This window comes from Dermacentor variabilis, chromosome 2, assembly GCF_050947875.1.
Source record: "Dermacentor variabilis isolate Ectoservices chromosome 2, ASM5094787v1, whole genome shotgun sequence".
In the NCBI taxonomy this organism is placed as follows: Eukaryota; Metazoa; Arthropoda; class Arachnida; order Ixodida; family Ixodidae; genus Dermacentor; species Dermacentor variabilis.
This window is the reverse complement of record NC_134569.1, coordinates 112,031,426-112,084,302: the sequence shown is the minus strand read 5'-3', so window position 1 is coordinate 112,084,302 and position 52,877 is coordinate 112,031,426. Positions and strand designations below refer to the sequence as shown.

The 52,877-nt window shown below is 48.1% G+C and overlaps 2 protein-coding genes across 2 annotated transcripts; both read left to right on the top strand.

The window, feature by feature from the left end:
• The first annotated feature begins 23,615 nt into the window (after nucleotides 1-23,615).
• On the top strand, nucleotides 23,616-42,095 carry LOC142570406 (sodium channel protein 1 brain-like). Its single transcript, XM_075678791.1, has 8 exons — nucleotides 23,616-24,506; nucleotides 28,560-28,666; nucleotides 30,236-30,414; nucleotides 36,774-36,918; nucleotides 37,639-37,785; nucleotides 38,675-38,797; nucleotides 40,079-40,300; nucleotides 42,024-42,095. The coding sequence occupies exons 1-8, from the start codon at nucleotides 24,389-24,391 to the stop codon at nucleotides 42,093-42,095; spliced, it is 1,113 nt and encodes a 370-aa protein (XP_075534906.1). The 5' UTR covers nucleotides 23,616-24,388.
• On the top strand, nucleotides 41,905-51,361 carry LOC142570405 (sodium channel protein-like). Its single transcript, XM_075678790.1, has 6 exons — nucleotides 41,905-42,081; nucleotides 43,440-43,600; nucleotides 44,680-45,032; nucleotides 45,458-45,677; nucleotides 46,268-46,348; nucleotides 51,314-51,361. The coding sequence occupies exons 2-6, from the start codon at nucleotides 43,475-43,477 to the stop codon at nucleotides 51,359-51,361; spliced, it is 828 nt and encodes a 275-aa protein (XP_075534905.1). The 5' UTR covers nucleotides 41,905-42,081; nucleotides 43,440-43,474.
• Nucleotides 51,362-52,877: the final 1,516 nt, after the last annotated feature.

Sequence of the window (52,877 nt, the reverse complement as noted above, 5' to 3'; positions counted from 1 at the left end):
GAAGCAGACGACCACTGCCCCTGTGGGACAACTTTCCATTACGGAAATGGTGCGCGCCGAGGTCCGACAGGCCGTCCATATTTCTGAACAGTACAAGGCACCACCAGCAGGGACCGCACGAAAAAATGAGTTACGCTGAAGCAGTACGCCGTCCGCCACCCTCAAGTGCGTGCAGCATGGTACACCCCACTCAACAAATGGACGTAAGCTACAGGCCGCCTCGCAGCCCTCCGCACATCGCCGAAGCAAAGACTAGGAAGAGCGACGTCTGGCGCACCACAGACTACAAGCCCCTTTGTTTTCATTGTGGCGAAGCCGGACACATCTACGGAATATGTCCTTATCGTCATGTGGGGCTCCGTGGATTCTCGCCGAATGCACCTCGTCCACGACCTGGTGAGCGGCCGCCAGAAATAGAGTTTCGTCGCGAATCGTCGCAATGTTGATCTGTGATGGTAGGAGCCCCGTTCGTCGTCTCCTGCTCCGTTACAGGCCACCATCACCAAGCCAAGCCTTTACTCGCGGCGCTCTGAGACGCCGCTCGCCTAGCCCGGCGGGTCGAGAATACTGAATTCAGCGACCTCCGGAGGTGAGGCCGTTGACGACTACCGTACGCAAGATGCTCCACTACGACGACAACGACGAAAACAGAACGACCCAGACTTACAGACGGAGTCAAACACCTTACGAGAGGTAGTAACGTCGAACATTCCCGTCACCATAGACGACGAAGAAATAACGGGGTTAATCGACACTGGAGCGGACACCTCAGTTATGAGCATGGACCTTGCCTGCAAGCTGAAGAAAGTTTCTACCGAGTGGACTGGGTCGCAGATTCGCACTGCAGGAGGCCATCTGCTAACGCCGGTAAGAAGATGCACAGCGCGAGTGAGCATTTATGGGTTTACGTACCTCAGAGATTTCATTATCCTCCCAAGCTGTTCGAGGGACCTAATTCTCGGAATGGACTTTCTGCAGGCTAATGGAGCTGTGATTAACTTACAAAAGTCGCGGGTAACGTATTCGACGGCACAGGCCTTAGCAGGGAGCAGCACTGACGACACGTATGTCAACGCCTTGAAGATTGTTGACGAGAACATCACGGTGCCGCCAAGGAGCAGCGTAGTGACCCTCGTCACCTTCGACGCTTTCGACGGCTATGAGGGTATTGCCGAGGAAAATATCCCGCTGCTGCTCGAAAGACACATCTGCATCGCCCGGGGCCTTGTTCGAATACAGCACAAGTGCTCGCAAGTTTTGTTGACAAACTTCAGCCATGAGTATCAGCACGTCCCTCAAGGTACAGCTGTGGCATTCCAGAACGACATTGCTGACTTCTCCGACATCGGCATGTTACAAGTGACTTCACCGGATGCAACAACTCACGCCAGCCAGAATACCCGCTTCCACATTAATGCTGACTTAGCAGATGTACAGAAGGATCAGCTGCTGGGCCTACTGACAGAATCCTCGGGCTGTTTTTCCACGGAATCCAAAGTCCAGCGCACTTTCGTTGCGCAACACCGGATCGTCACAGAGGAGTCGGCGCGGCCTGTTCGTCAGCATTCGTTCGCGTGTCACCTATGGAGCGGGAGGCGATTAAGCGTCAAGTTCAAGAAATGCTAAAAGATGACGTCATCCAGCCGTCGACAAGTGCGTGGGCATCGCCTGTCGTACTAGTAAAAAAGAAAGACCAACATACTCCGGCTTCTGAGTAGACTACAGACGGCTTAACCGAGTCGCCAAACGCGACGTTTATCCCCTGCCAGGGATCGATGACGCTTTGGACCGTCTGCGTCATGCTCAGTTCTTTACTTCGTTAGACCTAAAGTCAGGCTACTGGCAAATCGAAGTGGACGAGTGTGACCATGAAAAATCTGCCTTCGTGACTCCCGATGGGCTGTACGAATTTAAAGTGCTACCTTCCGATCTCTGTTCCTCTCCTGCTACGTTCCAACAAATGATGGACACTGTACTCGTTGTACTAAAGTGGCAGACGTGTCTATAGTGTACCTAGACGACGTTGTTGTGTTTCCCAGCACGTTCGATGAACATCTCGCACGGCTACGAAGTGTCCTTACCGCAATACGCAAGGCCAACCTCACCATCAAGCCTGAAAAATGTTACTTTGGCTTCCAGGAACTCAAGTTTCTAGGCCACTTGGTCAGCTCCCAAAAAGTAGGACCAGACCGAGAAAAACTCGCTGCCGTTGGTGAGTTTCCTCGTCCTAAAGACAAAAAGGCTGTTCAGCGGTTCCTGGGCCTCTGCGCTTACTACCGTCGTTTCGTTGAAGGCTTCTCAAGGATTGCTGAACCGCTCACGAGACTGACGTGACAAGATGTGCCCTTTGCGTGGACGGAAGACCAAGAGCAGGTCTTCACCGAATTGCGTAAACGCCTTCAATCCGCTCCAGTGCTGGCGCATTTTGATGACACCGCGGCAACTGAAATACACGCCGACGCCGTCAACGTAGGACTCGGGCCATTCTGGTTCAATGCCAAGATGGCGCAGAACGTGTAATTGCGTACGCGAGTCGTAGTTTGACAAAAGCAGAAGCTAATTATTCAACGACCGAAAAAGAATGCTTAGCAGTCGTGCGGGCCATCAGCAAGTTTCGACCCTACTTATACGGCCGGCCATTTCGAGCGATCAGCGATCACCACTCGCTCTGCTCGCTTGCCTATCTACGAGACCCGTTAGGTCGCCTCGCTCGTTGGAGCCTCCGCTTCCAGGAAAACGACATAACTGTTGTCTACAGATATGGCCATAAGCTAGTGACGCTGACTGCTTGTCACATTCTCCTATTCCCTTGACATCCTCCGACTTGGAGCTAGATTTGCCGCTTCTTGGTGTCGTCGACGTGGTGCGCATGGCTGACTATCAACGTGCAGATTATGAGCTGCTTCCAGTCATCCGATATCTCGAGGGAGCTGACGTTGTTGTCTCAAGCCCACTTTCACGAGGATTTACTTCGTACTGCCTGCGAAACGATGTCCTGTACAAGAAAAATTTCGAGAGCAGCCCGGAAACGTTCCTTCTCGTCGTTCCGACGGCACTGCGCGAGGAAGTTTTACAGGCGTGTCACGACGATCCCTGTGCCAGCCACTAAGGCTTCGCGAGGACATTAGCGCGCGTACGGCAAAAATACTATTGGCCACACCTATTTTCGTCGGCTCAGCGCCATGAGCGAACGTGCCGTGACGTCAGAGGCGTAAAGTTCCACCTGTCAAGCCTGCCGGCCTCCTTAAGCCATTGGATCCCCCTCCGGCGCCGTTCCAGCAAGTGGGAATGGACCTTCTTGGGCCGTTCCCCACGTCATATTTGCAAAATAAGTGCCTAATCGTGGCAACTCAATATTTAACTCGCTATGCGGAGACGAAAGCTTTGCCGCGAAGAACTGCTGCTGAAGTCGCCAGCTTCTTCGTCCACAACATTGTGCTTCGCCACGGTGCACCCGCGGTACTCATTACTGATCGCAGTGCAGCGTTTCCAGCGGAGTTATTGCAACAAGTCGTCTCTGACGCACACCGACCACCGAAAGACTCAGCGTATCATCCCCAAACTAACGGCTTAACAGAGCGCCTAAACAGAACATTAGCCGACATGCTCTCCATGTACATTGATGTGGAACACAAAACATGGGATGAAATGTTGCCATACGTCACGTTTGCTGACAATACCGCTGTGCAGGAGACCACCGTGTCTACACCATTCGAGCTTGTTTACGGACGTCGCGTTACAACCCCCTCAGACGCCATGCTCCAGGTAGACCACGGAACCACAAGGAATGACACCACTGAAGATTTCGTCGAGAAAGCTGAGGAAGCTCGCCAGGTTGCTCGGAATCGCATCCTCACCCAGCAGAATACCGACGCCTAGCGTTACAACACGCCCCGACGGAATGTCCAGTACTTACCAGGCGACCGCGTGTGGGTATGGACACCTATCCGACACCGTGGGCTCTCAGAGAAATTGTTGCGCCGCTGTTACGGCCCCTACGAAGTTGTACGCCGCCTCAGTGATGTGAACTACGAGGTGGTGCCTCAAAGCTCTGATCGTGGTTCGAACCGACGTCACGTAGTACGGATGAAGCCGTACTACGCACGCGAGGGATAAGCAACCCTCACAAACCGCTTGAGCAGTGTGTACATTCCTGTATGTTTTTTTTTGTTATTTCATGTTGGCACTCTTGCCCATAGTGCGCGCCCGCTGCCCTAGAAGCGACCGGGCCGGTCGCTTTTGAGAGAGGATCAATGACGCGATATAAGTATCCACGTGATGACACGGGACCCTTAAGGCGAGAACGACGAAGTTCGTGGTTGCGTGCGCGCTCTCCGAGGACCAGCCATCGCTAAAGGCAGACGTTTTTTTGCAAATCTGTCGGTGGTAAACTGTTTTAGTTGTAATAGCTGGGTGACAATATGAGCAAAGGCTCAAAATGCTTCGCATGTCTTTCGCCGTGTGTGGCTGTTGGAGGTTGTGGCTGTTGGAGTTGACATTTAGACCGTTCTGACGCTGACAATGGCTTGTTCGTCAAAACTTGCCCGTGTAAGTCCTAGCGGCAACGTTATGCATTCGGTTGAAACGTTCACTTTTCACAGACGAGCACAATTATCAGTGGGGACAATGAGGGAGTGAGGGACTATCACATTTTCTTGACCGTGTTGTTAAAATCGGGCTCGGCTAAACCACAACAAGAACCCGTGCGAGGGCCGGTAGTATTGACAGCTACAAAGATTGCAGTCTGAAGGGGCAAACACACATCTTGCGACACGGAGTGAACGTCGGCGGCGTCACTGGTGTTACCACGGCGAACAAAAATCACGCCACTTCCTCAATCCGAAGTTGCCCCCCATTCACGCAAGAAATCAATTCCTAATATAATGCCATGCGTTGTACGTACAAGCACAGTAAATTCACTAAGTGTGTGGGCGTCATAAGTGTGTGGGCGTCACATTTCCCCGCCAGCTCCGCGAAAGGTAGCGCTCCGATTCCAATAACACAACTTTTATGCAAGACTATTTTTGAAGGACAGGCTCATAACAGAAACTGCCGCCCCAGTATCAACTAAAGCAAAAACACTCGCATTGTCAACTAAAACACACTTAGTTTTTAAGCAGTTTTGCACAAGGGGGTCTTGATGAAGATGAATATATTCCGACCTCATCCCCGTCGGTCGCACCGGCTAGTTTCCCAGCGGCGGCGGTAAGAACTAGCGACGGCGAGGTGATGGAGAGCGCCGTTTTCGTGCCGGTTGTGGTGTAAGGTTGCGCTTGGAAGCAGGTGAGACACTGCGGTTCGCGCGTCCCTGTTGCAGCCGTTGGAAAGAACTGGAATACGGCCAGGGCTTGTCAGCGGGCTCGCGGAATGTATAGAAATTAAACCATGGAGCACGCTCCTGGCGGCAGCGGCAATACGTAGCAATGTGTCGAGGCACACCGCAGCTGTAGCAAATGCGGCATACGCGGCTTGTCACGGGCGAGACACCCGTGACATGGGTGTCAGGGGCAGAAACAAACTCTCAGGCTGGTTGTAGGAAGGAAGAGCCCACCGAACAAAGCCTTGTGGTGCATATTGCCGGCATCCCAGACTTGTCGGTTGCGGTGAAAAGTAGCTGCTCTCCGGACGACCAACATAATTCCGGCGATGCTTTCGGTAACCCTGACGTGCCCAGGTGGCCGGTGGCACACGAGAGCGGGCGTCAAACGAACACTGAAGGCACACATGGGCGTCGCCAACAACGCTAAAGCGTTCAAGCTCTTCTTTGACCACTTGCCGAATGATCGAGGAAATGTCATCGTGGGTTGGGACGGACACGCCTGAAATAGTGGTAACATTGTCCAGGCGTGCAAACTTTGGTCCAATCCTTCTGGTGTTCAGCGCTTCAAACGCCCCGCACTGTTTATTCAGATCAGACCGAGTACTAAGACCTTCCTTCATTAACAGAAAATTATAAACATCATCAGCCGTTCCTTTAAGTAGATGTCCTACTTTGTCTTCGTCTGTCATGCTGGCGCAGGAAGGTAGGAAGGAAAACATTATAATTAATCACTAAGCGGGCCGCTCCCACGTCGGGACCGGAAGGCCAAGCCTCACGGCCACGTCGTGAGCCTGCTGGACAGCCCAGAATTGTTCATCCAGGTCCGGGCTGCGAAGTGCGGCCTCCCACCTGGACGCATCCTTGATCGCCGAGTCTTCAATTCTTTCGCAAGACTAGAGCATGTGTTCGAGCGTGGTTAAAACACAATCTTGGCAATGAGGCTCTGTATACATCATCATCATCATCATCATCATCATCATCATCATCATCAGCCTGGTTGCGCCCACTGCAGGGCAAAGGCCTCTCCCATGCTTCTCCAACAACCCCGGTCATGTACTAATTGTGGCCATGCCGTCCCTGCAAACTTCTTAATCTCATCCGCCCACCTAACTTTCTGCCGCCCCCTGCTACGCTTCCCTTCCCTTGGGATCCAGTCCCTAACCCTTCGTGACCATCGGTTATCTTCCCTCCTCATTACATGTCCTGCCCATGCCCATTTCTTTTTCTTGATTTCAACTAAGATGTCATTAACTCGCGTTTGTTCCCTCACCCAATCTGCTCTTTTCTTATCCCTTAACGTTACACCTATCATTCTTCTTTCCATAGCTCGTTGTGTCGTCTTCAATTTGAGTAGAACCCTTTTCGTAAGCCTCCAGGTTTCTGCCCCGTAGGTGAGTACTGGTAAGACACAGCTATTATATACTTTTCTCTTGAGGGATAATGGCAACCTGCTGTTCATGATTTGGGAATGCCTGCCAAACGCACCCCAGCCCATTCTTATTCTTCTGATTATTTCCGTCTCATGATCCGGATCCGCCGTCGCTACCTGCCCTAAGTAGATGTATTCCCTTACGACTTCCAGTGCCTCGCTGCCTATTGTAAATTGCTGTTCTCTCCCGAGACTGTTAAGCATTACTTTAGTTTTCTGCAGATCAATTTTTAGACCCACTCTTCTGCTTTGCCTCTCCAGGTCAGTGAGCATGCATTGCAATTGGTCCCCCGAGTTACCAAGCAAGGCAATATCATCAGCGAATCGCATGTTACTAAGGTATTCGCCATTAACTTTTATCCCCAATTCTTCCCAATCCAGGTCTCTGAATACCTCCTGTAAACACGCTGTGAATAGCATTGGAGATATCGTATCTCCATGCCTGACGCCTTTCTTTATTGGGATTTTGTTGCTTGCTTTATGGAGGACTACGGTGGCTGTGGAGCCGCTATAGATATCTTCCAGTATTTTTACATATGGCTCATCTACTCCCTGATTCCGTAATGCCTCCATGACTGCTGAGGTTTCGACTGAATCAAACGCTTTCTCGTAATCAATGAAAGCTATATATAAGGGTTGGTTATATTCTGCGCATTTCTCTATCACTTGATTGATAGTGTGAATATGGTCTATTGTTGAGTAGCCTTTACAGAATCCTGCCTGGTCCTTTGGTTGACAGAAGTCTAAGGTGTTCCTGATTCTATTTGCAATTACCTTAGTAAATACTTTGTAGGCAACGGACTGTAAGCTGATCGGTCTATAATTTTTCAAGTCTTTGGCGTCCCCTTTCTTATGGATTAGGATTATGTTAGCGTTCTTCCAAGATTCCGGTACGCTCGCGGTCATGAGGCATTGCGTATACAGGGTGGCCAGTTTCTCTAGAACAATCTGACCACCATCCTTCAACAAATCTGCTGTTACCTGATCCTCCCCAGCTGCCTTCCCCCTTTGCATATCTCCTAAGGCTTTCTTTACTTCTTCCGGCGTTACCTTCGGGATTTCGAATTCCTCTAGACTACTTTCTCTTCCATTATCGCCGTGGGTGCCACTGCTACTGTATAAATCTCTATAGAACTCCTCAGCCACTTGAACTATCTCTTCCATATTAGTAATGATATTGCCGGCTTTGTCTCTTAACGCATACATCTGATTCTTGCCAATTCCTAGTTTCTTCTTCACTGTTTTTAGGCTTCCTCCGTTCCTGAGAGCATGTTCAATTCTATCCATATTATACTTCCTTATGTCAGCTGTCTTACGCTTGTTGATTAACTTCGAAAGTTCTGCCAGTTATATTCTAGCTGTAGGGTTAGAGGCTTTCATACATTGGCGTTTCTTGATCAGATCTTTCGTCTCCTGCGATAATTTACTGGTATCTTGCCTAACGGAGTTACCACCGACTTCCATTGCACACTCCTTAATGATGCCCATAAGATTGTCGTTCATTGCTTCAACACTAAGGTCCTCTTCCTGAGTTAAAGCGGAATACCTGTTCTGTAGCTTGATCTGGAATTCCTCTATTTTCCCTCTTACCGCTGACTCATTGATCGGCTTTTTATGTACCAGTTTCTTCTGTTCCCTCCTCAGGTGTAGGCTAATTCGAGTTCTTACCATCCTGTGGTCACTGCAGCGCACCTTGCCGAGCACGTCCACATCTTGTATGATGCCAGGGTTAGCGCAGAGTATGAAGTCTATTTCATTTCTAGTCTCGCCGTTCGGGCTCCTCCACGTCCACTTTCGGCTATCCCGCTTGCGGAAGAAGGTATTCATTATCCTCATATTATTCTGTTCCGCAAACTCTACTAATAACTCTCCCCTGCTATTCCTAGTGCCTATGCCATATTCCCCCACTGCCTTGTCTCCAGCCTGCTTCTTGCCTACCTTGGCATTAAAGTCGCCCATTAGTATAGTGTATTTAGTTTTCACTCTACCCATCGCCGATTCCACGTCTTCATAGAAGCTTTCGACTTCCTGGTCATCATGATTGGATGTAGGGGCGTAGACCTGTACAATCTTCATTTTGTACCTCTTATTAAGTTTCACAACAAGACCTGCCACCCTCTCGTTAATGCTATAGAATTCCTGTATGTTACCAGCTATATTCTTATTAACCAGGAATCCGACTCCTAGTTCTCTTCTCTCCGCTAAGCCCCGGTAGCACAGGACGTGCCCGCTATTTAGCACTGTATATGCTTCTTTTGGCCTCCTAACTTCACTGAGCCCTATTATATCCCATTTACTGCCCTCTAATTCCTCCAATAGCACTGCTAGACTCGCCTCACTAGATAACGTTCTAGCGTTAAACGTTGCCAGGTTCATATTCCAATGGCGGCCTGTCCGGATACTCTGTATACGTCTCTGGATAAAACATGTTCAGTCTCCGTGGGCAGGGATAAGTACCAGTCTGTAGTAAGCGTAATGTAAGTGCCTGAGCCCTGTTTAGTTTAGGATGCGGTAAACTGTAAACCCTGCGATTAAGAAGGTAATACTTCGTGATTTCATTGTATGTGGAAGGGGAGTCTCTGTTCTCGGGGAGTACCGCCACGCCGTTGTGCGGGGCAGAGCGGAGGGTAAGATCTCGCGCTGCCTCATGAGCGGACTCATTGAGATTCGCAGGGGCTCCCTCGATCATACCAAGGTGAGCAGGGAACCGACATAACATTACCGAGACGAAGTTAGCGAACGCAAGCGAGAGCTTACGCGGACAAGGTACGCGCGGATGACCAGGCTTCTGAGAGCGAGGGTGACGGTTTCGCGGCGATCCCCTCTCCCCCGATGCAACGCCTGGCGCGGCCTCAGCGTGTCCCCTTTCGGACTTCGCCACTACTTCGCTTCCATCTCTACGACCCTCTACCTTTCTCCCTCCTACCCTCTCTCTGTTTTAACCCCCTCCACCCTGCTGGCGCTGAGCCGTGCTCCCGCATGGGTTGCAGAAAATAGCGCTAGCCTTTTCTCCTTCCCCTCAAGAACCACTTCTCCCCTTTCGCCCGCTGCTTCGTCCAGGCGCGCACGTGGCGTGGCGTTGCAGCCAACGGGAATTGAGGAGCTGTTTTTGTCGGTTTTCTTGTTCATTTCTTCAATGACTATCTATTTTTGACGCTTTCGCATCAAGAATAGACAGTTATTGTAAGCAAGGGCTCACTTTACCTTGAAAATTAGGACTATCTGCTGCAGCTGGTGTCTGTATGAACCAGCTGCAGTGAGGCAGCAAGGTATGTCCACTTGGAAATAATCCTTTGGGCGACACCACAGGGTGTTTCAACGAACACTTTCAAATTTTTTTAAAGGTTGCCTGTGGCAGATGGCTAAATTCTACTTTATGAGTCGGTCTACTTGAAGCGGCGGACACCACTTGCACAAGAAATTCAAATGCAAAATCGACTAATTAACAAGAATTCACTAGTTAGCTTTTTGGCTAATTATGACCCATATTGCAATTTACAAATTCTAGCAGTGGACTTCGCAAGGCGGATCTACTTGGAACGAATTCTTAGGACGACACCAGTTTCGAGATATACATTCCCGAACTTTGCGGAGAAATGCATTGGCGTTCCAGTTACTTGTGTGCTTGAGTGCAAGAAACGAGGTTTTGTTAACAAATGAACTGGAACGTCAATGCATTTCTCCGCAAAGTTCGGGAATTTATATCTCGAAACTGGTGTCATCTTGAAAATTCGTTCCGAGTGGATCCGCTTTGCGAACTCCCCGGGTATAATTTGTAAATTGCAATATGGGCCATAATGTAATTAGTTAGAACCTAATTAGTGAATTTTCATTAATTAGACGATTTTGGATCTCAATTTTTTGTGCAAGCATTGTCTGCCGCTTCGAGTAGACTAGCTCAGGAACTAGAATTGCGATATCTGCCACAGACAACCTTTAAAGCTTTTTGAAAGCGTTTACTGAAAAACCCTGTATGTGTGCGCCACCTAACAAGCGGTAAAAATTTATTCTCGTTCCACTTTCTTTTTTTAAATAGAACCCCGTTTTGTGCATTGAAGCACAGAAGTAACTGGTCCACCCATGTATTCATTCGCAAAGTTCGGGAACTGATTAAATATCGAAAGTGGTGTCATCGCGAGAATACGTGAGAAGTGAATCTGCTTTGCGAACTTCCCGGCTGTAAATTGCAACATGTGCCGTAAAGTAACTAATTTGTCAGAAGCCTAACTACTTAATTTTAAGAAGTGAATTGTGCATTTCGATTCCTCGTGCAAATACTGTCCGCGCCTGAGTAATCCAGTTCAAGCCTTTGGGATTATGCTATCTGCCACAGGTGGTCTTTAAACAATTTGGGCAGTCTTCGCAGAAGCACCCAGTATATTATAGCGTGTGCCCAGAATATTATAACAAGGACATTCATTAATATTTTAAAATAATCGTTTTGAAATAAAAGGACGGTTCTTTTTGCAAGATGCCCTGCGTGGTGCTGACCATGGGGCACGGAGCAAGAAATATTTAGGAGTGGAAACTCCGCTGTTTGCGGCGACCAGTAAAGGTCACAAGCCCGCGGATATATTTTCATGCTGGCGGCATGGGAAGAAATTACCGCCGTTTCGGTTGCCAGGGCAACCGGTTGAACGTGTTGCTCCCGTTCGGACGCGCGCGCCTCACTTCTACCACTGAGTGGCCGGAGCTGCCGGAGCCGCCGAGCCGCCTGCCGGGAGCTGCTTTTTTTTTTTTTTTTTGCAATCTCTCAGTTCAGCTCTTGGGCGCGGCCGGGCAGCCACCATTGACCTTTTTTTTTTTTCCGCTGCGGCTTCTACGACGCGCCGCATGGTGCCGCCACTGCATAGGGTAGCGTCGGCGCATGCAACAATTGTGACTTTATCTGGTCGCCCGCGCTCGCTCGCGCTGACGGGAGTTTCACCTCCTATATGTCTTACTCCGTGCCATGGGGTGACGGTGATACGAGGTAATTAGTCGCTAACTAACGAAAGCCCAATAATTAACTTTCAATGTCAGCGGGCTCGTTGTCATAGGGAAATAAAAGCGAGCTTTCGTACAAACCGTACCGACTTCTGGATCTGAAAAAAAAAAGAAAAAGAAATGTGATTTCCCGCAGAACTGTGGCGCAACCAAATTTGGCGATCACAGCGCGCGAAGTCGAAACTGGGAAGCTGCAGCACGCGCTTAGCAGCACTCTTAAGACTTATTTCCGCTTACGTCACCAAGCAGCCAGCGCGTTGCGGCTCTTTGCGGCTCTTTGCTCCTCGCTGTCGCAGAGCGCTGGCTGCCCGAGAAAAAGTTTACACCCTTTGGGGCTTATCTTGTCCCACAACGATACACTCTAAAAAAAGTTTGCACCTTTGGTGTGGCAAATATACACCCCAAAGGATGCCAACTCTTTAAGAGTGTAATCGTCATCTGCCTTGCCATGCGTTTTCTCTCTTGAAAACTCGGCGCTCGCTACTTTCCTGTCGAGAACGCTGTGTCAAGCTGATAACGCGCAAGCCATTCGTGTAGGAAGTACCGGGCTCGCAGCGTTATAGAAAGGAAATGCGAGAAAGGCAGATGAAGATTATTGTTTGGGGACAAAATACAACCCAAGGGGCGTAAACTATCTTACTGTGGGTATACACTCTCACACTCTAAAAACAGTTGCACCCTTTGGGGTGTATATTTGCGACACAACAATAATCGTCATCTGTCTTGTCCGCATTTCCTTTCTTTAAAGTGGCGAGCCCGGTACTTTCCAGTAACGAACGGCATGCGCGTTATCAGCATGACATAGCATTCCCGACAGGAAATGACGAGCGCAGCGTTTTCAAGAAAGGAAATGCGGTCAAGACAGATGACGATTATCGTTGTGTGGCAAATATACACTCCGAAGGGCGTAAACGTTTCTTACTCTTACGCTCCATTCTGTTGCTCCAGCCACTGGGACCAGACTTCTTCATCTCGAGCGTGCCAGCGAAAGCATCAGAACCCATGATGTAGATAATTAAGGCCCCCACTGTTTCCCTTACCTTTTCACTCGATCCCGCCACTTCCCAAGCCAATTCACCGCAGGCCTTTAAGGACAAAATTGTGAGTAAAGACGTGTAAACAACAACACATTCATTGTAAGCCAAATTGTCTGGGCGTGGGAGCACGCGGAATCGCAGTCCAAGAAGAAGAAGTCGAAGAAGCAGAGAAGAACCTTTCCACGGTGGCTGTGCGACAGAACTCGTTGGAGGCAGCCACGACAAGCCATTCTGCAAATTATTCTCTTGGCGGGTAAGCATTTTTCTCGCGTATGCGAGTTTTCGCCACCTTGGGTACAGATGGAGATCTCAGAACAGTGCGTCTGGCCTATACGCTGTGTCGGATTTGCCACTTAGGCCTGATGCACCGAATTTTATTGAAGATCACGTGCACTCACTTTTGTTAAAACGTTTCAGAAGGCATGGCGCGTGCTCGAAATTTCTCCTTTCTCGAAATTAGCCTTTTTCGAAATTAATCTGAAAGAGTGGCTTACATGTAGTTCTTGGAAGACGTCTATACATAAAAATTAATAAACAAGAGGTTTTGCGAGCTTTTATATATCTTTCCGCCGCTGCAGCTAAAGTCACAATATTGGTGTTCCTTTTAGAACGACACTAAATAATAACTATACAAGAGGTTAAACTTGTTAAGCCTCCTTTCGAAACTGTTTTAGCTCATGTGGTGGAAAAAAAACATGCCCCTATTGAATTTCATGCATAGACCTCGTGAGCTGCGGTGTGTCAGTCCGGCGTAACGAATTTAAATATATGCTCTCACATTAGGGGCTCCTTAGCGATGGAAAAGTTCAGGGAACTTGCTGTGTTGAACATTTGGATCCTTCAGAATGCAATGTGACTCTCTTCTTTACCGATAAACAATTCACGAGGCGCCAGCGTAGACGCTGTCGAAATCCGTGACTTCCCGTCAAGCCGATGCGGGCTTGCGAGGTATACGTTGATGCGGGGGTCGGTGGCGCGGTTCGCGTCGCGGCCTGTATTTTCTCACTTACCGATCCTCCACTCGCGCTGCATATAAAATGGCGCTCCTTGGCCACGTCTGGCACCGGCCTTGCACCAACAAACGCCAGTAATCACCACTTGCGGTGTGCAAGACTGGCCGTTTTGCTAATGCTTGAAGCCTGATTGACTATTGCATTTTAACTTTATATTCCTCGGTGTAGTGTCCATTGAAAGGTCAACGACACGGAACAAAATTTGTAAGAAGTGTGTAAGAATGTGTAAGAAGCCTATATATAGTTTCAGATAGGATACTAATATATGGCAGCGTTCGTGAAAATTATGCGTTTTAAATGCGAGTGCATACAATAAGAGAAGCTCACATAAATGGACTTTTTCAATATTCAAACTAAAGAGAGAGAGAGAGGGAATACTGTCATTGCCGCTCGCCGGAAATGACGCACAAACCAGAATGTTGGGAATCAGCGCGGGGATCGGGCGTCATGACCTTCGAGTTAGAACGGCACCAGCGGCACGCTGGAAATATCAGAAGTCGTGGTCTGGGGAATATATGCGTCATATCCGCGAACCACCATATGTTCACGTCTTCTGCTAACGTGCTATTTAAAAGCTGTTAAAAAATTGTAAAATTACCACCCTGCAGCGTCGTCAAGAAGTAATCAAGTGCGTTCTACTTCGCCGCTGGCATAAATTTCCGGAAATGGCGTAATCGTGTTGCTACCGAAACGTTACACCGGCACCAAAGTAAAATACACTTATTAAAACTGCAATATTAGCGGTGTTTGTTTGGTTGAGCTCTTCACCACCAGATGGCTGCGCCGTACAGGCCGCTCACGGTCCTCCACCCTTCCGGTAAAACGCCCAGCCCACCTGCGCTTACCGGAATACCGAACGAGCTCTCAATCTCAAAACAGCGGACCCACTTGACACGCGAGATCAGGTTACCACGATCGACGTGTGTGCTTGCCGCTATATCGTTGTGCCTATAGTGCTGCTTGCTTTTCTGGAAACGAGCTTTCGCAATGATTAGTTAAACTTCTAATTCACAGTTTCACAGTATTTGCTTCTTCACCGTCGCCACAGCGTGACAATATAATACATCACGAGTGCTGCAGCTACTGCTGCTGGCCGACCGAACCGCGGACAGAGGAATGTCTTATCTCCCGCAGAAGAGCGCGGCGCCCCGAGGAGGCCCTTAGCCCGGCCCAACCATGGACGACGAGCTGTGCCCGATGCAGCAGCCCGTCTTCCACGATGCCCTGTGCGGCGTGCCGCTCCAGGAGGTCGACGACACGCTGCCGCTGCAGGCGAGCTTGCCTCCCTCCCTCATGCTGTTCACTGGCTTCTTGCGAGTGCAAAGCCCGGGCTCCTGCAATCATATAGCAGCACTTTTCACTGACGGCCAGGCGTGAGCGAAATCCAGCCTGTCTGCTAGCGATTGATGTGAAGCACGAGAAAGGCATCCTTCGTGTGGTCCACTTTGCCACAGGCTGTTTGATACACTTCGTTTTACTGACGCGTTATATATAGAGCGCTCCGGCAGGACTGCAGTCCCTGTGTAAGGCAAAAACTAAGCTTTACACTCGAGCGTAAACGCGGGCGGCGGTTACAATCGTAAAGCCAGGTTATCGCTACTATACACTCGCTTATTGACGTAATGGAGCGTACGTTAAAAGCTGCTTTTAACGACTTCTGTATACAGAGGAGCCAGCCCTCTCTAGAACGACCAGTCGAATGTGCCGTAAATCTTCCTATAACCAGTTAACTCAGCAGTAAGCAGTCGGTCAGCCGGCCTCCTTAGCCGTGATTCAAGGGACTGGTTAGCTAAGTGGCTTTCTTCCTTGAGCAACTTTTTTCCCATATTCACTATAGTAATCGTGTTACCATTATTTTTTTCCATCTCCGCATGCCTATCTCTACGTTCCTTTTTTCTATATTTTTTTACACATCATCTTAGCCATTGATTGTATATATCTTCCTTTATTCACCATACTTATTTTCCAGAAAGGCCAAAGAAGATAGGGCCGAGCATTCTTAATAATTGGTTTTACCTACCATGAACATAATGCCGATGTTGTACGACGACTACTCTAGTGTACATGGGTTCGTGTGTTCTCTCGAGACCCGAGTTAGCGGCTGCGCCGACACAATCGTTTCAATCAACACAAGCGGAGCACAGTTCGAAAGAGGACACTCAAGTAGCGAACCCCTCTTTCGAAGGGACACTACACAGAAACAGTAATTCAGTTTAGACTGGTGGTGCAGTAAACGTATTTTGAATCTTGCCAAATTCAGTTTATGCCTCCTCTAGAATGTAGGATAGGTCATCTGTTCTTTACCGACGAAAAATTAACCAGGCCTGAGCGGACGCCATCAAAATCAGTGACGCCACTGTAACTCGACGTCGCGGAAACTTTTATTCTTGCGTCTTTTTAATGCAGTGACATTAGAAGTGTGGAGGTGGAAAAAAAAATTTTTACGAGTGTGCAGTGGGGGAAGTCGATATACAGGGTGTTTCAGCGAACACTCAAAATTTTTTTAAAGCTTGCCTGTGGCAGACAGCACAATTCTAGTTCACGAGCTGGTCTACTCGAAGATGCGGACATGCACAAAAAATTGAAATTCATAATCGACTAAGTAACAAAAATTAACTAATTCAGTTTTTAACTGATTACCTTGCAGTTTGCAAATTCTATTGCAGTTTACAAATTCTATTGCAGTTTACAAATATATATTGCAACTGATGGTGGCCTGCTCCGGACCACCGTCAATTGCACTTCAGTCCTCGAAGGGGCAGTACATGTGTCGAGTGAGCTGCTGAACAACACTTTGCAATGTAGTGAACGCAGTTTAAATCATCGATCCGGGACCTCAAAGAGGTGCGACGTAATGCTCAGGCATATACATATACAGCTAAATACAGCATATACAGCTAAATCGCCACTGATATTTTTTTTGTGTGTTATGAAGCTCCCTCTCGCTGTAAGATTGTGGCTTTTCGTGGAGTTGTAGAACCGTAATTTACTTATGCAGCTAAACTTGCTTTTCTCTTTAGTGTCACCTTCAGGTTGGCTTCTTCACATGAAGTATTAGAATGAAGAGAAGCCCTCTTTGCTAACAGGTTTAAAAATTATGCAGGTTGGATTCCATACATACATACATACATACATACATACATACATACATACATACATACATACATACATACATACATACATACATACATACATACATACATACATACATACATACATACATACATACATACATACATACATACATACATACATACATACATACATACATACATACATACATACATACATACATACATACATACATACATACATACATACATACATACATACATACATACATACATACTGCGACGAGGCGCTGCAGAAGCGAACGATGATGAGAGGACTGACGAAGACAACGATCGCCGATAGTCGTGCGCATGGGCTTCATCTTGTATGCCTGTCTTCTGGCCGTTGTATATATCTTGTAAATATAATGTCACGCGTCTTTTCTCCCCGTAACATTTTGGTGGAGGTGCGGGCTTTTCAAGTTTCAAGATGGATCTACGCAGCGGACGCTCCTTGGCGGCATATACAGTGCCAGCGCAAGGCGGGATCGAGAATACTTCGAGCAGGTTACCAAGCGTGCCTCAACCATCTGCCGCCAACCGCCCCGTCGTCTTCACACAACTGCGTGACCCAGGTACCTTTTATGGCTCTCAAAACACAGACGTCGAAGATTGGCTTCAACTATACGAATGGGTGAGCACTAGCAACAACTGGGACCCGATTCTGATGCTAGCGAGCATCATATTTTACCTGTCGGGCACGGCACAACTGTGATTTCTGAACCACGAAGAGGAACTTACGAGCTGGGACGTATGTAAGCAAAAGGGGGCTCATCGTCTTTTCGGCAAGCCCATCGGACGCCGTCGTGCTGCGCAGAAAGAACTTGCGTGCTGAGCTCAGACTTGCACCGAGTCCTATGTGACATACATCCAGGACGTGCTCGCGCTTTGTCGCAAAGTCGATGACACGATGCCGGAAACGGAAGCGCACATCCTCGAAGGTATCGCGGATGACGCGTTTACACTTCTGGTTTTTAAAAATTCATCCACAGTGCAAGACATCATCAATGAAGACGCTATGAAGAAGCAAAAAGTCACCGCGTTACTCCGAACTTCACACGTCTTCCGAACACGGCTGCGATGTCTTCCTGCGAGGACCTCTGCCTCCCACCCGCTCCACCCGTTCCTGCTGCACCCGACAATATTGTGCGCATCATCCACAACAAGATTGAAGCTGCCTCCCCAGTTCCCCGTCAGGTGCGTAACCCGGTCGTGAACTCCCGTATTCGACTGAAGAAAGTTCTTACCTCTGCTCCGATCGCTGTAGTACGCGTAGCCGGTGGTGTGATTCCGGCTGTTGCTGGGTTGCGTTCTGCTCGTGTGACTGTCGCCGGACGTCACACTTCAGTTTTCTTTTACGTCTTGGATCAGTGCCCACATGCAATCATCTTAGGACTTCCCTTTCTCTCGGCACATTCGGCTCTTATTGACTGCTCTGCAAGGGGTTATCCAGCTTGCCTCATGCCGTTGAGCCTTCTGATCCTGCGCCGAGTCGGTTGTGTTCCGCCGATTACATTCGTCTGCGACATCTAGCCGTGACGTAAATCGACGTCTCTCCTGATCTCCCTGTGGGCAATGGCGACTACATCGTGTCGCCAAACGTTACCACCCTCTGTTCGCATAATGTCGTGTTCCCGCGCTCGGTCATCCCGCACTCACTCGGCCACTCGGTCATTCCCGCACTCGGGCAATGCCGCATGCCTCCCTATTGTGAATTGTGGGCTATACCCTCAAGGGATACCCCAGGGTATCTCTCTTGAAACCCTAGCTCCAGCCTCCGACTATCATGTTTCTCTCTTAATCGAGCCTGCTGCACAGCCTCCTGCTGCTAGTGATTCGAACCTCACGATGTTAGATAACATAACGAAAATGATCGCCGCTGACCTTCCGGCCTAACACGTACACGCGCTTCGGGGCCTGTTCATGTCGTACCAGGACAATTTTGATCTCAATGACCAATCACTGGGCCAAACAACAGTTGTCAAGCATCGGATTCACACCGGCGATGCCAAACGCATACACCGATGCCCATATCGTGTCTCCTGCGCTGAGCGCCAAGTTATACTATAGGAAGTTAACAAAATGATTGCCCGTGATATCATCGAACCTTCTTGTCCATGGGCATCTCCTGTCGTGCTCGTTAGAAGGACAACAGCTGGCGCTTCTGTATCGACTACCGGAATCCTAACCAAGTAACAAAAAACGTGTACCCCTTACCTCGGATAGATGACGCCCTTAATTGACTGTCTCAGTGCAGCTGTACTTGGCGTCTATGCGTGGAGCCCGTAATTAGCTGTACGGCGAACTAGCCCTGGAGGTACTTGAAAATATTGGAGGCTGTTGTACACGGTGTCGCTTTGATTCTGGCTGTGGAGTCGAATCTCGGCAGAACAACGTGTGTCCAAGTAGTTTTCTTCGATAGGCCTTCGTTCCGGGCATTGGCAGATTGCAGTTGACTACATGGATCGTGAAAAGACGGCGTTTATTACATTATTACATCTGATGGCCTCTATCAGTTTAAGGTGGTGCCATTCGGGCTATGCACTGCTCCCGGCACATTCGAACGAATGATGGACGCCCTCCTTCACGGCTTAAAGTGGTCAATCTGCTTGTGCTACCTCGATGATGCCATTGTCTTTTCGCCGACTTTTGACACACCCTTCGAGCGTCTCTCGACGACGATCGCCGATAGTCGTGCGCAAGGGATGCATCTTGTATGCCTGTCTTGTGCCCGTCGTATATATCTTGTTAAATATATTGTCGAATGTCTTTTCTCCCTGTAATAATACATACACACATACGCACGCACGGGCGCGCACATGTACGCTTGGTAAATAGGAATACAGAGACAAATGTACTTCAGCGGGATTGCATCTGGTCCTTCGCGGTCGTTACAGGCTGGTTCTGGACTTCGCTGCACCGTCTGCACGCTAAAATATTTTGTTCTCGTGACGCACTATACCGCCTGTGTGCTACATGCTGAACACTGATGCATAAGCGCAGCATTTACTCGGCAAAATATTAAGACTACCAACTTGGCGCATTGTAGACATGACAAGCACGTGTAAGTCATTGGAGAGGCGAGTCCTAAGGTTTTCGGCAATATTAAAGCAAATCTCGAGCACATATAAAGGGATATCAAATTTACCAATATCAGAGAAATAAAGTTGGAATAGTGTAGAATGCTCATCGAATGCGTTGGCAAAAAGCAACGCTGTGCCGGGTTGCGCATAGTCCAAAGAACTGCTGAGCACGGCCTGTTTACTACACCGAGCATTTTTTTTTTTAAACTACGGTCGCTCCTTTTCTAACGAAGTGGGTTGCTAATCGAATGGCCGTTGTTGCGAACGCAGACGTTCTGCGCCATCGGGAAGAAGCTGGGCGGGTACCACGTGTACCGCTTCAACGCGGCCAAGTCGTTCGGCTGCCTCGGTCCTCTGCACCCGGCTCGCAAGCTTTGCGTGCGGCTCGTCACCAGCCAGTATCCTTCGTTGGTACAAACAGCGTATCGCTAGGGCGGGGAGGGGGATACACTTTTTTTGGCGTGGACCAGATTCACGATTGGTAACTGCGGCTGAGAGGCAGTTTCCTAACTGACGACATTTATACCCACTGCAAGGCAGCGTCTTGTCAGGCTATATAGATGGCACATAAATAAAAAAAAGAAAGAGTCAAACGGATCGCTTGCATCAACACCGTAGTTATTTTTTTAATTGCTCGTAAGACACGTTCAACTAAATGAACATACCGATTCGCCGAACATACCGAACACACATTCGCGTTTCTTTCCGGCCTGATGGTCACGAAAACTTTATGTGCTGGAACCGAAGGCACTCACATCATCTCTCGCGTCTGTGTGAAACCTTTCAACCGCTAATCGAACACTGAACGGTTGTTTGCACCTGCCTGCCGCTGTCTCTCCTTAAACTGTAATCCGGCACCGAAAGTCCTTCCGTGCCTACAGTGATCCGAACTGTAACGACACTCAAGCACATCGAGTTTAAGAGCCGCGCACAGTAGTTGTCTTGCACCCCTTGACGTCGTTCGTGTCTCAGATACCTGGACATGTTCGTTCTAGTCCTGGTGCTCCTCAACACGCTCATGCTTGCCCTCAAGTACCGCAACTGGCTCCTGGAGTGAGTACTTTCTCTCTCCCCATCAGCACTGCTCGCACACTACGTGTTTTCGCATGGCTCTCACTTACCTCTGGTGCACGTAGACTGATTTACGAGAGCTTATATACTGAGGTAAGACCTCAATAATAACTGCTGAAAAGAAGGCAGCTTGCACATAAAAGGGAGTCAAAAGCGGCCGCAGCTGCATTTCTTTCTCTCGCCGAGCTCGATGCGCTCGATGATGCAGCGTACCGACGATGCACAGTTTCTGCACCCTAGTGTATGTATATGCATGCAATGATCGCGCATGCGATCTAGCGACATCATATAATTTCCGTACTTCCTAATATGAAAACGATGAAGAATCGTTGCACTTCTGTAGGAATAATGTGGAAAAAGATGCGATTACTCGAACTGCATGCGGAGATGTTTCAGGAGGCTTGCTTAGCTGCCTTGATTCTCTATAGACCTGTTTGTGCGCCTTCCTTAACTTTGATTTTCGAGAAAACAAGGCGGGGGCAGTCCCTGTTCTTGAGAAACGAAAGAGAAGCGGTCCTGATGCTTCGGAAACGCAAGAAAGGTCGAGAAAGTGCGACTCAAGACCACACTGGCTAAACGCGCGTTTGAGAGGACTTCTTGGAGCACATAAATATAAGAGCTGAATCGACCACAGGCAGGTTCAATATATCTGGGACTGCTACGAAGCCTTGGGAGACAAAAAGCATCCTGTGTAGACTGCTGCGCAACGGCAACCAAGCGTACGAAAACAGTTAATTCGTAACAGTACTATAGTTTTTATCTCTAGACGACATCGCACGAGAACATCCCCTGTCCTCGGCGGTCGCGTGGCATGGCTTCGTGCCGGTGTACACAAATTTATCTTGTGACAGTGCGTCGTAAGCTCGTGCACATCACGCTAGACACGCAAATAGGCTCATCAGCACCCGCCGCGGTTGCTCAGTGGCTATGGTGTTGGGCTGCTGAGCACGAGGTCGCGGGATCGAATCCCGGCCACGGCGGCCGCATTTCGATGGGGGCGAAATGCGAAAACACCCGTGTGCTTAGATTTAGGTGCACGTTAAAGAACCCCAGGTGGTCAAAATTTCCGGAGTCCTCCACTACGGCGTGCCTCATAATCAGAAAGTGGTTTTGGCACGTAAAACCCCAAATATTATTATTATTAGGCTCATCAGTAAATAGAAAGGAAGAGATGAATGATAAGTGAACGAAGGTTATCGCAACGCACTGCGGCAGGACACGTATTTCGAGCCGTTGCGCCAAGCCTCCCTTGCAATGAGAAGCAATTTCAGTCGGTAGCCTCCAGTGCATTCTTGGCGACAGTGCACGTATTAGGCAAGATTAATTAGCCTGTGCACGCCGCAAAAAGAAAGCGACAAAGAAACGCGGGGATAGTGACGAAGGCAAGGGGTTCAACGCATGAGATAGTAGCAAGGCATTGATAACGTTAAATGGTCCTCAATTCTAAGAGCACCGATACGCGAGAAACGAAACACAATGGGCTAACCACGGCCGCTCAAAGCTTTCCGTGGGGCTGCATTGAAAAAGAAAAAAGAAGAAAGTGTATGGCACACGTGGTACGGTAGTGTTCTTGCAGTGCACCGTGAGCGTACTGTGCGTTGCAGCTTGCTGTTCCTCGCCCTCTTCACGCTCGACATCGTGATCCGGGCGGCGGCGCGGGGATTCCTGATGCACAAGTTCAGCTACCTGAGCGAGCTCTGGAACTGCCTCGACTTTGTCGTCACCTGCGCCGGGTGAGCTTGCTGTTGTAGAGACCCCGCTGACGCGCCACGGCAGCACGCTACGGGTGCCGGGCTCGGCGGCTACGGTGTCTCACGCTGAGAGCATTGAAGTCGCGGGTTCAGTCCACCGCCTACGCCGCCGATTCGCGATGGGGATGCAATACGAAAGCATCCATTGGAGGAGTTTCAGAAATCGGGGACTCAAAGTTAGGGGACGCGATTTGCTGGGCGTAAAAAATAAACGCGGTGGGCTTAATGTGGTGTTTGGGCTTATTTGCGTACGCTATTTCTGAAGCTCCCTAACATTACGGTTAGTGCGCGCTACCAAAAAAAAAAAGGAAAAAAAACTGGCAAGTGGCAAAATTAACCCGTCATTAGGATCTCCTTTCGGAACATAGGTGCAGCATTGAAACCGTGCTAAAAGATTCAAATTAAAGCACAATTAATTAATTAATCAATCAACCAGTCGATCGATCAAAATTACATAGAACACATTCCTGACGTCTGTCTACATAAGCGAAGCTTCTTTTAGATTTTGAGAATGGGGCATTGAAACAGCACGTACATTGTGCAGGTCTCTCTTCATTTACAGATTACTGCTAATAAGGCGCTGTGGCACCACAATACGATGAAAAAAGCGTATATAGCGAATTCTCTCAGCCACCATGGCGGAACTTCAATTGGAAGTTTTGTTCAGCAATATAACCTGTTCAATCACGTGGCACGACGTGCTCGACCTTGTAGAAGTGCGCCACAGCGCCACAGTATGATGAGAGACGTACAACGAACTTGTGCGGCGAACGCGTCCCGTGAGGCTGGGGAAGTGTGAGGACTTGTCGAAGTTATCACCTCAAATTAAAACTCAACCGTAATTCACCTTGCTCTAATTTGTGTCAACCTTAATCCACCCTAATCCATTTTTCAATACACTTTAATCCACCTTGAGTGTATTTTCGGAGTGAGCCAGGTTGGTTTTTGGGTGTGGGCCACGGCATCCGGCCGACACCGTGACTGTTCACCGTGGCCTGATTTCTCTAACAAAATTTTAAGAGGCTAACAAAATTTCGCCTTAACATTCTTGCGTGCAGTACGCCCACATTTTTTTTTCTTATTGTCCCATGTGTGTGACGCGGAAGCCCGAAACGCCGTGAACAGAGAACACACAGACGAACGAGGGGCGCGCACAATTATAAGTGATCTATATTGTAACACGCGACGTACTTATGAAACGGTGGTAACTGTAATGAACAGCCAACAACTAGCGCCTTTCATAGCTTCCTTGAACTGCAACATGCCGCCACCACTATCGATTTAGTAGCGAAGGGCATCCTAGCTACTCGTAAACTAGTAGCACAGCAACACCTTTTTTTTTTTTGTCGTTGCTTCGTAAGATAACTTTTGTATTCATACCGCGCTTTACTAAAGTCATTTCCATACATAATAAAAATATATATTTAAAAATATATACAGCTACTGATTGCAGGTCTCTTTATCCTACTCCTTGCGCCACAAAACACATCATCATCATGGCATCACTATCATCTACCACCACCATCACCATAATCATCACCACAATTACCACCATCATCATCATCATCAATTCATCATCGTCATCATCATGTCTCCTCGCAGGGCGATCGAGCTGCTGGGCGCTGCCGTCGGGCTGGGCGCCCAGCTACAGCTGCTCAGCTCATTTCGGCCCTTCCGCCTCTTCAAGGTGCTCACCATCTTTTTAGGTACGCCTGAAGTGTATCCGCTTACTATAATATTTTGTCGCCCGTATGCTATGCGGCCTGAAAGTGCGGATCAGCAATTGCAGGTGCGTTTCTTGCAATATGCAACTTTGGTTTGGGCTGGTTTAGTTCGATGAGACTTTCAACAATATTTCAGAATGCCTAGAAACAGGGGCGATATAAACATACCTATCTATCTGCAATGTGCCACACGAATGCCGATAAATAATTCGCAGTTTCGCCCGAAAGGCGAAGCATCGATTGCAATAGCAAATTAGTAGACAGCTATACGAAGTAAGGATAGTAGTTTTATCGGCCGTACAATCTTGCAAACATTCGCTTACTAACTAAATCAACAAGCATGGTGTCACGCGCGCACAAGCAAGCGTGAACTCATCTCACTCGATCACCGCGCACACTCGCTGTCAAAACGCCGGAGTGAGGAAACGCGGCAGCAGCAGCGAGCGAATTGGCCTTCATGCTGCCTCTCACTTCATCGCGAACTAAGCGGCGAGAACACAGCACACACGAAGCTATCCACACTCGTCGCACTTTGACGCCATCGCAGATGGCGTTCAAGGTAGGGCGCGCGCGGCTACGCCTTAAAGTAACCGTCGCCGTCTTCCGTCACGCACTAGGCATACTCACCCCGGTGCCTTGCGTGTGACGGAAGACGGTGCACTTCTTCCCCGATTCCCTCCCTCGCGAGCTCGAGCTTGAGCCACCTTCACCGGCTCACCCTCGCTGGCTCACCCTAGCATGGTTTCACTCACACACATAGCACACGGCGCGCGGCGACGGTGTTATCGCCCTTGGACTTTACACAGAACGTCACGGCGACGCCGAAGCCGACGGGGACGGCAAAAATGCGCCTGTCGTGTCCATATAATTGCTATCGCAATAAAAGAGGAAGGACAATGTAATTGCAACTATTAATACAGCATAACTCAAACTCATCAGTACCTCTTTATGCAGAGTACGAAGGCCTAACGGGCACGACACACAACTGTAGTGCAGAAGGGCCGTGCGCAACATCTGTAACACGCACTGCGGCCGTCCTGTTTTACACATTCCTTCTTCGTCCGTGTTTTTTGAACGCTGTCTTACCTATAAACTTGCGTTTTAGAGCTCAGTTTTTTTAGGCGCCCGATCCTGCGGTGAGCGTCGGCGTGCCTCGGCGGCGTAACCGAGCAAGCGAGCACAGCTAAAGAAGAAAGAGGGAACGGGGAGCGCAGCGGGGGATGAATTGCGGCGAGAGCGAAGAGAGCGCGAGGAGGAAAGCGGAGGAGGAGGGTACAGTGGAATCACGATGAGGGAAGCGCAGGAAGCCACCTTGAAGCACCGCCAGGTGGCGCTCACGTCTGCGTATCCGCGGCACCGGCCGTGTGGGGGAAAGAAAAAAAAGAAACAGAAAGTTCGCCTTCGCACATAGCGTTCGCCGCAAGTGTTTTCCGGTAAATGTTACGGTTGCATAAACATCAGTTGCAGGAAAGCGGCAACTGTGTGGCCTGCCTATATATAGCGCCGCGCGTCGTGACTCTGGTAGTCGGTGCGGTGATCTGTGCGATGCCTCAATATATCGCGCAATGAAAATACGTGTGCGGCTGCTCTCAAATTTCGCATTAGGGAGCACCGTAATCGTCGGGCGTTTTTTATGACGCTCTTTAATGTATTTAGAAGGAAGACGGGAGGGGAAGCGCCCACAGCAAAGGCGCCACTGCGCAAAGCTGGGTGCTTAAATGAGAGTGTTTTTGCCGCTCGCAAGCAACACGCGAACTGGGCGTATTAGCGTAATAGTCTCGCTACTTCCGTGTCAACACAGCCTGGCATGGCGTCGTCTCTTCGTCCCCGGTAATGCCATCCTCTAGCCGCCGCGGTGCGTTTTGTGCGTGTTTACATATCTCGAGAAGATGAAAGAACGGAAGGTCTTGTACAAACAGGTTTGTTTATGTGGTTGGGGCTGCCGCCTCTTCCCTAATCCGATAATTAGCGCAGACATCCTGGTTGAGTAATCCATGCTAAGAAACGTACAACGCAAAAAATCGCGATACTGAGTTGTAAACATATTAAAGTGGACTGCCAAGTAGCGCACGAACTTTGTTATGGTGTATTTTTAGCTCGTCGGGTTGTCAGAAATCTAAAAGTTTCGGCGCAGATCTGCTCTTTCTCGTCTCGAGTACTTCCCTATTCTGTATACCCAACGAGCAAAGAGGTACCAAGGGGCTCTATTTTTGTAAATCGCAACCATATAAAGCCATCCGACAATGAAACGAGGGAAAGCATAGGGCAATTCAACTGCGGTTTAACCGTAGTGCAGAAATAATAAGGAAACGTGAAATGAAAGTGGACGAAAGGACGACTTGCCGACGGTGGCAGCCGAAGCCACAACCTCCGCATTACGCGAGCGATGCTCTGACGATTGCGCAACGGCGGCGGCTGTCCCTCCGGTCGTTTTCTTGGGTATTTGTGCACGTGCACTACAAACCTAGCCCTGGGAGTGTTGGCTGCAGTGCCACTCGCAGCCGTGGTGGCGGACGGAGACTTTCCTTTTAAATTAGCTGAAAGCATCACGTAGTACGCGAACTTAGGAGCAGGCGGCTGGTCAATAAACCCTCGTGTACGCTAACTGAAGGCAACAAGACTAGTACGAGTCAAGACCCTCGCTATGCAACGTTGCAACAAAGGACAAAATTTCTGTAAAATCAAGGGAATCGCGACTGGCTGCCATGTTGATAATTTATTTTAGCGGGCGCGGGCACTGTAGTAGGTTCCTCTCCACGGCAATCACCATGTGGTGCGCTGCTCTTTCGCTTGCTCTTCATGATCGTGATGCACACAAAATAAACTACGTTTCTTGCATTCATAACTACTATGACTTTCTTAGCTTCGACGCCATTGTAATGCATGCTACATTCTTTTATGCAGCGCATACGCCGTAAGTTGTTTGCTGCCGTTAGTAATCTGTCAAGAGAAATTTCTTCTCGGGGGAGGTAATGAAGGAACAATGTTGTCTCTCGGCGTAACCGAGAAAGAAATGAATATGTATTTTCACGTTTTCATTACGTCCTTAGAAGACAACGGCGTCGCAGGAAGACGGAGGCAGTGAATTGATAAACAGCGGGCCGAACAAAGGAAGTATCTGCGTGGAGACGACGTTTCGGCAACGGGAAGAAAACGAGTCTCCTTGTCGGAAACACTGGCTCCCTTCTCGGGCTTTACTTTTTCGTACATTGTTGACAACGTCTTGTTTTTGTTGGTCCCACGAAATTACCCTTAGCTGAAGGAAGGACAGCCTTTCAGTCATAAAGACGTGTGTGACAGCCACTTCTAAGCACAGTGGCTGTTTGTGGCACAGTAATAAGCCCTGAGGTTCTGTAGTTGAAGAGAAACGTGAGGTTTCTGTGGCGATGTCATAAGCTTGAAAAACGATTGCAGTGTAGCTACCATTTCGAATGGGTGTAACGGTCATGTCGACAGACCGCCTCGAAGTATGGCTGGGCACCAATTAAATGTTTTAACCCGATCAATCGACATTTCTCAAATGATTAATTAATCGGTTAGTAGAATCTCTGGATACACGTACGTTAGCTGAAATCTAAAATTCGTGCATCTTGTTCATAAATTTCGGAGAAAAACAAAACAAACCGCGCAGTTTCAATGCACACATGCCTTTACTGTTACGTCAGCGACGCCTTTCTCGAGTACACGCACGTGAAGCACTATAAACTTGCTCACACGCAATCAAAACTCCAGCTGCAGTGAGCCTATTCACTTGTCTACATGAACCGCTGGCTCGAACTGCAGCGCGTGGGTAGCCTCTGCCCTGAGACACGCTGGCTAATGGGAGCATTGTAATTCAGTCTGTCGTTACCAACCTCGCTGTTTGAGAAAGCAAAGCGGTGACGTCATGAGCCGACGTTTGCCTGATTTTGCTGACGTGGCCTCAATTCATGGCGAAGAAATTAGTCGCGAATAAAAGTATTGATAAATCAGAAGGTTACTTGATCACTCGCCGAGCCGTGCGCAGTCTAATCCGATTTCGTTGTCCCCGAGCAGGTCTTCGGGACATAGTGAACACCATCATCAAGGCGACGACGCGCATGCTCGAGCTGATCGTGCTGCTGCTGTTCTGCATCTGGGTGTTCGCCACTTTCGGCCTGCAGGTAGGCAACAGGTGCCACTTCCACGCACCTTGCTTCATGCGTATACATGTAATTGTACGAAAGCTCCACAGCTATGGTGTTGGGCTGCTGAGCGCGAGGTCGCGGGATCGAATCCCGGCCACGGCGGCCGCATTTCGATGGGGGCGAAATGCGAAAACACCCGTGTGCTTAGATTTAGGCGCACGTTAAAGAACCCCAGGTGGTCAAAACTTCCGGAGTCCTCCACTACGGCGTGCCTCATAATCAGAAAGTGGTTTTGGCACGTAAAACCCCAAATATTAGTATTATTAAAGCTCCACATCTTCGAGAGCGATATCGGAACAGTTCTTTGTTTCATTTAAATATCTTTCAGTGCTCCATCGGAGAGCCAGTTTAACAGCGTACGATTACGACTAGCCATCGGAAGTCTGCGAATCACTAATCAAAGCAAATCAAGGAAAATTATTTATGACACAATAAAACAGTTCTTTTTATATAATTATTACGCTATGTTGAAAAATGTCGTGAAGGGACAGAGAAACAAATGAATACGACCTATAAAGGGCTTGATAAAGCCGATGTTTCCCAATCAACGGCAGATACAAGTTTTGACGAATCATCCAAAACCAAATAACATTTGCAACAAGGTACCAAGGCACAGTATTTAGAGTAAACAGATGATGTTGAAGATCACATGCGTCAACGATAACGTGTAAATTATCACATATTTATTTCAGTTTGTCGAGTGCAAGCGGCGGGAAGTGCTTAAGGGTGGCGAGCTGCATTCTTTCGTTTGGCGCACTCATGCGCACTGAACGTGCTAGACCGAGGCGCGTAACACGCATTGTTTTATCAGTAAATGAGCCGTGTTTGCAACGCACATGCTGAACGCTAAAGGCGGCGCCAACGGAACGGATGCGCGCGCAGCGAACAGCAGACAGCATCCGCTGTTTAGGTACAGGGCGAGCTCTTTTGCGACAAGGAGCAGAGGAATGTGTGACACGCCAGTTTCTCTTAGCTATCTGTGCTCGAACAATTCCACCGAGGCACACCAGGAAAACGAGCAGAGTCCATCTACGGCACCTTCTTGTCTTTTCCGGGGTCACCATTTTGCCATCCTTCATATAATCCCCGTTGTGGGAGCCAAGTTAACGTCGAAACATTCAATCTATTACATCTCGATTTCTCTATGTAGAGATTTCTCACTTCATATTTTGACCCAACGGGGCAGTTACGTTTGTCGAAATGTTTGCAGTATAATGAGTGCGTTCTGTTGTAAAGACGCGCAGTTTTGTCCTTCACATTTATTCATTTGTTTTTATTTTCCGAATAATAAATGCTTAAATAAATATGCTTCACTTTAATTTCCCATTTACAACAGACCGCTTCAGAATCTCTTATACATTTCATGCTCTGGTTGACTGCTGGCCTCTTGGCCTCCTTGGTGGCAACTTTTATTTCGTGACGAAACCATGGTAAATTGTGGAAAAAGTTATGTGCTTATAGCTGCAAAGTCCTGTGCAATAGGAAAGCTAGCGGCGCCTCAAGCTCGGCCCTAACAGCGCCGCGCCCTTTTCTTGTCTCGCGCAGATGTTCATGTCAGTGCTGAAGCGGCGCTGTGTGGTGAGCAAGGAGAGGCTGGGAGTGGTGGACGCGCAGCTGTACAGGCGCATGGCGAACAACCGTACCTTCTGGATGCGCACGGGCGTGGACGAGGACGAGGACCGCGACCGGCTGGGCTTCGCCTGCGGGAACCTGCTGGCTGCCTAGTACGTGCAGTCTGTTCGAAACACGCTAGGTCCCACTCCCAGAGTCGTTCCGCGTTTAAGGAGAACACGTAACTGGTATTCAGACTAACATAACTTGATTGTGCTGTCAACTTGTGCTAAAAAACTGTCGCAAACTTAAAAATACTGAATACGCGATCAGTGAAGATTTCTCTGTCCGAGTACGCGATATAAGGAAAAAACTGTGGGTTAGTGTAAAATCAATGAAAGATTCCGGTGCAAAGGTGGCGCTCGTTTACGATAAAGTCCGAATCAACGGAGAATTGTTCCAGTGGGATGAAGAAAAGAACTGCCGGGTACCTGTAAAGGCACAGACAAATGCGAGTAAAGGCCAAAAAAACCAGGAAGGAATTGGACCACACCTACGCCCCCGACCGCCCCAAAAACGAAACAAATAACCTTTGCAAACGTAAATGCGCGTAGTATCTTGAATAAGCTTAACGCACTAGAGTCTCTTCTTATCAGCCTAGAGCCCGACTTTATGGCGATTACAGAAACGTGGCTTACAGATGACATACAGGACAAAGAAATAGCCCCACCCGACTATGTGATTGTGCGCAAAGACAGATTAACGCGAGGAGGAGGAGTTGCTTTACTAATAAATAAAAAAATTCCTTTCACTATCTTACCAGAAGTCGAAAATGCTGAAGCACTTTTTTGCAAACTTAGTTTTGGTGCAACGACTATCAGTGTCGGTTGTATATACCGTAGCCCTTCGACTGATGAACGCGTAGTGACATCATTATATCAGTATATGGAACTTCATGTACCAAAATCCCGGCTGATCCTTCTCGGGGATTTCAACCTTCCTGATATCGATTGGCCAACCATGAGTTATCGCTCTCCTTGTTCAGAAATTCTTTTTGATATTATGCTTAGTTTTGACTTGTCACAAGTTGTCAACGAGCCCACACGTGTTCAAGGCAATGCATCCAACATTCTTGACCTCATCTTTCTGAGCAACCACTTTTCGATCAATAAAACTAACTTAGCAGTGCTAGATGGAATATCAGATCACAAATTAACATTATGCACTACTCCCATTCAGGCCGCAACAAATCTTTCTATTTCCCAAACTAGTTATCCAGACTTTATAAAAGCTGACGACTCAAGCATAGCTAATTACTTAGTTTTGGAGTATCAGTCATTTGAAGAACTCGCTAATTCTTCAGACACTGATATAGACGCAATATGGGAAAGATTTAAAGCCATTGTATCCCACTGCATCAATAACTATATTCCAATAAGAACCAAACAAACTAATAAAAATAACCCATGGATAACACGTGATGTCATTCATGCAAAGCGCAAAGTGAAGCGACTAAGACAATTGCTCAAAACAAAAAAAGGCCCTCAACATAAACGTAAACTCACGTGTGCTGTCAATGAAATGAAAGCAAAGATTAGTACAGCGAAAGCACATTTCTTTTCAGTTACGCTTCCTAAATTTTTAAAGCATTCCCCTGGAAAGTTTTGGAAGTATCTTAGCCCCCCAAAACAAAGCAACACTCTCAATCCTCAGGAACAAAATTTAAGTTTTGCAAATTCATTAAATACATACTTCCAGTCTGTGTTCACTGCTGACGATGGTCGCATTCCGGAGGTGAATCACTACAACCAGAGACCACTAGGCATGCCAAGGATAACTGAGTCAGGAGTCCTGAACTTATTACTATCAATAGACACAAAAAAAGGAAACGGCCCGGACAATATTCCCAACACTTTTCTTCAAAGATATGCCGAAGTCAACGCGAAATATCTACATCTAATATTTAACAAATCCTTATCAACGTGTAGCCTTGCAAAGGAATGGAAAATAGCGAAAGTAATCCCCGTTCATAAAGCAGGAAGCAAAAGTGATGTTGGTAATTACAGACCAATATCGCTAACGTCCACTGTAGGGAAATTATTAGAGCATATCATATTAAAGCATATCACGAACTATCTAGAGCAAGCAGCAATATTATCGCCTATCCAGCATGGCTTCCGGCGGGGACTTTCAACAATAACCCAATTACTTGAAGTAACGCATGACTTATCCCAAAGCATTGATAATCAAAAACAAGTTGACTTAATAGCATTAGATTTTTCGAAGGCGTTTGATAGAGTAACCCATCGAAAACTAATCAGCAAACTGAAAACAACTTTAGGCGATGGTTCTATTGTCAATTGGATTGAAGATTACCTAACCAACCGGTTTCAGTATGTTGTTGTTAACAATGAAATTTCTTCCATTGTACCAGTTACATCGGGGGTGCCTCAAGGGTGTGTCCTTGCTCCCACTTTATTCCTTATTTTTATTAATGATTTACCCTCTAACATCCGCGTTAAAATGAAGCTTTTTGCCGACGACTGCATTCTTTATAATGAAATTAACTCTATGGATGACCACGTTGATTTAAACAGCGCCCTTCACGATGTAGTGAAGTGGTGTAAAAAGTGGCAGATGGAGCTGAACATTAAAAAAACTGCCTTTTTATCTATAACCCGCAAAAAACATAGGTCAGACTTCGAATACACAATCAATAATATACCGCTCACCCGAGTTTATGAGCTTAAATATCTTGGCTTGATCATTTCACATGACCTAAGATGGGAATCTCATATTAAGAGGAAGCTTTAGCTCGAGTGCTCCTATCTAAATACATGTAAAAGGAGAATTCGTTTTTCTCGGCAACCACTGCACCAAATTTGACGAGGTTTGTTGCATTTAAAAGAAAAACTTAAAATCTAGTGACTGTTGGTTTTGAATTTTTGAGTTAGGTCGTCAATCTTTTATTAAAAATTGGCGAAAATCAAAAATTTTCTGAAAACGAAACTATCAAGTTTACAACTCTGTAACTCAACCACTAAGAACGATAATACAATTTTGTGAATTGCATCTAAAAGTACATTCATAGCGGACAAAATTGATATGTTACACATGAATATAAAAAAATTTAATCATAGGGAAATACAACTTTTGCAAAACCGTTGTAACCAACGTAACAAATTCATGTAAGATGTAAGATGACATATTGAATTTGTCCGCCTTGAATGATCTAATGGTTGCCGTTTACAGAACCGCGATATCAGTTCTTGATGCATAGCTATCAACTTGTAAACTTCGTGCTTCTATTTTTTTCAAACGGTGAAATATTTGAAAATCGTTTTATGAAAATTCAAGCCCTAAATCGAAATTCCGCTTCCAACAGTCACTAGAATTTAACTTTCTCTTTCAAATGCAACAAATTTCATCCAAATCGGTCCAGGGGTTATCTCATAAAAAGGTTTTTGCGTTTTACATGTATTTGAATAGGCCGCGTCGGAGTTGGGCCCGAGCTAAAGCTTCCTCTTAACAGTATCATACCATCTGCTTTAAAACGGCTGTTCTTCCTCAGAAGAAGACTTCGAGCTGCGCCACCGGAAATTAAACTGCTATCATACAACGCATTTATTCGCCCAGTTCTCGAATATGGTAACACAATTTGGTTTCCTTATACACAACAGCTTATTAACAAACTAGAAGGAGTGCAGCGAAAGGCAATTAGATTCATCTTTAACAAATACAAGAATAGCGATTCACCTACCCAACTGCTAAAACAAGCCGGTATTCCTACTCTGCGAAACCGCGCCAAGCTCGCAAGACTAAAATTATTGTTCCAATTGATACACAATGCATTACGAATAAATACTTCGTTTTATATATCCCTAGCTGACACCAGACCTTCCCGCCATAAGCATTCATTAACACCTAAAGAATATGTATTTCGCACTGACTGTTTTAGATATTCGTTCTTTCCTCTTGCAATAAGAGAATGGAATAGCCTGGACCCCTTCATAACGACTAACACATCGTTGCCGAAATTTATAACCCTTGTAGAAGAGCTGTTGTGCAATAATTAGATTACGTTAGCCGGAAATAACACCACTCAAGTCATTGTATAAAATGAAATCTGTATGAGCATTGTATTTGCCTATGTAATTTCACCCCCTTTTGCCAAATGAAATGTACCCTTGTTTTATTTCCTACTATATGTGTATATCTGCTTCGTGTCGATTGCAAATATTGTTGAAATCATGTAAACCTGTTTTTATCGCTATTTGTGAGTGTATAATATATGCCCAACCTGTAAAAATCCCGCTGGGATTGACAGTATCTGAAATAAATAAATAAATAAACTTCAAAGGGGGAAAAAGTGCTCGATGTGACGCGTTGTTGACTTGTACTAAGGGAAATAAAGGCCGAGGCGTTTGTGTCAAAACTAGGGGCCGTATAATGTAAAACTATCCCAATATGTTTTTATTCCAATATCCTGACGTCAAGTTTGCGTAACCGCGACGCAAGCATCGGGCGGTCACCCACAGGGTTGTCAGAACAAACCAATCAAATGTTCCCCTCGTTCACAAGAGGTCACTTTTGTTTGCTTGAAAACGAATAACATCCCCTGCACTGAGCTGCTTGTCTTATCTAATTGACTCACAAGAGGCGAGGAGCATGCTCAAGTGGAGAGGGATTCGATGGGGCCGAGCCACTGCACTGAATATCGATAACCGGATGAAGAGGGTGGTGCCAGCGTCTGCGATTGGTCCACTTTCCTTTACTTAGCTTGCGGTGGCTCGTCGACTATCGCGGCGGCATGCAACGGAAGCTTAAGAATGACGCTAAAACGGATACTCAGCAAAGAAGAATTGGCTGAACGAGGTCGTAAACGCGTCGAAAGTTCTCAAAAACGTTGCACGGCCACGCAAAAAATTTTACTGCACGCAAATAAACCCATGCTCTCCGGCAGGGCCGAATAGCGAGTGCCGGAGCGATCGGCGGCAACCATCTTTTATTACCTTCGGAACGGGGCAGCCTGCGGCTATTCAGAAAAAAATTCAGTTTTGTTCGGCATATTAATGCATCTTTAACGCGTACGGGTCACTTTGATGCGGTATGTTTTTCCGGTTTTGTGACGTCGCGTGAGAGGCAGATGAAGTGGGTGCAGCCCGAAAACTTTTCACCAATAGCCGAGGGCTAATGGCAAAAAGGCGTCGAATCAGAAATAACTAATTTTGTTTTGTTCGGTCAAATTATGCATAATCATATCATATCAGTCATATCATTTGGGGAGCTATCGTGGTTTTCGTGACGTCGCGTGACAGACAGGTGAAGTGGGGGTGGTCCAGAAAAGTTTTTGACTAATCGCGGTGGGCTGATGGCAGAATTGGAATAGAAAAGTTTGGAATAGTTTTACGTTATAGCACCCTAGGTTGTAATCAGTCCCGAAATACTAATATGCTGTTCACTTTAGCAATGGAACCATGACGTACACTGCTAGACCACTCGAAGAAAGGTAGCTATAAAGACGCACATTGGAGCCAGACAACCTCTGCTTGATGTTAAATTAAGAGTTGCGCTCGTATCTGCTGGCCATCGGCCATGCCATTATAACTGTGTCGGTACTCATGTCATGGGCTCACTTCCTCATTTCACTGGGCCGATGATTCTAGTCGCTCGCTATTGGAACAACACAACAACAGCAACAGCAGCAACAACAGCAGCAGCAACAGCAATAACAAAAATAGTTTGCGCGTACATACAACAGGGCTGCAACGGCAGCAGGGTTCCAGCGGCAGCAGGGTTCCAACGGCTTTGGAATGATTTATACACTGTGAAAGCCGATCAGCAGGTGTAATGACGGAACATGCAAGGGGTGAACGCTAAATCTTGTTGGAGAGAGACGTGTTCCCATGTTTGGCTTTCTGGTTATTCGTGGTACAGGGCAACATCACAGAAATACAACGAAGATGAAGAAGGCACAAAGAAGACAGTGCCGTGTGTGTTTTCTTTGCGCCTCACTTCGTCTCCAGATTTATGCGCTGTTCCTCTGTAAAGGGAGACTAGTCGCGATTAGTTCTTTAGACACTTCAAGACTGAAGAGATTAGCTGTTTTAGGCTTGTAGCGCAGCTCAGAAATAGCAAAAAAGGAAGGAGGTAGGGGTAATGCGTAGGGGTAACAGTCATGACATACCAACTCGCCCAAACTGCCACGCTTTTGAAGAGATTAGCGTTTGGTTTGAGACTTGAAACATTACATAAAGGAACTCTACTGCGAGACTCTAGACGGATTACAGCGGTTTTGTCAAGCCATTCTGATGAGGCCCACAGGCGGCAAGTGCACTCTCGAATTCGGGGCACACGAACGGTTAACAGCTTAGTAACTTCGTGGTCATTAGCATGCGCGCCGGGCGGTCACTAAAAGTCGAAGTAGCGCTACAAAATAGTGCGAAACGGTGCGGAAATGTCACTAACTTGTAATCCTTTCGTTGTTTTCACGCTCCTTCACCACTGAGAGCATTGCACGCTGTGTTCGCAGCACTTGCGAACCAGGTTTCTCGTGTGTGACGGTGGACGTGGTGGAAGAGCGACGGGTGTTCCCCTCGTACGACAACGTGGTGGACGCCGTGCTCACCACCTTTAACATATTCAGCCTGGACAACTGGAACATCCCGTACAACATGGTGCGTCTCACCGCTGCCCACTTTCTCATTTCCCTCGCCTCAAGTGCGCAAACACTTTTGCGGAGCGCGTCTCCTGCATCTGCGCTTTTTTTGCATGGTTACTCATTGTGCAAAAAAGCACGCTTTACAGGGGGGCAAAAGTCGCGTGAAGCTGATCGTGTGTGCGCGCGCGCCTGCCAGTGATGTGCGCTCAAAACGCGTTTCGTGGACGATCATTGGCAGCCCGCTGACTGAAGCGTTGAACGTCGAAACCCGCAATTAATAACCCTTAAATTACTTGTACGGCGAGACAGTTTATTTGATCTCTCTTCAGCGTAAGAAGCGCCAATCTGAACTTCTTACTTTTGGCATTGCGCGCAGTGCTCTTTGGCACTGAGGGAAAAAAAAGTACGCAACCGTATAGAAAGGAAACGCCACAGTTTCTGTAAGCGCCAGTAGAGGATGTGCCATGTAGTCGAACACCCAAATGGCCGCGACTGTGTCGGCGCGGAATATAAGCCAATCTCACCAGCCGATAGCGCTTTCCCGAAGCATACGTACGCAAAACCACGCTATGACTCCGCCAACTCACGAGCGTCATGTCACTATTTACTATGCACTCGTAAACTCTCTGCTCCCCACTTCATTCTCTGTTTCCTTGTGTGCGCTGTTCTTTACGTTTGCCAGGATAGAGCCGCATCATTCACTGTGCTTTTCCTTTTTTGTTCCTTGTCCGCGCAGCTACTGCAGGCGGTCGGTCCCGCCTGCTTCCCGCTCTTCCTGTGCACCGTGATGTTCGGCTCGGCGTACCTCATCAACCTCATGCTTGCCGTCACCGTGCACACCTACGTCGGGGAGAACAACCTCAAGCGGGCTCGCAAGCAGAAGGTACGCATGTTCGAATCCTAGCCACTGTGCTACTGCGGCGGGTAAATAAAAGAAAGAGTAAAATTAACGTATAGTGGGAACCTGAGCGAATAAACAAAGTCAACATGGTTTGAAGAAATAATAGCTGGGTTAATGAGGCGGGCCCCAGGGAAACAAAAATAATAAATACAATATCCCATAGCATAATCAATACAAGATCACTAAAATATCAACGCAAAATACAAAACACGATATCAAGTGGCATTGTCAATACAAAATTAATAAATGAAAAAAGAGGCTGTTATCGGTTATATTCATTATCTCTTTTGGGAGTTGGTTCCAGCTCCCAGTTGTTCAAAAAAGTGAAGTTGGCGGAACTACAGGTTCAGACACCAGCCAATGAAGGGTCATCATCATGCCGCCGGTGTTGTTGTACTGGCGCCTTCGTTGTCATCGTGCCATTGTCGCTGCGTGGCTGTTTCCTTTGTCAATGTCGTCGTCTTCAGTGTCGTCCTATTGCCATCGCCCCGTACAGTTTAAATCGTACTGTTGTTTTAAACGGACGCAAACGCTTCTTACGAATGTATTTTTGGCTTCGTTTTTATCGTAGGAAAGGTGAGAATTTCTGGTCTCTCATGACGACGGAACAATGTGGTCTCACGGACACGTCCAGATTTTCTTTGCCGCTCAACCTAGTGCTCTCAGTGATACCCGCAATGCCGCAGCACGACAACTTTTGTGTGTTTTCCCCTCTGTGAGGAACTGCAAGAGTCGAGAGTATCACTTAATTTGTAGGCCAGTCGTCAGTGAATTTTGCAGAGCAACCTATAAAACTTTATAACGTGCAAGTTCGTACAGCGGAAAACGGCCACGGCGACTGACACCTACGCTCTCTTTCTCTCTTTTGCAGATGGAGCAGGGATCCCTAATGGACTTGACTCTGTTCCAAGAAATTTGTGATTTCGAGGTGAATGTAGACCACCTGTACGTCCAACCGCTGGTCAGTCTCGCGCAGATACCCTCCGTGCACAAGGTACGCCTCACGCATCGCGCGATACCCCCTGCTCTCCCCCCCCCCCCCCGACAGAGATAATGTATTGTACACCACTATGATGTGCACCACTAAATTTCGAGTAGGAATTCTCGTAAACACGGTGGAAAAAAAAATTACGCGAGCTGTAAATTCGTGTATCACATTTGGCCACTTCCGATGCTATAGCATATGCAGTTTACGACGTCACTGCGTTATCTGTTTTTAGTGCAGGCAACGAGTTTGTAAACTTCGTTCTTTTATTTTTTTCGAACCTTACCGATTTTCGACAATGTTTGGAAAAACAAAAACAGAAGTCCTAAATCGGAATGCCGCTTCCTAGAGTTGCTAGAATTTAAATTTCTCCCTCGGTGTCAACAAACTTTATTCACATCTGCTCAGCAGTTGCCTATTTGAGTATTTCTGCGCTCTACATATATTTGAATAGGAAAATCGGAGTTGGTTCCACACGACGTCGGAGGGATTTCAGAAAATTTTGTAATCCTATCTCGCAATCAACCCTCCTCGGTTGGTCAAAAAATTTTCAGGCCAGTTCCAACCCCGTATGTTTGTCACGGAACGTAAAGAAAACCGCGATAGCTCCCCGTCTGATATGACGTGTACACACTGATTATGCATACAGTAGAGGGGCATGTTGGGCTAGTTGCTGGAGAGAGAGAGAGAGAGAGAGAGAGAGCAAATGATAAATTAAAGGTAGGGAGGTTAACCAGGACTGAGCCCGGTTGGCTGCCCTACACTGGTGAAAGGGAAAAGGGGACGGAAAGATTAAAAGAACAGGAAAGTTCATCTTGTAATATGGGGGTTACTGCGCTATAAGCACACGGACAACATAAGGACAAATGGACAGAACGCGCGCATACTCACAACTGAATTTTATTGGACGAAAGATGTTTTCAGCTGTAGTATACAACGCAAAAACAAATTACGCCGTAAAATGCCTACAGACTTCGTCTGCACTGAACTTCGAGCCGAGCACTTTCATCTCCAAGCGTTTGGGACTCGTCTCCGCTCGAAGCGGCACATAAACGAAGCAGGAGTCCCATGAACAAACGATATGTACCATACAGAAAACGACGATTTAATTTATCTCTCCTCCCAAAAGTGCCGTTTACTTGGCGGGAACACACAACGGCGACTGCGAATGCACCTTAACAGTTCCTATCGAAGGAGCCGCAGCCCTCGCTCCTGAGATTTAGCGCGCGGTTTTTTTTTTTTTTTGCCCCCGCAGTCTGTGTTAAGTGTTGCGCACGTTTGCTGTCGCAGGTGCGACAGCTGCGTTTCAAGCAGCGGCTTCGCCGCGGCGAAGGGGAGGCCCTGACTCGGGAATTGGGATTCGGCGCCTTCGCCGACATGGTAACGGACGCGGCCAACGCGCCCCGGCCGCTGCTGCGGGCCGCCACGCTCCGACCGCCCGCGGCCACGCGACGGTCGCAGTCCGACGAGGCGTACGAGCAGCCGATCGCCGCCGCAGCGGCACCGGTGGTGGTACGCATCTTGAATACGCGAGATCTGGAAAGATATAGAGCCGGCGCTGTATTTACTCCAGCTTTCAAAAAAAAAAAAAAACGACTATGGGTGTGGGAATAGTAACTATAACGAGGCCGCGGGTGCTGTTTCGCGATAGAGGAAAGAAACTACTGGGAGCGAGAATGATTTCAGGCATTCGGACTTCAGAATGACTTCAGCCTTCGCAAGGCAACGTCCTCTGACCGTGCGGCGCCGTTCTTCCCCTCCCCGCTTTCATTCGAGGAATCGAGGCGAAATGCGCACATCGCGTGTTTGAAAAGAAGCACCTCGTCTACGTGGTATGGTGGGTATGGTACGCACCTCGTCTTCGCGGTATGGTTTGAGTGACGCGTTGGCACGCCATAGTTGCAAGCCGCTTTCAAATGCAGCAGCCCGTCTCGCTGGCTTTGTGCTCTCCGCAGCCGATGCATTTACGTGCTCGCCTCGATACAGCCGTAACAGCGTTGCAGTTTCGAAGGCGACGCCAGTTCCGGAGCGTCCGCACGATTATCGACGCGTTCCGGCTTCAAATGCGGCCGTATACGAGTGACGCAGCAGAAAATCGGGACGACGAATCCTGCAGCGCAGTCACGCGGTGAATAGAACAACACCTTTTGCTTGGGTGCTTTTTCCATGATACCCCCCCCCCCCCTTTCTTTTTCTTTGCATTTCTTTAATGACTGGCCTTTAGGATTGTCACACGACGCTCCCTCCTAAGATTCTTTTTTTTTTTTTCATCTGTGTATTTCGGACGCCGTCAAATTCAGCCATACTGTCGAATGCGCCATCTTTTGTTCTGTGTGACTGGTTCAAATGGCTGCTACGGCTTCTCTGATTGGCTCAAAACGCCAACGTGGCGACGCATGACACTGTCCTGGATAGCACCCCGAGTCGAATGCGAATCGAACAGTGCAAGAGAAGCGAATCGAATCGAACACTTTCCGAATAGCTTTTCGAATAACCAACGGCCACTTGCACCGTTAATAGAAACAATGTTCACACGTTTTTATATTGACATTATCAAGTTTCTGTCATTACGTTGGACGTTACGAAGAATTGTGTATTAAAAGCACGAATGGAGTATTAGGGAGAAATAAGAAACTTGTTGGCACACGCAGGAACCTTCGCAGGATGCGGATAATCAGTCTAGCCGAAAAAAGTCTGCCTCCCTGAACGACGTGGCCCGCTCATCTACGTAACTTCTCATGCTTATTTCTGTTGTGGCCTCCGGGATGAAGTTCAGCGCACTTTCTGCTTCATCTTTATTTTGGGTCGCGCGCAGTTGGCTAGTGAAATACTCAAACAAAAAACTGTCGGAAAGTATTCGTATTAACGAATAGTGGCCATTCTATTCGAAGACCGAACAAATAGTACAATATTCGACTCGCCATTCGAAAGTTTCGAATATTAATTAGCGTACGCCTAGCTAAAAATGTGGTATCTGTTTGAGCAAGCAAAACGTTACCCTTAACCAGATACGAGACGGAAAGAATGACAAGTTGATTAACCGTCTGTCCTGAAAGTGACCGACAGCGGCCCATCAAGAGAAGCGTTGGCCTGAAGCCTCCGTTTCGCCTACACGACGGGTCCTCGCCAGGGCCCCTCGTCGACAGTACGCTCGTTGAAACGTTGTAAAACAGCGTAGCAAGCTTGTGCGCCGAAGCCTGCGAATTGCGACGCTCGCGTTTGTATTTCCACGCAGGGGGCCGCCCGCGCCCAAGGTCAGCCGTCGGGCGTCCGAGCAGACATCCCTCTCCGAGGTAAGATGACCTAGAGCGCGCGCTGCTTCTGGCGACAGGGCGAAAGTCAAGGACGTTTTACTTGGCGAAAGCCCATATAATACTCGGAAGGCATATTGCACCTGCTTACACTGCGAAAAACATATAACGGTCAACTTGGAAAGTATGCAAGCTGTCCAGAGGATTTTATTTTTTATTAATTTATATGCCTCAAAATAAAAGAATATCCATTGGATTGTCTTGCCTTCCTGTTGACTTTCCTTTAGCATATACGTTTAGAAACAGCCTCGCCATCAGCGTACCTATATGTCCACTGTGGGGACGGAAGGCTTCTCCCAGCGATCTCCGATTGCCATTTTTCTTGCGTCAGCCGACCGCCGTACAATGCCTGGCAATTTCGGGCTTTCATTGTTGCACGTTCTAGACTGCGTCACCCTTCTGGCGGCACCTATTCCGTTGCTCGCGTGTTAGATGACATGGCCAACTCCTCTCTCTACCTCGGCTAGGACATCAGTCGCATGGTTATCTGCGCCTGTACTGCCATATATATATATATATATTATATAATCTACGCAAAGCAGTCATCCGCAGACATTCGAATGAAACAAGTCCATAAACTTACAAACGAAAGAAATCTGTGTACAGACAGTATAAAGCCAGATGTTTGCAGGTTGTCTCTAGATAATTCTGAAGATTTCACTATGCGACGTCTGACTTTCTATAGAATGTCGGCACAAATATTTGTTATCGAAAAGTCATTTTTCTTGCGACGGGGATTCTGGCATATAGGTCGTGAAGGCTATCGTCTGCATATGCGCTCAGCGACTTATGTATGATGAACTGTGAGTCCTTCATAGTTTGTCAATAGCAGAGTAGCATTTGACACAAGTGGCAGTCTGATTTTTCACTTGAACTTGTAAATATGTAGGATGTGACAAATCTACGGCGCTTCGAAAGGCTGCAATGAAAATCTGCTGTGCGGCGTAGATGGTCCAGGCAAAGTGACACGATGATCAGATAGCTCTCGCCGTGCCTTCTGAGGCACCGTTTGCAAAACGCGTCAATTATTTTTAGAAGCGTATGTTATCGATTTAGAGCTAATGCACAGCACCGGTTAGTATGGTTTTGAACGGATGACATCACAGTTTACCGTGTTTTCCTTAGATTGTTAAAATTCAGTTGGGGATTTAAATGAATTGCTGTTTCCATTTTTTTGGTTAGTCTTGAAGTGAAGCACTATCAGCACTGACGCTTTGCGCGCGTGTCGATTTCAACATAGAGAATCCTTTCACTGCGTCTCCCGACGCGCTTGCCCGGGAGCGCTCTTCTTTGAAGTGGTCGAGCCGGTGACCGGTCGAATAGCGCGGTCTGTATTGCAGCGGACTGGGCCACGGTCCGACTGGTGTGCCTCGCCATGGAGAAGAGCCCAATCCTCGACCTCACCATCCACGCCCTCATCATCCTCAGCACCCTGTTCCTCGCCCTGGATGGCAGCTACGCCAACGCCCAGTTCAAGAGCATGCTGACCTGGGGAAACATGGTACGTCGGCTGCATCATGCACGTGGGAGCACTCTTCGCAGAGCAGACACACGACACGCGATGGCATGAAGGTGCTGGATATGATCGGGAGTTGTAGCTCAACGGCTGTGTCGTGCACGGCAACCGCCATCCAAGGCATGGTAGCCGCGAGCTCTGGAGTCACGCGTTGCGCTGTCTGCTGGAGGGAGGAGGGCAGGTTAGGGACATATTTTTGCACAGAATAAGGGGTCAGAGCGGCCGGCCAGTGCCTCTAACGCCTCTGCTTGAGTGCTGCCTTGCGCTACTGCCGGTTATTTCACTCTCATCGCGATGAGTCTCGGCAGTGTGCAATTTCAGAGAGCGTGAAACATGGCGTACACAGTCTGTCAAAAGTCGCGAAGCGTCTGCGCCGGTGGCCGTCTTTGTCGGCAGGCAGCGTGCTGGCGACCACGTGGAACTTTCGTCGCCATGAACTGCCGGAAATTTAGGGGGAATGTGTTCCTCCCACTCAGGGGATCTCTGAACACCAGACGTGCATGGTACGACAGTTCTGTGACCGATTAGTCACTCGCGGAGTGGCTTCGAAACGTTTGACACAGACTGTATACCTTGTCGTTACGTGTGAACTCCCTCCCCACCCCCTGCGCCAACCATATTCCTGGCACAAATCACGAGCATCAAGTCGCGGCGCCTATATATCTGGCAGCTCACATTCAGGAGAATCGCGGGCTCTATCCGATGCATTCCGATGGGGGCAGGACACAAAAACTTTAATGCACGAGTATACCGCGCATTGGGTGCATATTGAAAAAAAAAACAACCTAATAGTCAAAATTCATCCGTATTCTCTATTGGGGCTTGTCTCATAATCAGTTCGTAGTTTGGCAAGTAAAATCCCACAATTTTATGCAATTTTACCATTCAGGAGAAAGCTCTTGCAGATGGCGCAAACGTAACCGCTCCCAGGACAACACGAGCTATCCGGGGCCGTAAGAAAGGCTCTGAAGCCACTATGTTATGCGTTATAAACGTCCCACGCTCTGTATCAAAGCTTTCTGACCTCTGGCGTTGCGACCTAGCTGGCAATTCGATCACCGCAGGCGGCCAGCGTGGCCTTCTCCGTCGAAATGGCCATCAAGCTATCCGCGCGTGGCTGGTCCTTCTTCCACAAGAAGTTCTCGGTTCTCGACCTGGGCGCCGTGGTCTGCAGCATCACCTCCGACTTGCTGGTGCTGCTCCGCTACGAGCTGGGCGTCCGCACGCGCTTTCTCAGGCTGTTCCGGCTGGTGTACGTGGCGCGCACGTGGGACACGCTGTTCTACATGCTCAACATGATGCTCTCGCTGCTGAAGCCGCTGCTCAACCTGCTGCTCGTCATCATGCTCGTGGTCGTGGCGTTCGCCGTCGCCGCCGAAGACCTGTTCGACTCCGGAGACCGTGAACCGCAGTCGCGGTGAGCGAGTGGCCTGCGATCGACACTATAGATAGTTTGCACAGACGTCATCGCGGGTACTACCATCTTTAGGTACTAGCACGTCGAGGAGGAGTGTAATCAAGAAACGCGACAGCATGAAAGCACGATGGGCCCATCTTATGTCGAACGACAAAGCGATAACAGTGATAAACCGGTCAAAAACAGTCACCGTCAATAGGCAAAACAGTGTGCGCGGGGTAATACAATGCATTGACGTCATCGTAACCGCCATCTTTGGGTACTAGCGCAGTGAGAGGTGCGTCCGTGACGTCGCATGAAAGCTATCTATAGCCCAAGTTTCCTTGGAGTATATACCCTGTCCTTAAGCGTTTAGTGAAGCCGACGACGTAGTGAGTTGATAAGAAATCGATTAGTTATCCGATGCCGATTCTGCTTTCGCGCAGGTGGAACAGCCGCGACTTTCTGCACAGCGTGCTGCTCATGGTGCGCCTCTTCTGCGGCGACATGTTCGATCCGCTGGTCAACTGCTTCCACGAGGGCCACGGCAGGCTCCGATGCGTCGCCTTTTACAGCAGTGTCTTCTTCGTCGGCAACTACGTGCTGCTCAACGTCTTTCTCGCCTTCCTGCTCAGCAGCTTCAACGTCGACAGGATCGTCGAGAGGGTGAGGCGGAATAAGGCGATACACGACTCGCCAGTTTCCAGGTCATCGCAAGAAAAAATTGAATCAGTTTATGCTGCACATCACGAGACGCACACGTGGTTTTCTCTGGCCACTTACGTCCTGCGCGTTCAAACTAAATGAAAATTGACGTCGTCGTTCTTCGTGACGGAACAAGTTTTGTCACAGCTGGACAAATTATCGGTCAAAGGTTCAAGTTTCCGTGGTAGAAAGGTAGAAACGTGACATTCGTAGGAAACGACGTCGGCGTCTCAACGAGTACCTTTGATTTGCGCCACTATTATGACTTATTAAACTTATATTTCTGCAAGCAAGCAAGCGTGATCTAGACAAGATTTGATTGTTCTGTCTGTATTGACTCAGAAGTGCCTGTCGGACAGCGCAGACAAAGTCCGTACTAGTGTTGTTGCGCACTGACGCTGCTGTTTACCAGCAATTTTCTTGATGCTTACATTGGTTCAACATATGTAGAAATTCCACACAAGAACGCGTGCGGTGATTATGGCATTGAAATGTGCGAAGAGATTTTAGGAGCGTTAGTTCATAGCAGCTCTTGTTTTCTCTTGGCACAGAACTCGCCCGGAGAGATCCTCTTCGAGAAGATGGTGTGCAGCTGCAAGTCCTGGTGCAAGAATAGCTGGAAGCGTTTGTGGGTGCGTCCCCGTTATTGATGCTTGAGGGCTGACTGTGGAGCAAGGGATGATGTAGCAGCGAAAACTGCGTTCCCCAACGCTACCAGACAAGGCGTCGTACCAACTGAGCACATAAAGGAGCATTGCCAAATCCTCAGATACATCTGCAGATAATCACGCTATGATTTTTTTGTGTGTGTAACACGCAGATTGACAGAAAACCTTCAAATATTCGGAATTTTGTGTTGTCAGATGATCCTACCTGCAACAATAGTTTCCTCGTAGAAGTGTACTAGAAGGAAGTATGCAGCTGAGATTGTTCAGATAGCAAGGGAATGATGTTTAATACATGGATTTGTATGATCTTCGTGCTTAATTGTGGCTTCAAACGTTTCTTCGGCTTTATTCACTGTGCTTTATTTGTCTTTAATGGCTTAGATATTTTAGGAATCCTATATTCCTTAACTCAGGGGGCACTAAGACTCTACGCGAATGCAGAACTAGAAGCACTACTAATTGCTGAACTTATAACGCAATTAATGTTTTGAAACTCGTCAATCTGTGAAATGACAACGCCGTTTCGAGCCAGGAGGACATAGTTTAGGCAAATACAAGTACTAACCAACACAGACTAATTATTACTATGCTGGCTTAACCGCCATGCTTGCCGCTCTCGATAGAAAGGAGTCAGAGTTCCGGCCAGGGCTGGGCAAATGTAATATTCAAGTGTATCATAATATAGATATAGTATACTGAGCTGGGGCGCGATCGGAGATATTTTGTTCGATACGCGTTCTGTTCAGTTGCTGCAACGTCACAAAGTTGCAGTATGTAAAATTTGTGACAGCGGGGCGGAGAGAGCAGCCAATCAGGAAGCGGTGACCTCCCCGGAAGTTTACCTCCGTCGTTTGTCGTCTGCTTGCAAACAGTATACTACAAAGCCAAATATTTCTCGTCTTCCAATTGAATGAAATCTTTGTCTAAAAAAATGTAGTTTTTCTTCTCAAGCCCAAACACGTTTTCAAATAGTAGTACGTGTGACTACTGCAATTTATAACTATTAGGTTCTTTGCGTCGTCCCTAGGTGGTGTCGCGCAGAGCGAGAAGGAAAAAAAAAAAAAAGACGGGAAGAGTGGCGCACTTTTCAAGAGGCAGCGACAACATCCCAGTGGCTCGCTGGCACCGATGATGTTGTCGATTTCTCTGTACAACCAACGAATTATTTGTTTCGAGAAACAAAAACGACGCCGGAATTCACTTTCTGCCATTTCTTCAAACGCGTTTCGCACCGCCACCCGCTCTCCTCCTTCCTCTAGAAACGCCAGCGCAACAACCGAAGTTTCCAACGGAAGCGCCATTTTCTAGAATTAAACTATGAATTGGATTCAAACGTGCCATACCGCAGCCGAAAAGGCCGCCTGTTGGATCCAATCCAATCCACCAGACGCGCCATGCGAAGCCGTATGATCGCTCCAAACTTCTCAACTCCTGTCGCGTTCGGACGAAATGCTCGGTGGGCGGATGATTGACAGGAGCGTGTCGTCATTTTGACGTCACCAAAAAGGGGGTGGCGCCCCGCGGCTGGTGACGACGGCGCGGAGTAGGCCAATCGCGCGCGCCGGTAACCGAACGAACGCGCCGAACAACCATCTCCGATCGCACCCCTGATAAGCATTTCAGAAACAGATACAAGATAACTAGCCAATTCATTCTATTCGATATGTATCTATTTGTATCTTAAGATACACCGATACATTGTTTTTTTCTCATAACTCCACTAGGGGCACCTGAAAGCTTATTTATTTATTTATTTATTTATTTATTTATTTATTTATTTATTTGTTTGTTTGTTTGTTTGTTTGTTTAGTACCCTCAGCGCCCATTCAGGCATTACAGCGGGGGGGATACAGATAAAGAAACAAGCATAAAAGCATAAACAAGCATTACTAGTGTTTACTTGCATATTTTTATATTCCCCCAGCTGATCTCCTTCCTTTCAAACTTCCCCTGCTAACGCACATGGATTTTGATGCGAAAACATCAAATGGTCCATTGAGCTACAAAGCCGGCGTCTGTAGCAGCGAAACGGAACCTAAATTCCGATTGACTGCGACGTCCCGTCACGTGCGCATCCCGATGGACCAGAGTGGGCGAAAGGGAACACATCGTGCTGCACTGGCGCGCCAGATGGTGCATGAGGGGAAAGGGCATCGCCGCAACGCCACGCAACCCTCGCTCCCGGAATTGTGTGCTATCAGCGCGTTCTTTGTACGCGCAAGCTCTTGCCTGCGTTCTATGGTGCCGAGCACGAAGCTTCCAGCAACATGGCGTGATATGAGAACTACCTTGAATTCCATTCTGCAGTTGCAACATTGTACTTATAGACCACTATAAAAAAGCAACTAATGTAGTAAAATTTTATAATTGTTAATGCTAGTGCAACACAGCGTCCAATATTCTCAATCATCTTGGTTATAAAACATAGCACGAAGTGGTCGTCTCTTAGAATAAATTTTAAATGCCCCCAATAGTTTGCCTCCGTTACTCTAAGAGTCTTCATGAATTTTGCTGTGAGTGTATCTTGCACCTTAAGATACACGACACTCCGCAGGATGTATCGAAAATACAGATATACTGATACACGTCTTGCCGAATATATCATGTGCAGATACAAGGTTCCCGAGGAGTATGTTAAGATAGATTTGCTAAGAAATGTGTCTTCGATGCTGTCCGTGTGGTTCTCACTAGTCATTTTTTTTTGTAAGAAGCTCGGTTCATCGAACGAAACATCTAAAGCACCGGCCTCTTCAACGGTGAGGCTCAAGGCCCATACGGCCGACTTACTGCGGTCACAGCGAAAAGTGTGCTTTGATCATGCTTTCCGTTTTTTTTTTACAGAAGAGAATGGTTTTTGCTTACATGAATTACAACCGTGCGATAGCAGCGCCGCAGCTCATGTGTACATATTATCTTGCATAGTTAAGCGACAATGAGATTGAAAAGTTCGGCTGATCCCACTGCATAATCGGAGAAACACGGCTCTTCAAAGAGGGTTAACTTACTAACCACACACCTCTCTCCTCTTCATAAGACGTAAGCGGTTTATATCCAGCGAGTAATGCTTTTGCGTGGACGCTGTAATGATGTTTTGTTGTTGTTGCTGTTGTGTGTGGCAAAGCCAGTGTCAAGGAGACACCTTTTATTATTTCATTTGCTAATCTGTTTTGTTTACATCAAGTATGATGTATTACATGTGCTATACCTTATACTGCGCTTTACTTTCATACCACAGTTGTAAGCGTGCCTACGGGCCAATAAATTTCCTTGTCAACTTGCAAATTGGATCCCAGCGCTTGCATGCTGGCTCCGTAGATAACAAGGTTAGCGTTGTGCTCGAATGCCTTGGACTGTGTTGGCGGGACGCGGCACGCAAGCCAACTGCTGCTGGGCGGAAGGAGCTGCGCACCGCGGCCAAGGAGGTTTAACCGCAGCTTATAGGCGTCCGGGCGCTGGCTCGTTGAGGAGAGCCGCCGGTGGCGCCGCGCCTGGTCGCGGACCAAAGGGAAACTGTCGGCGTTAGTCGGCGCCCAGTAAATATATATTTAATGACGTTAGCTTGACGTTTATTATCCGTTCCTCTCAGTCTAGTGCATGCACACACCAGCGCAGCAGGAACGCTAGTGGTTCTATATTGAGCGTGAGCACAACGCTCATATACTGGTCTATTTTTTCTTACCTACACTGGCTACACGAGTGTAGCCAGTGTAGGAAGTCGCCATTGTATTGCGATAGCAATTAGGCGCATTTTTGCCGTCTACGTCGCCGTGATGTTCCGTATAAGGTCCAAGGGCGATAGGACCGTCGCCGTGGGCCGAATGCTGTAGGTGCGAGGGAAGGCGCGCGAGGGGAGCCGACGATCGCGGCTCAATCTTGCGCGCGCGGGAGGAAAGCGGGGAGAAAACGCGCCGACTTCCTTCGCGCGAAAGTTCGCGCGGGGAGGGATGGGGAGGAGGGCGGGGTTCTACTCCGGCAGCAACTGCATATTGCGCGACCGCACCCGAGGGGCACTGGTGATCGCGGCTCAATCTCGCGCGTGCAAGGGAGGAAAGCGGGGAGGAAACGCGGTCTTTGGTCGCGCGCATTGCGGCGAGGGGATGTTGGGGGGAGTTGTGCTCCGGCAGCAGTTGCGCATTGCGCGACCGCGCGCGCCCTATCTTGAAAGCACTTTGCATCGGGGGCTTATTCTAGTTGTGACGGTGGCTCATGCCGTTGTGCTTGCTGCGTTCTCACCGCTCAGTCTGCGTTGAAGCGACCGATACCTCAGCTTGACTGTCGCTTTACTTCAGCCTCACAGCCTCACATCAGCCTCACATAGGTTCTCTTGGATTTTGTTGGAACAAACCTTATAGTATCAAAGCTTTGTCTGCTCGGTTCATCAAATATTCAGATTGGTAATTTTTCTTGTCTGCCTGTATCGACTGCTTGAAAATCGCGCAGGGTGTACCGCTCCGCGAGCGCAGATGAGTTCCCAAGAGCTGACGCTGCCACCTGTCGCGTGCACACACGAGGCACGTGATGCAAATGGGGTTAACCTGGACGGTATACAGGGCGAGGCCCGATTTTTGGCGGCGCAAGTGCTCTTAACCAAATGATGCTGCAATAAAGCAGACGCACAAACGGGCTCTCCGCTTCTTCTAATGTTTGCAGAACAGCTTGCGCCAGCAGAGCCGCCAGCTCCCGAGTGCTCTCTTCTTTCCTATCTCTCTCATATTTTCGTCCCTTCTACCCCTTCTCCGCAATGTTTCACTGATGTTCAGGGGTCAGAAGCGCGCTAGACAGTTGCGACACGCTTTACACAAGTAAAAGCGCGCTTCCTCATTTCTATTGCATTATCGCGAGATGAGGCGGTCTACGAAATAAGCGCATTTGTTGCAAGTTGTCGCCTTTTTTTTTTGGGTAATATTGCATTCTTTTCCCGATTCGCAGCATCCCTTCGCTGACGAGACGCACGCACTCCCCACCGCAGAGAGGTAAGTGCATTGAGCTTTTTTTTTTTTTTCAGACGATCGCGTTTATCTTGTCCTGGAGACGGGACGATATCGTGGTGCCATTGCTGGTGACCGCGTGACGAACATTCGTGCGATCTGACATCGTCGTCATCCCAGTCGATATGCATGTTCTGCGGGACAGCGTTTACGTTTCAAAACGCGCTCTCCGCCTGTTACAATCCTATTGGAGTGTAGATGTCAATCGGAATGGTTTTATTTTTTTATTATTTATTCATTATCGAATGATTGTAATAATCTAATTCTTAATACTGCGCGGCAGTTGGCGCCAAGCACCTTGTGCTGAACCATTCCACAGTTGACAGCTGCGCCGGGACATAGCCTAGCGAGTGTTGGAAGCAAAGTGGGAGGGGCGCGATAAACATTAACCGTGTCACGCCAGATCGTTTATCAGGAAGCAGAAGTGCGCGAAATATGAAAATGTCCAAGTGCGCATTCTCCGCATGACTGGGCGCTCTTGCGATCGAGCTTATAAGAGCGAGCATTCCCGAAGTTCAAGCTCGGGAAAGCTATACGGGTGCACAACAGAGAGACGAGCGATGTAGCATTGATCCTTGTGGTTTATATTGTCACCTGATCTTCTTCACATCCCTAGCGGTACGAGGTGCCTATAGGTTGTGTATATAACGGTGTGAGAAGAGGTTTATTGGCGGCTCCTAAGGCAAAAGCGCGGCGACCGGGAACGGCGAGACAGCCCGAAGCACTGTCCAAAAAAGGCGACAGTAATCAACAGCGCGAGCGGGGCCGAGCCGCGCGTTGGCGATGTGTCTGTGCCGCGAGGCGCGTCTTCTTCTTCACAATCTCCCCCCGGACAAAAAGAGCCATCCTGGCGCCTTAAGAATCAGGAGGCAGAGGGTCGTGGTAGGGCTTGAGACGCGAGACGTGGACAATGTCACGTCCACGCCGGCGCAAGTCTTCAGGTGGTGACAGTGGCTCGATTAGAAAATTCACCGGAGATGTTTGCTCCAAGACTCGGTAAGGCCCTTCGAATTTAGGGACGAGTTTCGAGGAAAGCCCCGGAGTCTGGAAAGGCACAGACAACCACACAAGAACGCCTGGAGCGTAGGTGGTGTTCGGAAGCGTGTCGGTGCGGTTTTCTTTCTGGCGCTGCTGTTGCTCGGCCGTAAAGGAGCGCGCTAGCTGGCGGCATTCTTCGGCCTGTCGGGCGACGTCGGACACAGGTAGACACTCGGAGGCGTCAGAACGGTATGGAAGGAGCGTGTCGATGGTATGCGTAGGCTGGCGGCCATACAGGAGGAAGAAAGGTGAAAATCCCGTAGTGGCCTGGATCGCGGTGTTGTACGCGAACGTGATGAATGGAAGGATGCGGTCCCATTTACCATGATCAGATGCCACGTACATCGACAGCATGTCACCAAGTGTGCGGGAAAATCGCTCTGTGAGTCCGTTAGTCTGGGGATGGTATGCCGTGCTTGTCCGATGAATAATACGGCATTCCGAGAGCAAACTTTTGACGACTTCGG

Bases quoted from the DNA above. Each gene is read 5' to 3' on its own strand.
- LOC142570406 (XM_075678791.1), top strand. From the start codon at position 24,389: ATGTCTCCTCGCAGGGCGATCGAGCTGCTGGGCGCTGCCGTCGGGCTG. The intron at 24,507-28,559 runs GTACGCCTGAAG...GTCCCCGAGCAG, and splicing joins GGTGCTCACCATCTTTTTAG to GTCTTCGGGACATAGTGAAC. The intron at 30,415-36,773 runs GTACGTGCAGTC...CTGTGTTCGCAG, and splicing joins GGGAACCTGCTGGCTGCCTA to CACTTGCGAACCAGGTTTCT.
- LOC142570405 (XM_075678790.1), top strand. From the start codon at position 43,475: ATGGAGAAGAGCCCAATCCTCGACCTCACCATCCACGCCCTCATCATC. The intron at 43,601-44,679 runs GTACGTCGGCTG...CGATCACCGCAG, and splicing joins TGCTGACCTGGGGAAACATG to GCGGCCAGCGTGGCCTTCTC. The intron at 46,349-51,313 runs GTGCGTCCCCGT...CCCGATTCGCAG, and splicing joins ATAGCTGGAAGCGTTTGTGG to CATCCCTTCGCTGACGAGAC.